The sequence below is a fragment of the Hordeum vulgare genome, chromosome 4H, assembly GCF_904849725.1.
Source record: "Hordeum vulgare subsp. vulgare chromosome 4H, MorexV3_pseudomolecules_assembly, whole genome shotgun sequence".
Lineage (NCBI taxonomy): Eukaryota > Viridiplantae > Streptophyta > Magnoliopsida > Poales > Poaceae > Hordeum > Hordeum vulgare.
Genome location: NC_058521.1, coordinates 263,396,969 through 263,469,057, shown reverse-complemented (window position 1 = coordinate 263,469,057; position 72,089 = coordinate 263,396,969).

The following is a 72,089-nucleotide window of genomic DNA, read 5'->3' as shown; positions in this document are numbered from 1 at the left end:
CGGTGACACCGACAGTGCACGGGGGTATATATATATATCCGTGGACCGAATCCTTTGATTTCACTTTGTCAAAACGGTTCGTTCACCATACCCTTGCTGCCCCCCAAGACCCCAGGTCATCACCTTTGTCTCCCCGAGTGCCGCCACCTCTAGGATTTACCTTCGTCGAAGCAATCTAGTCCGTCATCGTCGCCGTAGACGAACCGCCACCGAGCTAGGGTGCGGTTCGATCTCCTTTGCGTTTCACCGTCCGATTGTCACACATTGGAATCTTTATTCTTCACACCACCATATGCAACCCTCTTGTCCACCAGATGAATCCGTATATTAGTAGAAGGAGGAAATTTCGGATCTGATCTACCGTAGTATGCAACTCGGTGAGACCGAGTTTGTAAAATCATCTCCACCGATTCTTGTTTTAGGGATCCTGAGAAACAACTCGGTGAGACCGAGCAGCTCTTTTCGGTGCCACCGAAAATAACTACCAAGTTTCTGTTAAGAGAGTAAGCTTTCTCGGTGACTCCAAAAATGCCAACTCGGTGCCACCAATTTACATCTTGCAAAAGATCATACCCTAAGTTTGAGACTTGAAATTTTCAAAAATATCTGAATTTTGTGATGCTCATCGATTCTGTCTTTCCTATATCCACTTCATAGGTTCTGTTGTCTGCTGCTGAGCGTGTGTTTTAGTATGTCAGGTTCAGATGATAGTCAAAATGATTTCAGGTAATGAAGTGTTGACTTGGATGCTGGCACTAGTCCAGAGAGGACAGACTATGGCCCTGGATTATATATATAGCTCCCATGGCTTGCCCAAGGCAGCCACCAGGCAGAGAAGGAAGCTAAATTCTGATGAGGAGGATTCAGACTTTGTGCCTCAAGAGACTTCAGCTCCTTCGAAGGCCCCTCCTAAGAAGGTTGTTAGGAAATTCACTGTTACTCCGGCTGATCTCGGAGCACCTGACTATGCCAGGAAGAGCACTGAGCTTTCCAAGGATGCACATGCAAATAAATTTGGTGTGAAGAGGCCGAGGAAGAGAACTATCCATATTTTTGGTAGAAAAACTTCCATGCATGAAGATCCAGAACCTGCTGAGGAAGAAGCTCCTGAGGAGATCCTAGTTCCTCCCAAGAAGAAGAAGTTGATGGCTGACGCCATGAAGTTTGCTCCTAACCCTGCTGCTAAAGCAAAGAAGGCTCCACCTTCCTTGCAGACCACCAAAAACATACTTGTAGCTATCAAAGCAAAAGGCCCTACATCTAGTGCCCCTGCTGCAGAGGAAGAAACAGATGAGAATGCTCGAGTTCTTAGGAAGATCGGACCATTCGTTCCACTCCACAATGCCTCTTATCCTATAGCATAGGATATGAATAAGGGGAAAGATGCCGGACAAAGAAAGTGGAGATCCCTTGATCCATATGCTTTCAGGAGAAGAACTGCAGTTGATCCAAGGTTTCACACCAAGGAACAACAAGAATTTTATGAGACTGTCTTATTTGATAAGAGTCATGTTGCCAGTGATATGAGGTATGTCGATTGGGCATACATAAAGAAAAATCAATATTTCTTTCCACATGTCCAAGAGAACTTCAAGCCAGTGGACATTGAGAATTTGTTGGGAAGGAGATGACCCCGTGGAATGATGAGTTGGTCATGAAATCATATGCATCTGTCCACTTTTATGAAGATTCTTTAGTCTGGATGACCGATGGACACAGGTATGAAGCTACAATTGCTAAATGCGCTGCTATCATTGGTGCTCCCGAGCAGGAAGAATCAGATGTAGATGTGTATGCACGCACTAAGCAGAATCACAACTCCATGGACAATATGTACAAGAACATTCCACATCAGTACTTGGCCAGTAACAAGCTTGGTTCGGTGTATTTTCTTCAAGCTGGATTCCCACGACGAACACTATACTGCGATACACCCTCATGCCTAAATCAGGTGATGAGAAGATGATCAGAGGATATTCTATCAACTTGCTGCACCTGATAGACACACATACCAGATTTAGAGTGTTGGACTTGATAGTTGAGACTATCCGAAAAACTGTTGCGGATCAGAAGAGATCCTGTGGATATTGTAACAGCCCAGATGTATTCCTTTCCATATTTGTACTCCTTTCCTATTTTTTGGAGACATGGTTGTTCATGTGTGGAAGCTATATAGAGTTTATCATTTCATGTGGCTTCATTTTATGTCATCATTTTGCATCATGACATACATTTGCATTCTTGGCATTCCATTCTTGTGTTGCTAGTGGTTGATCCACCAAGGGAGTGCTAGTGTGTTTATAAGTGTGTGGGTTGTATGTGTTTTTTTTGCAAACAATGGTATTTTCAAAACAATGCAAAAAAAACCTTCCCCTTTCATTATTTGAACTTGTGTGTTAGACTTGGCTTGGTCCTGTTTTAAAAATCTTAATCAATTAGAGGTTTTATTTGTGGTTGAGGGGGTAACTCTCAATGTTAGATTGGGCTTTGGTTAATATGAGTTTTAAGAACAAAACAACATTTAAAATTCCTGTTTTAGGTGTATTTCATTTTGTTCAAAAATCTGGTTTGCATTTTTATTAAATAGGGCATAATTCCATCATGCCCTATCTGTATTTTTTCAAATCCCTGTGTTGCCTTTGAGGTATTTTGGTTTGTTGTCTTTTTTAAATAAAAGGGAAAACCCTTTTCTTACCTGTCTTAGCCGGGCGCAAGAGAAGCTCAGGTGGGCCAGCTCACTCCTCTCCACCCAGCCTCATCTCCCTCTGTCGCCAGCGAGGCCCGCAGCGCGTCCATTCTTCCTCCTTCTAACGTCGTGTCGTCGCGTTGTTTTCCGTCAGAAAGCAGAGAGAGAGAGGGAGGTCGTGCAACACCGTTAGCCGTCCCATCCTCAGCCTATTTTGGCCTCACGTGCGTGCCCGATCAGGTTTCCCCCTATTCCCCATTGCGCCGCCACCTTCTTCCTCCTCCTTCCCCATCTATCTCCCTCCCAGGTAAGTCTCTGTAGGTAGATTAGAGAGCAGACCCGGGAGAGAGGAGTTCGCCGCCGTCTCCCTCCGCATTGACGTCGTCCCCGGCGTCAGCAAGCATGTCCAGGGGCTCGGAGAGGTTCCCCACGTTCCGTTCCCGGCGCTAGGAGCCCCGGAGATCCTCGCCAACGACGGCTAGTTCCTCGTCTACCTCGCCGTCGTGCTTCTCCGCCCCTGGTCGACCTGCTTCGACTCCGGCAGGCTCCCCCGACTCATCTTCCCCTGCGTCGGCTCCGCTTGACCCCAGGGTGAGCATGCCGTCTCCTCCCCCTCTTCCTTCTCCCGTAGCTGCGCTGTACGCATGCTCGCCGCCTTGTTGTCGCCGTCATGGTAGGAGAAGTGCCGCGCCGGCCATCCACCGTTACGGGCTCCCTCCCGCCGTACTAAGTCGGGGAAAGGGTTCCCCAGGAACCACGCGTCTAGGACCAAGGGTTGCCGCGATTAGTAGGTTACCGGAGCATCGCCGGAGAGATCCTCAGTTCTGGCCGCTTGGGTGGCAGTTAGAGCTGAGGGGGCTGCTCAAAAGAGCAACACCCCCCCTCCTCTGTGTTAAAATCCGCTCGTTAGCAGTGGCAACCGATGCACATTCCTTCGCAGCGTTGCGGGTTCGATCCCTGTTATGCATCCAACGTATCTATAATTTTTGATGGTTTCATGCTATTATCTTGTCAAACATTGGATGTTTTGCATGCCTTTTATATATTTTTTGGGACTAACTTATTAACTCAGTGCCAAGTGCCAGTTCCTGTTTTTTCCATGTTTTTGACCCTTTTCAGAGCAGGATTTTGAACGGAGTCCAAACAGAATGAAACTGCCAAAAAGATTTTTTCCGGAACCGAAAAAGATCGGGAAGCCGGAGAATCGGGGCAGGGGCCACCACGGACTGCAGAAGCCCTAATGGCGCGGCCAGGGGGGCCCGTGCCCTCCTGGCTTGTGGGCTCCCTAAGCCTCCTTTGCCCTAGTTTTTGCGCCTATATATTCCCTAAAATCCCATAAAAAATCAGGAGATCATCGAAAGTACTTTTCCGCCACCGCAATCTTGTGTCTCCGCAAGATCCCATCTAGGGCACGTTCTGGTGCCCTGCCGGAGGGGGGATTCGGATACAGAGGGCTTCTTCATCAACACCATAGACCTACGGGTCCATAGCTAGTAACTAGATGTCTTCTTCTCTCTCTTGGATCTTCAATACAAAGTTCTGCATGATCTTCATGGAGATCTATCCGATGTAATCTTCTTTTGCGGTATGTTTGTCGAGATTCGATGAGTTGTGGATTTATGATCAGATTATCTATGAATCTTATTTGAGTTTCTTCTGATCTCTCTTATGCATGATTTCATATCCTTGTAATTCTCTTCGAGTTGTGGGTTTTGTTTGGCCAACTAGATCTATGATTCTTGCAATGGGAGAAGTGCTTCGTTTTGGTTTCATACCGTGCGGTGACCTCACCCAGTGACAGAAGGGGTAGCGAGGCACGCATCGTGTTGTTGCCAGCAAGGGTAAAAAGATGGGGTTTTCATCATTGGTTTGAGATTATCCCTCTACATCATGTCATCTTGCTTAAGGCGTTACTATGTTCATCATGAACTCAATACACTAGATGGACGATGGATAGCGGTCGATGTGTGGAGTAATAGTAGTAGATGCAGAAAGTATCGGTCTACTTGTCTCGGACGTGATGCCTATATGTATGATCATTGCCTTAAATATCGTCATGACTTTGCACGGTTCTATCAATTGCTCGACAGTAATTTGTTCACCCACCATGATATTTGCTATTTTTAGAGAGCCTCTAGGGAACACTATGGCCCCCGGGTCTACTCCACACCATATTTCCAGCCTTACACTTTTTCTTCGTTGCACTTTCCGCCTTCAGATCTCACTTTGCAATCAATCTTGAAGGGATTGACAAACCCTTTATAGCGTTGGGTGCAAGCTGTTTTGTGTTGGCGCAGGTACTCTGGACTTGACGAGATTCTCCTACTGGATTGATACCTTGGTTCTCAAACTGAGGGTAATACTTACTGCTCATGTGCTACATCACCCTTTCCTCTTCAAGGGAAAAACCGATGCAAGCAAGAGAAGTAGCAAGAAGAATTCCTGGCGTTGTCGGGGATGGACTTTTTTTGCCGTAGCAACCCCCTGGCGCTCTTTTCTTTTCCTCGTTATTTATCTTGTGCAGTGCTAGAGAGGTGGCTTACTTTCTCTATAGCACCCTCTCTGTTAAGATCAGATCGAATGGTGCAGTGGTGTTGGTCTAGGGGATGCAATTGACAGATTGCGGGTTCGATCCCACATCCCCGCTTTTAGTTTATTTTATTTTTCCTTTTGTTGTTATTTTGGGTTCTTTTATTTTCTACCAGGGTTTGCTTGTTGTTTTCTTTTCTTTCTCTCATGTTGCACTAGGGTTTGTAGTATATGCGTGTGTAGATAAGGTGTGGGGTGTATGTGTGCATGAGTTTGCACATACACTTGAGTAAGTGGCCATAATCTCATATGTGAGCATAAACACATATGATGTGGAGTGTGATTCTACCACGTGTGTGTTATGTGAGTAGTTTCTTGTGTGGTAATGCATGTGTAGGTGTAAGTGTGTTGTGGGTGTGTGAGTGAGTCCACATATACATGTGCATGTGTGTGTGCTCATGTGTGTGTGTGTGTTTGGAGGAACCGTTCTCACCATGTTGGTATAACCTTGTTGGTGACTCCATGCTATGCCTAGATAGGTTGAACTTGTCCTACTGAGTCTGCATGTGTAGATGTTGCCAAATATGATAGCTTCTACAAGTGACTATAAGACACTTGTAGCCTATAGGATTCTTAGTGATATTTTCGAGCTAGCCTTGTGCATTGTTGTTACATGCAAGTACCTATGTATGAATATGAGTTTTGGTGTATAATCATCCCAGTAATCCATTGGTGCAATCAGATTCCACTTTAGAACGTCATAAAACTGTTATTTTCTCATGTGATGCCATGTTTAGTGCTCTACATTAGGTGGTGCTTTCATCCTTTGTGGATGAGTCCTTGATGGTATGGTAGTGGGTGAAACCCTCTACAGCATGGGACTTTCATTTTTCTCTTAGGTTTGTGTATGCACCTATTGTGCCCTGTCAAAGTGGACACTTGGTTGAATCTGTCAGATTTGTGAAACCCTGGGAATTTCACAATGTCTCGGAATGTGGAGTTATTTTCTTCCCATGTTGTCTTGTGTGAATTAGCTCTTGTGTTGCGAGTAAGCCCATGCAACCAACTAATGTTTGTTAGATGTTATGTTTGTCTAGCTCCCTATAAAATTTCATGCTCATACACCTCCAGTAGGTGTCTTCTTGAGGTTGCCAAAATCCTTCAGAGCATAAGCAGCTGGTGAAAATCTATAATTTTCACTAAGTCCCAATCTGTGATAGTTTTTGTCCAAGTTAGTGGCTATTGATCTGCTCATGGATGATTCCTTTGCCTTAGATTTTTGTCCAGGGTTGGATGCTTTTGGATGGCTTCACTTTCATGCCTTGTTTGATTTATTTAGAAGGTTGTAGCTACTCTAGATCTTGTAGACAAACTGCTATGTTGCTGTTGAAAATAGATTGTATGCTTATGTGGTTTCAGAGCTTGTGTGGGTATTGGTTGTTGGTGTGGTGTGATCCCAAGCACCATTCCACTTGTATTTTGTGGCTTGATCATGTGGCAACATGGTTACACAAGTGAGTGCCATTGGTTTGTGTTTGTGGCTGTTTTGAACCCGTAGGCCTTTGAAACTTGTTTTGTAGTTTCCGGTTGATCCGTGACTCCATTCATTACGTTCTTTATATGTTTTTGCATCCTTTTCTAGTAATGCACATGTTCATGCCATGTTCATGCATGTCAAAATAGCTTAATATGAGGTTCTCTCCAGAATTCAATTAACTCAACTAATGCATATGAAAGTGACTAGAAGAGTTATGCATGCTTCCTTCTTCACACATGCATCATATTGATTGTTGGATTATGTTTCGCCGGTGTTCATTGGCTATTATATTATCTTGGGTTGCATCGGGAATGCAAAGAGAGTACGTGGATTCTGGAGAGTACTGTAGGAAGAACAAGAGCAGTTCCAAGCAGAAGAAATCACAGGAAAGATGACCGTGACCTTGACACCGTTTCTAGCTTTGTTATGCTTAGAATCATGTTTCCTTCGTTACATGCTCGCTGCCTACCACTTGATATAAATCCCACCTATCTTTGCCATGAACCCAAACACTTCCCTGTCCTAGAAAATATTGTTTGGCTAAGTAGGCTTTCTCAACCTCTAATGGATGCGTTGCCAGTTGCAGGTGCCAGCTGGTCCATGTGATAACATGGGCATTTGGATATCATTATGTTTTAACTGCTATTTAATGAATAAACCTATATACTTGGTAAATAACGGAAGGCCTAGCCTATGCCGGGTGATTTGTTCCGTTGTTGCCGCCCTTAGTTTCGGTTACCGGTGTTTGAATCCATAACTGAGCGCTCCTAACATGTTCGGGGTTGTTATGGGGACCCCCTTGATAACTCGTTTTAGATTAAAGCCCTTCTAGCCAGGCCCAACTTTGGTTTTTTTAATCTTCTAATAACTTAATAAAAATGCATAGGGAATAGCTACCCCGAGGATTTAATCAACAATGCATGCCAGTGCTCCTCATGAGTGTTGGTCCTAACCGGGCGATGTCCGGCGCCCCCTGGTCACCTAGTGTTTAGCCAACCCGACGTCCTGCCCATCCGTCGTGTACTGAGACCGAGATACGTGGTTCTTATCGGGTTTGTCGAGACGACGGGCGGCCTTGCTGGATTACTTTACCTTTTACGAGCTATCTTGCGCATTGGGATTGCGGTGAAAATCTGGGTCTCCTCAAAGTTGAGGTTTTCCTCTTAGGAATCCGAGGAGATCATGAGTTTTGTGATACAGGATTACTATGCGGCCTTTGGTAATTTGTAGTAGACTAGTTGGAGCACCCCTGCAGGGTTAAATCTTTCGTAAAGTCGTGCCCACGGTTATGTGGCAAATGTGGATACTTTGTTAACATCCGGTTCTAGACAACTTGAAGTAACTCTAATAAAACTGCCAACTGTGTGCGTAACCGTGACTGTCTCTTTCGTAGATCGCTCTCTGCTCGACAACACGGTGGGGTTATGCCGGACGTAAGTAGGTGTTCAGGATCACCTACCGATCAATCTAGTGCTCGATTGCTCGCTTAGACCACCATATGTTACTCTGATCATCGTAAGGTAGCTACCATATATGCTTAGGTTCCTGTAACTCATACACTTAACATTCCTCACCCATTAACTTGGCTAGATTCGATACCAAGGACATTCGATTGCTGAGTCCCCGTGGCTCACAGATTACTACAAACACCAACAGGTACATGTACGCCTGACGCAGGAGATCCTGATGACAACCAGCTGAAGTGGGAGTTCGATGAGGACTCTGGCAGACTGTACGTGAACTACCTGGAGGACTGAGGCCGTGGTCGTGACCGTGGGGCCAGCATGCGGGATTTGATATTTTTACTTGTTTCATGTTGTCCGTAGCGGGACTAAACTATGCTCTGAATAATGTGTATCTGTAAGCTTTATGCTATACTCTTATCAGGTGGGAAGTGTATGCCCTACGTGTCACACTTTCAGTTATGTAATGTTATGATTATCTCGCTTGCGAACTATTTAGATGCGCCCCTTTCCCTTTTGAGGCCTCGCTCCCAAAATAGGAAAGGATCGCATCTTAGTCGTTACAAGTTGGTAATCAGAGCCTTACGATCATAGGAGCCTTTGTGTGACCGAACTTGGCCGAGTCGAGTCTAGTAAAATGATTTGAGTCTTAGTTATATCGGAGAGTAGGTTTCTTTTTTTGTCCTCTTCTTTGCTCTGGTGATGTTCTCGACTTAGGTAATTTTAATTCTACTCCTCTTCTCTCTCAAAAAAAATTTAGGATTACGCGGATATTTTGAAATCAACATGATGTTGATGTGACGGAGTTCTGTCTTGGTGCCTCCTGTGTGACTTGATTGCTTCCGGGGAGTTGAGCTCCAGGGGATTCTTGTTCACATCGCTATCATTCACATTTCTTAGTATCTCAGGACGGAGCATGTTCGTAATTGCTTCAATACAAGTAGTGACGAGAGGAGTCCGGCTTCCCCAGTACTGGTGCAGAGAGTTCTGGATGTATCGCCACACTTTGTATCGTTGTGGTTACGAGGGTCTGTATTAGATGAAGGTCCGAGACTCTGGTTATGTGTTGATGGGTGTGATACAATGGACGGGTTAGTACAAGAGTTGTGTGACATATTACTCCTTGTATCCGTGTACCAGATTGCATGACCAGATATTTCGGGAATTCATAGGTGGGATATCAGGTAGTGACTTACAGGGAAATCTTCCTACATATGCGTGATGTGATGTTGGGATTTGACATTCAATGGGTACGTTTGTTCACGGTTGTCTTACAGCGGTTCTCGTTGTGTCTTAAAGAGTCCTTGTAGCTTGCTACGACTCGGGGACACTTCGTATGTCATGTGCACTGCCTTGCACAGGATGGCTACTGTAAATTCGAGCCCGTGCGATCATATCCACGAAGATATCGGATGGAATCTCTGTCATACGTTTGTTCCGAGCATTCCTAGCTCATACTTGGTTTGCAAGTGGTCTTTAATCAGATGTTGTCGACAGTCACTTTGAGAAAGCATTCTTACTATTTTGTTCGAGTGCAATTGCTAAATATTCTTGTTCAGATATTTTCGCCTATTGATTCAGCTTTACCTTGAATGTTTTTTCTGTGGGCTAATGTGTTGTCCCTCTTCCGGATGGCTCCACCAACTCGCCAGAATCCGAATCGCGAGGGTGCTGATGCTCTGCCACCACCTCCTCCTCCGCTGCCGCCTCCTCCTGTAGAGGCTTGGCAAGCGGTGATGGCTGCAACAAATGCTAACAGCCAGATATTAATTCAGTTGTTGCAAAAGAGGACCAATCAGCAGCAGGGCAATTTCAACCATGGTGCTCATCAGTTCGCATCTCTGAATCAATTCCTGACGAACCAGCTGAGGTCCTTCACGTCTTGTGACCAGTCGTTCGATGCTAAGGACTGGATTCGGGACATGATCAAACAGTTTGAGTGCAGCAATGTCCATCCAAAGGACTTCGTCAAGATTGCACTGTTTTCAGCTCAAGGGACAGGCAACAGTTTGGTGGCAGCAGTTGAAGGACTGCAGGGGAGATAGAATGATCAGTTGGGACGATTTCTGCAAAGGTTTCAGGTATCAGTATATCCCATCTAGCTTTGTGGAAGAGATGCGTGAGGAATTCAGACGCTTGAAGGAAGGAGGATCCTCTGTGTACAAGTACAACGTCGAGTTCCATGAGCTGGCTTGATATTCCTTGCAGGACATTCCAGATCATAAGACCAAGAACTATCAGTTCAGAGGTGGTGTGAGAGAGGACTTGCAGCTGGCCCATGCCTTGCACGATCCCGATGAGTTTGATAAGTTATATAACTTGGCTCTCAGTGTTGAGGCAACTTTGCTTGGAGTGGAGAATTCGAGGAAGCGTTTCAGGGATTCCAGCTAATCGCCCTCAACTCAGGTGGTCCAGAAGAAGCAGAAATACCGGGTGTCTCCTCCTCCTCCTCGGCAGACTCAGCAGTTCAAGCAGTCAGGTGGTCGTGGTTCTTCCCACCCACCCAACCCAGCTTTCCAGTAGAGGTTTCAGCAGCAGAAGCAAGGAAATCCTCAGATACAGTTTGGTCCGCTGTCAGATGTCACTCGTCACAAGTGTGGGCAGAAGGGTCACTACCTCTCAGATGCATCTTCTACCCCCTCCTCCAGGGAAGCCTCCAAGCAATGCTTTGGTGAAGTTCAACCCCAGGTTTGCGAGAGTCAATATGGTGAATGCAGCTGAAGCAGAGAACTCCTTAGACGTGATAATCGTTAATATCCTTGTTAATGATTTTCCTGCAAAGGTCTTGTTTTATTCTGGTGCATCGCATTCCTTCATATTTTGTCTATTTGCGTCAAAGCATCATTTGCATCATGAACAGTTGCCTAGACCTTTGTCAGTGGTTTCCCCGGGTTTATTTATGCATGCGAACATGGTGGTTCCGGAGATCTCTGTCAAGATGGGTGGTTATTCTTTCGTGGCGTCTCGAATTATCCTTGGCAAGTCTGATATTGATTTGATCCTTGGGATGGATTTGTTGGCTATGAACAAGGCGTCCATTGATTGTGAAGCTAAAGAAGTGAAGCCAACTCATTCTTAGGAGGACGTGATTATCTTCGCAGCGCGCGATGACACGGTCCGTCTGTTTTCCTTCAATGAGAAGGGTGAGATCTCTCCAATTTCTCAAGTCCCAGTGGTCTACGAGTATGACGATGTTTTTCCGGAAGAACTACGAGGAATGCCTCGGCACCAAGCAGTGGAGTTCGTAATTGAGCTTGAACCGGGTACTCAGGCAGTGTGCAAGCGGCCGTACAAACTTGGTACAGAAGAGCTGAAGGAGCTGAAGAAACAACTTGATGAGCAATAGCGTCTAGGTCTGATCAGACCAAGCTCATCTCCTTGGGGTTGTGGAGTGCTTTTCGTCAAGAAGAAGGATGGCACGAAATGACTCTGTGTCGATTACCGTCTATTGAATAAGAAGACAATCAAAAACAAGTATCCACTTCCGAACATCAATGAGTTGTTTGAGCAATTGAAAGGGGATAAGATCTTCTCAGAGCTTGATCTCAGGATGGGTTATCATCAGATTCGCATTCGCGTAGAGGACATTCCAAAGACTGCTTTCAGGACAAGCTTTGGCTCGTATGAGTACACGGTGATGTCTTTCGGTCTGGCCAATGCTCCACCGACCTTCTGGCGGATGAAGAATTATATCTTCTCCCCATTCAAGAATGAATTTGTCTTGTTGTATCTTGATGATATTCTGGTCTTTCCGGAAACTGAGGAAGAGCATGAAGAACATCTCAGGCTTGTGCTTGATAAGCTAAGAGAGCATAAGTTCGATGCTAATTTTTCCAAATGTGAGTTCTGGTTGAAGGAAGTTGTGTACCTTGGGCACCTCATCTCTGCCGAGGGCAACAAAGTTGATCCGTCAAAGGTGCATGCCATTGTTGAGTGGGAACCTCCGCAAAATGTGAAGCAACTTCGAAGCTTTCTCAGGCTTGCAAGCTATTGCAGAATATTTGTTGAGAATTTCTCCAAGATTGCTAAGCCTCTCTCAAGTCTTCTTCAGAAGGGTGTGAAGTATGCCTGGTCTCCAGAGTGACAATTGGCCTTCTACACACTCAAAGAGAAGCTCACCTCTACTCCAGTCTTGGTTCCTCCTAATAATTCCAAACCTTATCAAGTATTCTGCGATGCCTCTCTTCAAGGTCTTTGTGCAGTTCTGATGCAAGAGAAGAAAGTGGTGGCTTATACCTCGAGGCAGCTGAAGCCAAGTGATAAGAATTACCCCACTCATGATCTTTAGTTGGCGGCAGTGGTACATGCTCTCATGACATGGAGACATCTCTTGTTGGAAAGAAAGATTGAAGTATTCACCGATCACAAGAGTCTCAAATACATCTTCACCCAGCCTAACCTCAATCTTCGGCAAACTCGTTGGGTGGAAATGCTCCAAGATTTTAATCCAAGCGTTGAGTACACTCCAGGCAAAGCTAATGTTGTTGTAGATGCTTTGAGCAGAAAGGCTTACTGTAAGAGTCTCATTCTGAAGCCTATCCAACCTAATCTTTGTGATTCTTTCAGAAAGCTCAACCTTCAGTTAGTACCTCAGTGATTTCTTGCTAATCTTCAGATTTCTCCTACCTTGGAAGACCAAGGTAGGCAAGCTCAACTTCTTGATGCAATGGTGAAGAAAGTTAAGATTGGCTTGGCAAAGGGAGTTCCCAAATATAAGTGCTTCAGTGTTGATGCCAGAGATACATTGTTCTTTGAGGATCGCCTTTGTCGTTCCGAAAGGTTATCATGGAAAAAGCTCATAACTCTCTTCTCTCGATACATCCAGGAAGTTCCAAGATGTATCACGATCTGAAACAGACCTTCTGGTGGGCTCGCATGAAGCCTGAAATTGCCCAGTTCGTAAATGAATGTGATGTCTGTCAAAGAGTGAAAGCAGAGCATCAATGTCCAGCAGGTCTTTTGCATCCCTTGCCCATTCCCGAGTGCAAATTCGACCATGTTGAGATGGATTTCGTCACCGGGTTTCCGAAGTCCAAGAAAGGTAACGATGCCATCTTCATCGTCATCGACAAGTTGACCAAAGTTGCTCATTTCCTTCCAGTCAAGGAGTCTATCTCAGCAGCTCAGCTTGCAGAGCTGTATACATCAAGGGTAGTCTCATTGCATGGTGTTCCAATGCTCTTTTCTTCGGATCGAGGAAGCATCTTTACTTCCAAGTTTTGGGATTCAATACAACCTTCCATCCTCAGACTAGTGGGCAAGTTGAGAGAGTCAATCAGGTCCTCGAGGATATGCTAAGAGTCTATGTCATTTCCTTTGGCATGAAGTGGGAAGACTGCCTACCTTTTGTTGAGTTTTCATATAACAACAGCTATCAGGCAAGTTCAGGAAAAGCTCCGTTCGACATTTTTATGGTAGGAAGTGTTGTACCCCGCTCAATTGGTGAGAGACTAGTGAGCGTCAGATTCTTGGGAATGACATGATTGTTGAAGCAGAAGAAATGTGTCGTGTCATTTGGGATAATCTCAAAGCAGCGCAGTCCCGTCAAAAGAGCTACTAAGATAGCAAGCATCGTGACATGGCTTATCAGCTCGATGATTTTGTCTATCTTAAAGTGTCTCCCATGAAGGGCACTCAGTGTTTCGGTATCGAAGGAAAGCTTTCTCCTCGTTTTGTTGCGCCATTCAGAATTGTTGGCAAGAGAGGCGACCTTGCATATCAATTAGAGATCCCTTCAAAATTCTCAAATGTGCATGACGTGTTCCAGGTCTCTCAGCTCTGGAGATGCTTCAAGACTCCCGAGCGCACTGTTGATCTTCAGGATATTGACCTCCAACCCGACCTATCCTACTGTGAGCATCCATTTGCAGTTCTTGAGGCGACTGAGCGCAAGACCCATAATAAGTCAATCAAGTTTCTCAAGGTGCAATGGTCACATCATTCCGACAAAGAGGCCACTTGGGAGCGCGAGGATCACCTCCGTTCCGAATTTCTAGAGTTCTTTCGGTCCTAGATCTCGGGTCGAGATCTTCTTGTAGTGTGGGAGAGTTGTAATAGGTCAGATGTATTCCTTTCCATATTTCTACTCCTTTCCGATTTTGTGGATACATGGTTGTTCATGTGTGGATGCTATATAGAGTTTATCATTTCATGTGGCTTCATTTTATGTCATCATTTTGCATCATGACATACATTTGCATTCTTGGCATTCCATTCTTGTGTTGCTAGTGGTTGATCCACCATGGGAGTGCTAGTGTGTTTATAAGTGTGTGGGTTGTATGTGTTTTTTTGCAAACAATCGTATTTTCAAAACAATGCTAAAAACCCTTCCCCCTTTGATTATTTTAACTTGTGTGTTAGACTTGGCTTGGTCCTATTTTAAAAATGTTAATCAATTAGAGGTTTTATTTGTGGTTGAGGGTGTAACTCACAATGTTAGATAGGGCTTTGGTTAATGGGAGTTTTAAAAACAAAACAACATTTATAATTCCTTTTCTATGTTTATTTTTTTTTTCAAAAATCTGCTTTGCATTTCTATTAAGTAGGGCATAATTCCCTCATGCCCTATTTGTATTTATTTATTTTTCAAATCTCTGTGTTGCCTCTGAGGTATTTTGGTTTGTTGTTTTTTTTAAATAAAAGGGAAAACCATTTTCTTCCCTGTCTTAGCTGGGCGCAAGAGAAGCTCACGTGGGCCGGCTCACTACTCTCCACCTGGCCTTGTCTCCCTCTGTCACGAGCGATGCCCGCAGCGCGTCCCTTCTTCCTCCTTCTGACGCCGTGTCATCACGTTGTTTTTCGTCAGAAAGCAGAGAGAGAGGGAGGTCCCGCAATGCCGTTAGCCGTCCCATCCTCAGCATATTTAGGCCTCGGCGTGCGTGCTCGGTAGGGTTTCCTCCTATTCCCCATCACGCCGCCACCTTCTTCCTCCTCCTTCCCCATCTCTCTCCCTCCTAGGTAAGTCTCTATAGGTACATCAGAGAGCAGACCCGAGAGAGAGGAGTTTGCCGCCGTCTCCCTCCGTGTTGTCGTCATCTCCGGCGTCGGCAAGCATGTCCAGGGGCTCAGGGAGGTTCCCCGCATTCTGTTCCCGGCGCTAGGAGCCCCGAAGATCCTCCCCAACGATGGCTACTTCCTCGTCTACCTCGCTGTCGTGCTACTCCGCCTGTGGTTAACCTGCTTCGACTCCGGCAGGCTCCCCTAACCCTTCTTCCCCTGCGTTGGCTCCGCTTGACCCTAGGGCGAGCAAACCGTCTCCTTTCCCTCTTCCTTCTCCCGTAGTCGCGTCGTACGCATGCTTGTCGCCTTGCTGTCGCCGTCTTGGCAGGAGAAGTGCCGCGCTGGCCATCCACCGTTGCGGGCTCCCTCCCGCCGTACTAAGCCGAGGAATGGGCTCCCCTGGAACCCCGCGTCTAGCTCCAAGGGTTGCCGCGATGAGTAGGTCACCAGAGCATCGCCGGAGAGATCCTCAGTTCTGGCCGCTTGGGGTGGCCGTTAGAGCAGAGGGGGGTTTCTCAAAAGAGCAACACCCCCCTCTTTGTTAAGATCCGCTCATTAGCGCAGTGGCAACCGATCCGCGTTCCTTCGCAGCATTGTGGGTTTGATCCCACTGGCGCTCTTTTCTTTGCCTAGTTATTTTTCCTGTACAGCGCCAGAGAGGTGGCTTACTTTCTCTGTAGCCCCCTCTCTGTTAAGATCCGATCGAGTAGTGCAGTGGTGTTGGTCTGGGGATGCAACTAACAGATTGCGGGTTCGATCCCACATCCCCCTTTTTTTCCTGTTGTTGTTATTTTGTGTTGTTTTATTTTCAGCCAGGGTTTGCTTGTTGTTTTCTTTTATTTCTCTCATGTTGCACTAGGTTTTGTAGTATATGTGTGTGTAGATAAGGTGTGGGGTGTGTGTGTGCATGAGTTTGCACATACACTTGAGTAAGTGGCCATAATCACATATGTGAGCATAAACACATATGGTGTGGAGTGTGATTCTACCATGTGTGTGTTATGTGAGTAGTTTCTTGTGTGCTAATGCATGTGTAGGTGGAAGTGTGTTGTGGCTGTGTGTGTGAGTCCACATATACATGTGCATGTGTGTGTGCTCATGTGTGTGTGTGTGTGTGTTTGTGGAGGAACCCTTCTCACCATGTTGGTATAACCTTGTTGGTGACTCCATGCTATGCGTAGATAGGTTGAACTTGTCCTAGTGAGTGTGCATGTGTAGATGTTGCCAAATATACTTGCTTCTACATGTGACTATAAGACACTTGTAGCTTATAGGATTCTTTGTGATATTTTCGAGCTAGCCTTTTGCATTGTTGTTACATGCCAGTACCTATGTATGAATATGAGTTTTGGGGTGTAATCATCCCAGGAATCCATTGGTGCAATCAGATTCCACTTTAGAGCAACTTCATAAAACTGTTATTTTCTGATGTGATGCCATGTTTAGTGCTCTACATTAGGTGGTGCTTTGATCCTTTGTGGATTAGTCCTTGATGGTATGGTAGTGGTTGAACCCCTCTATAGCACGGGACTTTCATTTTTCTCTTAGGTTTTTGTATGCACCTATTGTGCCTTGTCAGAGTGGACACTTGGTTGAATCTCTCAGATTTGTGAAACCCTGAGAATTTCTTTTAGAGTTATTTTCTTCCCCTGTTGTCTTGTGTGAATTAGCTCCTGTGTTGGGAATTAGCCCTTGCAACAAACTAATGTTTGTTAGCTGTTATGTTTTCTAGCTCCCTGTAAAATTGCATGCTCATACACCTCCTGCAGGCATCATTTTGGAGGCTGCGAAAATGCTTCCGAGCATAAGTAGCTGGTGAAAATCTGTAATTATCACTAAGTCCCAATCTGTGATAGTTTTTGTCCAAGTTAGTGGATATAGATCTGCTGATGGATGATTCCTTTACATTGGCTTTTTGTCCAGGGTTGTAATTCTTTTGGATGGCTTCAGTTTCGTGCGTTGTTTGATTTATTTAGAAGGCTATAGCTACTATGGATCTTGTAGACAAATTGCAATGTTGCTGTTGAAAATGTGTGCTTATGTGGTTTTAGAGCTTGTGTTGGTATTGGTTGTTGATGTGGTGCGATCCCAAGTACCATTCCACTTGTATTTTGTGGATTTATCATGTGGCAACATGGTTACACCAGTGAGTGCCATTGGTTTGTGTTTGTGGCTGTTTTGAACGCGTAGGCCTTTGAAACTTGTTTTGTAGTTTTCGGTTGATCCGTGACTCCGTTCATTATGTTCTTTATATGTTTTTGCATCGTTTACTTGTAATTCACATGTTCATGCCATGTTCATGCATGTCAAGATAACTTAATATGAGGTTATGTCCAGAACTCAATTAACTCAACTAATGCATATGAAAGTGAGTAGAAGGGTGATGCATGCTTCCTTCTTCACGCATGCATCATATTGATTGTTGCAATATGTTTTGCCGGTGTTCATTGGCTGTTATCTTATCTTGGTTAGCATCGAGAACGTAGAGCGAGTACGTGGATTCTAGACAGTACGTGCAGGAAGAACAAGAGTAGTTCCAGGCTGAAGAAATCACAGGCAAGATGACCGTGACCTTGACACTGTTTCTAGCTTTGTGATGCTTAGAATCACGTTTCCTTCGTTACATGCTCGCTGCCTACCACTTGATATAAATGCCACCTGTCTTTGCCATGAACCCCAAACACTTCCCTGTCCTAGCAAATATTGTTTGGCTAAGTAGGCTTTCTCAACCTCTAATGGATAGCATTGCTAGTTGCAGGTGCCAGCTGGTCCATGTGATAACATGGGAATTTGGATATCATCATGTTTTAACTGCTATTTAATTAATGCACCTTTTCCGGGTGATTTGTTCCGTTGTTGCCACCCTTAGTTTTGGTTACTAGTGTTTGAATCCATAACTCAGCGCTCCTAACACGTTCGGGGTTGTTATGGGGACCCCCTTGATAACTCGTTTTAGATTAAAGCCCTTCTAGCCAGTCCCAACTTTGTTTTTTTTGAAGCTGCTAATAACTTAATAAAAATGCATAGGGAATAGCTACCCCGAGGATTTAATAAACAACACGGGCCAGTGCTCCTCATTAGTGTTGGTCCAAACCGGGCGATGTCCGGCGCCCCCTGGTCACCCAGGGTTTAGCCAACCCGACGTCCTACCCATCCGTCGTGTCCGGAGAACGAGATAGGCGACTCTTATTGGGTTCGTCGACACGACAGGCGGCCTTGCTGGATTATGTTTGCCTTTATGAGATATCTTGCGCATTGGGATTCCGGTGAAACTTTGGGTCTCCTCAAAGTTGAGGTTTTCCTCTTAAGTATCCGACGAGATCACGAGTTTCGTGATAGAGGATTACTATGCGGCCTATGGTAATTTGTACTGGACTAGTTGGAGCACCCCTGCAGGGTTAAATCTTTCGGAAAGTCGTGCCCGCGGTTATGTGGCAAATGTGGATACTTTGTTAACATTTGGTTCTAGACCACTTGAAGTAACTCTTATAAAACTGCCAACTGTGTGTGTAACCGTGACTATCTCTTTCGGAGATCGTTCTCTGATCGAGAACACGGTCGGGTTATGCCTGACGTAAGTAGGTGTTCAGGATCACCTAATGATCAATCTAGTGGTCGATCGCTCGCGTATACCACCATATGTTACTCTGATCATCGTAAGGTAGCCACCATATATGCTTAGGTTGTTGTAACTCATACACTTAACCTTCCTCACCCATTAACTTGGCTATATTGGATACCAAGGTCATTCGATTGTTGAGTCCTCGTGGCTCACAGATTACTACAAACGCCAACAGGTACAGGTACGCATGACGCAGGAGATCTTCATGAAAGCCAACTGAAGAGGGAGTTCGATGAGGAGTCTAGCAGACTGTACGTGAACTACCCGGAGGACTGAGGCCGTGGTTGTGATCGTGGGTCCAGCATGCAGGATTTCATAGTTTTACTTGTTCCATGTTGTCCGTAGCGGGACTAAACTATGCTCTGAATAATGTGTGTCTGTAAGCTTTATGGTGTACTCTTATTAGGTGGCAAGTGTATGCTATACTTGTCACTCTTTTAGTTATGTAATTTTATGATTATCTCGCTTGTGAAACGTTTAGATGCGCGCCTTTCCCTTTTGAGGCTTCGCCCCCAAAATAGGAAAGGGTCGTATCTTAGTTGTTACAGATATGCACCTTATATTCAGATGCTTATCAATGCCAAGCTAGGCAAGCATGCATATCTACTTGATCGTCCCCATCTACCTCTTCAGCATGAATTTGAAGATAATGAGGTTGTGATGGATGACAATGATCCCAACTCACCTACAGCAAGAATGGCAGCAGAGGCAGCAGAGACTGGAGCTGCTAGAGATAGGCCACCTCCAGTTTCACAGCTCAGAATCCCAGCTGAGAAAATTGCATTTCTAGTGAGCATTGTCCAAGTCATGGAGAAGAACATCCAAGAGATCATGCAAAATCAAAAGAGTCTTGGGAGAGTTGTGGAGACAAAATTCTACAACATGGATGTGAAGGTAACTCAGTTGACGACCATTGTCGGACAACTTCAACATGAAGTTTGCACCATGGAGATTCCACGCTTAGAGGATGAAGATGAAGATGAAGATGATGATGACGACGACGATGAGTCTCCTCCTCCCACTACTACTAGGTTCAGCACCAGGCCTCGATCAGCTGTTATTCCAGCTCAAGATACAGGTCAGACATCTTCAGCACAAGATTCTGGACCTTCAGCACCATCTCCAGCTCAAGCACCTCCAGTATCAACTCCTCCAGCTCCACGGACATCAGCAGATGACTTCGCAAACGTTGTACTATCGACTCCATCATCAGTTGCCCAGAGAGACGAGTAGTTCTATGCTTTTGAACTTTTTGGTAACTTGTTGCCAAAGGGGAATAAATGTATAGATCATAGACTTCGTGTGGGAGAGAGCTTTTGACCTTATTTGCCTTTTTGGTAACTTGTTCCCAAAGGGGGAGAAATGTATAGATCATAGACTTCGTGTGAGAGAGAGCTTTTCACCTTATTTGATCTCATGTGCATTGCTATTATTTTATGCACCACCAAGATGTATGTGACATGGAAGAGTAACCCATGATCCTAATAGATTGTGCATTTGCATTCAAACGCAAATTTTAAATAATGCACAAATTTAGGGGGAGCTCTTGCTATTCACATACTTCTCGAAGCGTTGATGCTAATCATTGATTATATCTTTTGTCGAAGCTTTGATCTATTTGTTGTCATCAATTACCAAAAAGGGGGAGATTGAAATCATAATTGCTCCCTAGGGTGGTTTTGATAATTGATCACAACATACGCATCATTGAACTAATGTGTTTTCCAAGTATATTTCAGAAAAGTTCAAAAGATGCTATGGCTTAAGGTTTTTGTGGAGATGCCCCTTGATGCAAGAAAGGAATAGTATTGGCTCAAACTTCAAGCTAGAAGACTCTTCATTTTATATTTGTGAGAAATTACATTTTGAGTCCATAGGAAAGCCAATGCTATTAAAAGGGGATGAGGTAGTAAAATGAACGGATTGCTCAAATGCTCAAAGTTAGCCATCAAAACACTCGGTCATTTTTCCGACATTTCCACTCTGTCAAGTTCCACATTCACAAATTTGGTGTCACCAACATTTCCACATCAGACCCACTGAGTTTGAAGCTCACACAGAACCCTAGCCATTCCCACCAAATCGGTGCAACCGAAACTGAAACGGTGTTACCAAGTTTGGGTGACCAAAATTCTGTTGCCAAGATACACAAAATTGGAATTTCCAAGTTTGAGTATCGCTGCCACCGAGTTTGTCCATCTGACCGTTAGTCACCTTTTCGGTGCAACTGAGTTGTATATATCGGTCTCACCAAGATTCAAAAGTTCACACCTTTAGTGCTAGTGGGTACCACCGAGTTTCCAACTTTGGTGTAACCGACTTTGCTCTTTTGTGCGTAACAGTTCGATTTTGGCTGCTGCCTATATATACCGCTTCACGCACCTCTCATTCGTGGAAGAAGCACTTAGAACACACATTGCATTTCCAGATCATTTTTCTGAGAGAGAACTACCTACTCATGTGTTGATACCAAGATATTCCAATCCAATCATTTGAAACTTGATCTCTAGCATCCCCAATCTGCTTTCCACCAAATCAACCTCTCCTACCCATGCATATTATATGAGAGAGTGATTTGTCTTGAGGAGACTATCTTTAGAAGCACAAGAGCAAGGAGTTCATTGATATACCCCATCTATTACCTTTTGGAGGGTGGTGCCTCCTAGATTGGTTAGGTGTCACTTGGGAACCTCCTACTTCGTGTTGTGGAGTTGAACCAAGATGTTTGTAAGGGCAAGGAGATCGCCTACTTCGTGAAGATCTACCATGAGTAAGTCTAGTCCTCCGTGGACGGAAGCCGTGGTGGGATAGACAAGGCCACTTCTTTTTGGACCCTCTGTCGACTCTCGCAGTCGTTACCCTCCGTGGGTTGAAGTCTCCACTAAGATGGACATACAATAGCGCCACCTATCGGAACCATGCCAAAAATCACCGTGTAATTCTGATACGTTTGATCTCCCTACCTTATTCCTCTATTTGCACTTGCATGTTAACTTTCCGCTGCTATACTATTAGAACTGCAGGTGTAGGGTGTACTTCACTTGTTATAACTGTCGTAGCTGCCTCTCAAGTAAAATTGGGACAATGCAAAAAAAATATCTTGTCAAATAATCTAATAACCCCCCCCCCCCTCTAGACATACTTTCGATCCTACAATTTCCTTATTTGTGCAAGCCAAAGCTAATGCCACGTTGTTAGGGCATATTTATGCCTAAGTAATTTTGGTGATTGATGACAGTACCTTAAAGGACTAATCGTGTGCATTAAGCTTTCAGATAATACATAACAAAGGCACAAGACGATTTGGCACCCTCCGTGGAACAGAAGCACGGTGTCCTCTACGATTCTCTTTGGTGGTTTTTGAGTCGTAGGAACGCCGTACTATTAAGAGGGGATCCGTAGTGGAAAGGTTTGGGTGGAATCAATCTTGCACGCACACACTTTATCTCCATCCCCTTTCCCTGCAACTTTGGAGTTGTTCCCATCTCTGGTTTCTCTCATCTTGGAAAAAGGTCTCCTAGCGGTAGTACCGCTGGGCCTAGTGGTAGTACCGCTAGAGCTCGCGGTAGTACCGCTGAGCTAGCGGTAGTACTGCCCCTGGTCAGCGGTAGTACCGCTCCAGGACTTTAGTACCACCATCCTTGCGGCTGTACTTCGTCGGACTTTTTGGGAAGACTTTCTTGGCGTTGGTTGGCCCGGTAGTGTCTTTGCGCTACCATGGGCTCAGCGGTAGTATCGCTGCAGCCAGCGGTAGTACCGCTGGAGTGCTAGCGGTAGTACTGCTGCAGCCAGCAGTAGTACCGCTGGGCTCGTGTTGTAAGTGGGAAAACGGTTGGATTTCCCCCCCCCACTATATAAAGTGTTCTTCTTGCTCAAGAACCCTACCTTTGACCCTCTCAAGCTCCATTGTTGCTCCCTAAGCTCAAAAGTACCCTATATCTCTCCCTAGCCAATCAAACTTGTTGATTTCCTAGGGATTGGTTGAGAAGGCCTACATCTACACTTCCACCAAGGGAAAATTGATTCCCCCCACTAATCCCTTGCGGATCTTGTTACTCTTGGGTGTTTGAGCACCCTAGACGGTTGAGGTCACCCCGGAGCCACATTCCATTGTGGTGAAGCTCCGTCGTCTTGTTGGGCGCCTCCAAGCTTTGTGTGGAGTTTGCCCCAACCTTGTTTGTAAAGGTTCGGTCGTCTCCTTCAAGAGCACCTATAGTGGAATCACGGCACCTTGCATTGTGTGCGTGCGTGAGGAGAATACGGTGACCCGAGTGGCTTATTGGGGAGCATTGTGCCTCCACACCGCTCCAACGGAGACGTACTTCCTGTCAAAGGGAAGGAACTTCGGTAACACATCCTCGTCTTCATTGGTTCCACTTGCGGTTATCTCTAATCTTCACATTGTGTATGATTTTGTTGTTGACTATCTCTTACTTGCCTTAGTGCTTATAGTTGGTAGCATCATATAGGCTCATCACCTTGTTGTCATTTTAGAGAACATTTATGTTGCTAACCCAAACTTGTTAAGATTAATTAAAAAGTGGTCGTTGCCTATTCACCCCCCCCTCTAGTTAATCATATCGATCCTTTCGACTCGTATCATAGACACGTCTCTTTATTAAGGGTTTCACCACCCGAAGAGTATGGAAGATGATGAGGGAGTTCCCCATGGGCAACCCGAGGCCATGGCCTTGACTTCGCTCACAAGGGACGACTTGAATACGACTATGGCCGCCCTCAAGACGTCCTTGACGAACGAAGTCAAAACCATGCTTAAAGAGTTAATTGAGGGAATTAAAGGTTCACCCGAACTGGCGTTGGTGGTTAAACCCGCGAACACATATTCGGAGGCCAATTCCTCTAAGGAAGCGGCTAAAGGTATGCGACCTTCTTCCCCTCTCGAAAATGATGGAACTGGAACCTATGCCTCAGTTCCACCTCCCATGGTCTATGGAGGACTTGTTCCCACACCGCGTCTTAACCCTGTTGGTCCTCCTCCTAAGCTTGTTAAGGGTGACTTTGCTAACTGGGTACTTTCTATTAAGTCTCATTTGAATAACAGCTTAAAAAATTTATAGAGAATCATCAAGCAAGGCTACTATCCTCATGACCCAAGCAACCTCACTCCAAGAGAAGAAGCGAACAATCAATATAATCACGCCGCATTGTTTATTCTACAGTCCGCAGTTCCTCCTGAAGATCTTCCTCACTTGCGCCCCTTCACTCTCGCTAAGGACTGTTGGGAGCACATTATGGTGTTGTACAAGGGAAGCTCAAGCATTCAACGGTCCAACTATGAAGTGGTACTTGATAAGGCCGATGAGTTTGTGATGATGTTGTTGCTCTCAAGGATCATGGGAGCAAGGATGTGGATGACACATGGATCAAGCGCAAGTTTCTCAAGGCCATCATGCCTTTCAACAAAGCCATGTCATCAGTCATTCGCCAACGACCAGATTTCCACTCCTTGTCTTCTAGTGAGGTGTTTGATGAATTCATTGCAATGTCAATCATGAGCGAGACCGCTGACAATGCACGTGATCGCATTCGGTCAAAGACAGGTTCACCCAAACTTGCTTTAAAGGCAAAGTCTGCTTCCGAAGAAGAAGAAGAGGATGAGGAAGAGGAGAGCTGCCCTCAAGACACTAAGTATGCTTACCACGAGAACATGGCTCTTGCATCAAGGCAATTCTGGGGCAACAAGAGGAACTCAAGACCCAATTTCACCAAGAACAACTCAAGTGTGTTCAAATCCAAGCAACGAGTGAGGACATGCTATAACTGCGGTAATGTGAGTCACTTCATGGCAGACTGTCCCTATGAGAAGAGGGAAGACAACGGGGCAAGCTCATTCGCAAAGACAAAACCAAGTCATTCCCAAACAAGAACAACTTTGTCAAGAAACCCCACCCAAAGGGTATGGTGGCACTTGAAGAGTACCCCTTCGATGACGATATGGTGGCAACTGCGACTATAGCCATTGCCACCCCTTCTCCCAAGAATGTGTCTCTCTTCAACGCCCCCAACGATAACAACATCGCCAAGTGCCTCATGGCCAAAGGTATCGATCAGGTAACACCCAGCATTAAGACCAACATCACTACTGCTCCTTCATTGTTGAATTGTGTTGATGATAGTGATGTTGTGGAACTTAATGAGCATGATCTTGACAAATTTCTGTGTACAATCAAAGGAGAACCCAAGAAGCACTTTTTTTCTCTTTTGGAACAACTGAGTGAGGCTAATGACCTCATCGAGTCTCATGAGGAGACCATCTCCGAGCTGCAAGGACATAGTCGTGACTATGCCGAAGAGATTGACGAACTATCAATTGCACTAGAAAAGGAGTTCACTCTTCGTTTGGCTCTTGAGGAGTCATACAACTATGACCGCGCTAAATTGTAAAAGGAACTAGATCATGCTACTGTTCTTACTCGTATGCTTAAGTCTGAAAAGGATGCTCTTGGGGTTGGCCATGACAGACTCAAAGTGGTGTTTGACACACTTGACAAGGCACACAAGGTCTCGAAAGGTGCTCATTTCTCCCTGAAAGAGTTTCATGACCAACTCCAAGCAAAGCTTACCAAGGAAATCTCTACTTGTCTTCCTTTCGGTTTAATTGATAATGCTTGTACAACTAACCCTTGTTGTGAGCATGTACATCTTGTGGAGGAAAATGCCAAGTTGAGGGATAAACTTGACAAGGGCCTTGTGTCATGCATCCAAGGCGAGAAGAACCTGAACGACCTCTTGAGCAATCAAAAGGGTGTGGTAGGAAAGGAGGGACTTGGACTTACATCCAAGTCAAAAAGAAAAAGGAAGAACAGGAACAAACGATCCACTACCCTCATGGACATCTTTTTCAAAGAGGACGAAGGGACTCAAGAGGTGAAGAGGAACAAGGTGGATCATGGTAGCGTCAAGAAGGGCAAAACAATTCCTACCAACACAGCAGGCAAACTCAATCCTTCCTATGTTTTATGTCGTGCTGGTGATGGGCATGTTTATGCCAAATTTGTTGGTTCTTACTATGGGTTCATTGAATGGGCTTGTCGGGACCCCGATCCTAAGCCATAGGAATCTAGCCTGTAACACATCACATCCCTTTGTGGTCTCACGCACGGTAAACTCCACGGCTGGAGCCTTACCTTAGCCGGGACCGTTTGCGTCTTTTGACTCACGTATGCGATACTGTCGCTAGCAATCCAATGTCAAAGAACCCGGATCGACATGTGTAGCCATGAACCAAAGTGGCAGTACCGCACAAGGACAGGCATACCTGACCCAACAAAGCAGGTGTCGGTCATCGGCGAATGTAGACGAGTCGTAGCAAGCTACAAGGACTCCATTACATCGCGTGACATTTCCCCAAAGGGGACAAACACAGCAGCTAAGAAGGACACATGCCGGTCAACCAATGTGTCCGGAGCAGTAGCGAACTACCAAGGCTCGTTGGATCACAAAGGGGAATTTCCTTGTAAGGAGTTCTACTAAAGTTCACGACTAGGTATTCGAACCCCATACATACCAAGTAAGACACACGTACGCATGGCATACCGATATGTATAGATACATCGATGGCATCACAACATAACCATAAACATACAAGCTTTATTTAAGAGGCTCGGAAGAGCCACACACATAATATTACACATTAAGGGTCTCACGACCCATAATAGTAGTCATACAATACAAGCCAGCGGAAGAGTTATAAACTGTCTAGGTACAGACAGGGCAACTAGAAGGCACATGGCCGGACTATACTACAGAGCCGACGTAGGGCCAGATCGTAGCTGGGACACCAGCTACTCGTCGTCGTCGATGTCTACGAAGAACCCTCCATTAGGGTCATTAGCAACCTCTGCAACATTTATTAAGCAAACATGAGTACGAAGGTACTCAGCAAGACTTTAGGAGAACTAACTACTCATGCAAGGTATCAAAAGGTATTGTGGGGTTTCATGCGGGAAGCCAACATTTGACTCGTGGCTAGACAACTTGCACTTTGAAATTAGTTTTGACAACTTGATTTCTCGCACACGAGTCCACTAACACCACAACAATACACTATCGTGGAATCATTCCGTCTCCATACGGAAATGCCGTCCACGACACTCACGCTTATCTTGACAATTTTATGAGTAACCATTGAAGTTATCTATGAACAACATATGTCTCCAAGTAGTCCATATCCGCGGACGCGACTATTCGAATAGATCATAACCCTGCACGGGTGTACTTCGTCACACACGCTCTCGCCACTTATCGCCATGTGCACGTCATGCACCTCGACAACCTTCAAGCGGAAGCCCAGCGAGGGAGTCGGCCACGACCGTTAACCACACTAGTACCTAGTCCAGGTTTATCGCCTATCTGAGAGTAACCCGTACGGATGTCCGGCCGGGGTTTCCGCCACGGCCTCAAACGATGTGCGCAGGGTTCCCAAGCCCACCATCCGGGTGCCACTTGGTACACCGTGCCACTGCCTACCGCATCACGGCCCACCTCTCAGGTCAGCACCATGCACGGCCTCCAGCATTACTATAAACACCAGAAACTACTTGCAACTCCTGGACCGAGTACTACGCGATTAATAGGCCGAGCGGGGTCATATTTCAGGGCCCAGCATGTGGTAGTATCTAGTCTTGGATTACATACACGGAACTCAGTTCGTAAGGACGGTTCCAATGAAACAACCCGCCATGTACTCCTACACAGCCTTTCACCGGTACCTTTACCAAATCAAGTTCAACACACAACCTTTGCTCATCAAACTCATTTCACAATTCTGTTCATCTCCCAGATGACATACCATACACAACTCTAAGCATAGCATGCATAGCAGGATAAGGCACATCATAGCTCAAGCAACTACCAGGTATGCTAGGTTGCAAGGTTTGGCTATTTACTGTGACAAGGTTAAGTCATGCAAAGGAAGTGGGTCCAACTATCGTGGCAAAAGCAGTTGAAGCATTTGATCCTAATGCAATAAATAGGTGCAGGAGCAAGAACATGGGATTTATCGGGATGATCAAAAGGGTTGCCTGCCTTGTTGCTCAGAGGAGGAACGATATCCGTCAGACGGATATGCGGTGGAATCCGGGGGTGCGGAGCCTACCGAAAAGAATGGCAACATTCAATAACAATCATATGCACTCAAAATGATGCATGAGCATAGCATGAGAATGCAAGGTGATAAGTTATTATTTTCAACATGTATTAGGTTTAGAGTTGATTTGAATCACATTCGAATAGCAATTCAAACGGGGTATTCTCGGATACCGGTTTAATTGATTCGACCTGATGCTCAGATCAACTTGATGTTAACATGCATGAAATGTCATGTTATGATACTGATTTGAAATTAGGGCAGTGTGTGATCATTGCATATATAATGAAATTTGAATATTTTTGCAAATTCCATTTATAAAGTGATTAGAAGAATTGAATTATTCCTTATTTCACAATGTAGGGTTCTGTAACTTTTTCAAACATGGTTGAAAATAGCATAATCAGAATCCTTGAATTTTTCTGATACTTTTTCATATATAAATTATTTTCATTAGAGTTACATATTAATTTTTATGATTTTTACAAATTTTAGCAATTTCCTGAATTAGTTTTAAACTGGAAATTCTATTTATTGCCTCAGGCTGACATCAGCAGGTCAGCCGACCTGTTCAGGTCAAACCTGACAGGGGGGCCCCACTGGTCAGCCTCTCTAGGACTAATCCCACGCTGACCAGCCCCTAATTGGGGTTTGACGAGGCGTGGGGCCCTCTGGCAGCGACCGAGGGGAGGGCGATTACGCCCTAATGGTCAGCCACGTCGACGCCCACCGGAGGGTGGTCGCCGGCGACCAAGCCCGCGGCGGAGGGCTCCCCGGATGCGACCTAGACGGCGCTGCACAGCACCAAAACGCGCGCGGTTGGCAGCTACAGCATGCTCGCGAAGTGGCCGATCTGGCAGGACCATCTGGGGAGGCTAGGGTTGCCGGAAGAGGCGTCGGCGATAAGCCGGAGCAGTGGCCGAAGCTCGGCCTTCTATGAGGGGCGGTTCTAGGGCACGGGGAGGGCAGCTGGAGGGCTCGGCACGCTCCTGGAGGCTCCAGGAGCTCGAATCCTAGCTCGGGCGCGTGGATGAGTCATCACAGCGACGGCAGCGACATGGCCGGCGGCGAGAAGCTCTCGGCCTTGGTGGGGAACTAGGATACGATGCACGGGAGAGCGTGGGGCAAGAGGGGAAACAACGACAAGCTCACGGAGGTTCCGATGGTGCTGAAGAGGGGCTCGGGGCTGCGCCGGAGGAAGCGAATCAACGGGAGAGGTCCGGCGGCCGGAGGTGGAAGACGACGGCGTTGCGAGCGTTGCAGGGCTCGAGGAAGCTTCGGCTTCTACAGAGATGACTAGGGCGACGAGGCGGAGCTAAAGGCGTGCTCTGGGAGGGGATCCTATGGCCAGGGGCACGGGCAGCTCGAGCTCGAGCTCGGCTCTAATGGCGGCAGCAAGGAGGAGGAGCAGATCCGAGAGGAGGAGGAGAACCGAGGCGGGGAATGGATAGGGGAGGCTCTGGGGAGCTTATTCCCGTCGTCGCCAGCGCGAGGCGGCGGCCAGGCAGGCACGCAGGTGCGTGGCCGCGCCGGAGGAGGCGGCGGCCACCTCCTGCTGCCTATTGGCGCGAGGGAGGGGACGAGCGGGGAGATGGGCCGGGCCAGGCTTGGGCGACAGGTAAGTTTTTTTCCATTTTCTCTGTTTTTTTGTTTTTCTGTTTTGCTAATTATTGTTTTGCCAATTAATTCAGCTCCAAAACAAAAAGTAAAAACTATTTTAGACCTCCTGAAATATTTGTTATAATATCCCCAACCATTTCCAAGGTTTTCAACATTTTTGGAAAATTATAGTTTCTGATTTCAATTTTTAAATTTGAAACCAGTGGCTTTTGCATTAATTTAAAAAGCTTAAGGTGTCAAGGAAATAGTTTTCTCCAATGCTCATTTACTTTCATGATTTATCTGAAAGTTTGAACATTTCTTGAGGCCATTTTGGGTTCATTGATTTTGAACTAGTTTGAGATTTCCTTTAATTGAAATGGTGGCTAGGGTTTTGAGTATTTCCTTTGCCACTTTGTTGTTTTTGTTGAAACTTCTCAGATGCAAATGCAAAGAAGACATGAGCACAATGCTATCTTGCTTAAGGGTTAGGGATGTGACAACTCACCCCCACTCAAAAGAATCTCGTCTCGAGATTTAGAAGTCGTCGGGAATAACGCAAGATACTCAAGTCGGAGACGATCCTCTCTTTCCCAAGTTGCCTCCTTTTTAGAATGATTTGACCATTGAACTTTAAGAAACTTGAGGTTTCAACGTCGAGTGGTACGCTCAGCTTGATCAAGAATACGCACGGGGTATTCTCGGTAAGAAAGGTTATCTTGTAGATCAAGCGTTTCGTGGTCCACTTCACGGATAGGATCCGAAAAGCAAGGCCTGAGTTGCGAGACGTGGAAAACATCATGAACCTTGGAAAGATGCGGAGGAAGTTCCAACTGGTAGGCAACTTCTCCTCGTTTGGTAAGAATGCGAAAAGGACCAATGTAACGAGGAGCCAATTTGCCCTTGATACCGAATCGATGGGTACCCTTCAAAGGTGTAACCCGAAGGTAAGCCTTCTCGTCAACTTCAAAGGTCACAGCCTTATGATGATGATCATATTGGCTCTCTTGACGAGACTGGGCTGTTTTCAACTTTTCACGAATAATGCGAACCTGCTCTTCTGCATCCTGGATCATGTCCGGGCCAAAGAGTTGCCTCTCTCCGGTTTCTGACCAATTAAGAGGGGTTCGACATCTTCGTCCATAGAGAACTTCAAAAGGGGCTTTGCCCAAGCTTGATTGATAACTATTGTTATAAGCGAATTCGGCGAATGGAAGGCACTTCTCCCAATTCATACCGAACGAAATAACACAGGCTCGGAGCATATCTTCTAAGATTTGATTCACTCTTTCTACTTGACAACTTGATTGAGGATGGAAGGCAGTGCTAAAAGATAAGTGAGTCCCCATGGCATTCTGAAAACTTTCCCAGAAGCGAGAAGTAAAGATATTTCCACGGTCCGAGTTAATTTCCAGGGGAACACCATGAAGAGACACTATTCGAGAGATATATAACTCTGCTAGCTGGCTAGCTGTTATACTCTCACGAACAGGAAGAAAATGAGCCACTTTGGAAAGACGGTCAATGACCACAAAGATAGCATTATTTCCTTTCTTGGTCTTGGGGAATCCGGTAATGAAATCCATGCTAACTTTATCCCATTTCCATTCAGGAATAGCTAAAGGTTGAAGGGTGCCAGCAGGCCTTTGATGTTCTGCCTTAACTCGGCGACAAACGTCGCAGTTAGCAACGAACTCAGCAATTTCTCTCTTCATCCTAGTCCACCAGAACCTCTGGCGTAGGTCCTGATACATCTTAGTACTACCGGGATGAATGGTGAGAGGAGAATCATGAGCCTCCTTAAGGATTAACTGCCTTAGATGTGGGTTCTTAGGAACCACTAAACGATTCTGGAAGAACACAACACCTTGATCATTCATGGAAAATTCTTTAGCGTTTCCGATAAAAATATTCTCCTTGATCCGTGATATACCCTTGTCACGCTTTTGGCCAGTTATAATTTGATCCTTAAGAGTAGGCTTCGCCACCAGGGTAGAAAGGAATCCTTGAGGAACAATATGAAGATTCAACTTCCGAAAGTCCTCATGGAGATGTGGTTGACCTTGTTGTATCATCAAATTGTTACAATAAGATTTACGACTTAGTGCATCGGCCATAACATTGGCCTTCCCCGGGGTGTAAGTTATCCCTAATTCATAATCCGAGATCAACTCAACCCATCGTCTATGCCTGAGATTCAAATCCGGCTGGGTGAAGATATATTTCAGACTTTGGTGATCAGTGAATATTTCGCAACGATTACCCAAAAGGTAATGTCGCCAGGTTTATAGTGCATGGACCACAGCTGCAAGCTCAAGGTCATGTGTGGGATAATTATCCTCATGTGGACGCAACTGTCGAGATGCGTATGCGATCACATGACGATCTTGCATGAGAATGCAACTTAATCCTTGTCGCGAGGCGTCGCAGTAGATAACAAAGTCCTTAGAGAAATCTGGTGGTAGCAACACAGGTGCGGAAGTCACGCGTCTTTTCAGTTCCTGAAAACTATGCTCACACTGCGGTGTCCACTCAAACTTTTTATCTTTCTTGAGGAGTTCAGTTAGAGGCTTTGCAACCTTGGAGAAATTCTCGACAAAGCGGCGATAATAGCTCGCTAGACGAAGAAAACTCCTAACTTGCTTAACCGATTCAGGTTGAGTCCAATCAAGGACAGCTTGAACTCTCTCGGGATTGACAGCAATACCCTTACCAGAGATTACGTGGCCTAGATAGGTCACTTCTGGTAACCAGAATTCACATTTTCAAAATTTGGCATAAAGGCGATGCTCTCGAAGTTTCATCAATACCAGCCTTAGATGCTCGGCATGTTCTTGTTCATTCTTTGAGTAGATGAGAATATCATCGAGGTATACTACGACGAATTTATCCAAATACTCCATAAAGATTGAATTCATCAGCCGAGAGAAGGTGGGTGGGGCATTGGTTAAACCGAAGGACATAACGGTGTACTCATGTTGGCCATAACGAGTAACAAAAGCCATTTTTGGAATGTCCCCGTTCTTGATCTTGATTTGATGGTATCCCAACCTCAAATCCATTTTGGAGAAGACTGAGGATCCAGCGAGCTTATCGTACAGCTCGTTGATTCTGGGGAGCGGATACTTGTTCTTAATGGTGACCAGATTAACTGGTCGGTAATCTACAACCATCCGATCCGTTCCGTCTTTCTTCTTGAGGAAGAGGACGGGGCAAGCCCAAGGAGAAGAGCTAGGACGAATGAAACCCTTGTTCAAGGCCTCATCTAATTGCTTCTTAAGTTCGGCTAGCTCCAGGGGTGCCATCTTATAAGGTCTTCTGGCTATTGGGACAGTTCCCGGAACAAGGTCTATCACAAACTCTACATCTCTGTCAGGTGGAATTCCTGGCAGTTCCTCTGGAAAAACATCCGGGAAGTCACGGACTACCGGAATGTCTTCAAGTTCCGGAAGAGGGTTGGCATTTAGGGAATAGAGTTGGCATTTGGCAACTCGAGTAGAGACATTTACTATCTCACCCGAGGAATGGGTAAGCTGGATATTTCTAGAGTGAGTATCAATCTTGGCATAGTGAGCTAACATCCAGTCCATGCCCAAGATGATATTAATATCCGAAGATTTTAATGCTATCAATGAGGCTAGAAAAACTAGCCTGTCTACCATAATTTCATTGTCATAGGTTATCCTAGAGGTTTGCCATTTACTACCAGGGGTTTGGACGACCAACGGAATTGGCATATCACAAAATGACATGTTATGCAACTGTGCATAACTTTCTGAAATGAAGGAGTGAGAAGACCCAGTGTCAAAGAGAACGGACGCTGGGTGATGATTAACAAGGAGCGCACCCAGCATGACGTCGGGATCCTCTGCGGCTTCTTCTGCTGACACATAGTTCACACAGCCACGTGCAGGAGTTGGCTTCACATAATAAGCTTTGCCCGACTTGGCCTGCCCGACGGACTTTCCGGGTTGCTTGGCACCCACATTCTGAGGACACTCACGGGAATAATGCCCTGGTTCTCCACACTTGTAGCATATCACCTAGTTGGCACGTGGTGCAGCATTGCTAGCTGGACCACCATAAGCTTTTGCTGGAGGGTTGGCCTGATTCTTCTGAAGCGCCACGTAGGATGGCCTCGGAGTGTATCTTGGCGGCAGAGAACTGTTTGGAACCCACAGCCTGCGTTTTGGAAACGCGGAACCAGAAGATGAGCCAAAGTCACGGGAGTGCTTCCTTGTGGCTTCGAAGTCAGTATGACCATTCTCCGCACTGATCGCTTTGTTGACTAGGGCTTGAAAACTTGCACACTCATGGAGGCGCAGGTCTCGACGGAGCTCAGGGCTCAGACCCTTACGGAATCTTGATTGCTTCTTGGCGTCAGTAGACACCTCCTCTGTTGCATAGCAGGCGATGTTACCGAACTCGCAGCTATAGGCATCCACAGACAACTTGCCCTGAGTGAAGGCACATAACTCCTCTCTCTTTCTGTCCATCAGGCCCTCTGGAATATGGTGCAGACGAAAAGCTGCGCTGAAGTCTGCCCATGTGGCCACTGGTTCAGCGGGACGCATAGCTTCAAAATTCTCCCACCACAGATTGGCAGGTCCCTCCAGGAAATACGTCGCGAAGGTCACCTTGTCGGCCTCAGACACATTCGTAGAGCGAATCTTGCGTGAGATGCTGCACAGCCAGTCATCAGCGTCGAGGGGATCGACGGAATGATGAAACTTTGGAGGATTCAGCTTCACGAAGTCATTGAGGGACACTTCAGCATTCCTAGGCTGTGGAGCCGTATTCTGCTCAATACGCTCTAGCAGTCGGTTGGTCTCCCTTTTGTTTCTTTCTGCCTCAAGCATCACTTCCACCAGAGAAGGTGGGTGAGGTAGGTCTTCCTGCGACGCTTGACTACCCTCGCCTTGCTCATGAGCAGGGGCACGGTTCAACCTGGTGAACACCATCCTGACAAACAAACTCATAGCTTAGACCAATATCATATCAATACTAGCTATGGATTAAGAATGTACTGAACACACGGAATGCGGAAATGAATATCCGAACAACATGGTAACAAGCAACTGCTATATATACACCATGGTTCATACACACTCTTACATAGTTCAGTACAAACTTACCCGAAGAGCAAACTACTGAAATGGTGGAACTACTCATCAGAGGCTTACAAGCTTCCTATACATTATTTATCTAGGCCTCCGGAATTCATTTCACATTACTACCATACTTCACAAGTCACGCAGGACTGTGAATGTACGGCTACTACCATACTATCCTTCCGCTCACAACTCAGGAATCTGCATAGAACATCTCATAGAGATTACCTCCATGACCTGGAAGCTCAACCTGCGGATCAGGAAACACTATAGCCTGAGATCCCTGGGGTCCATAAGGACACGGATGTGGCCTTGGTCCCCTGACTGGTGGTAAGAGGGGTCCCCGAAGAGGTGTGACTCCTCCTATAGCTGGCCAGTCAACATGAGCCGGAAGATGGGTCCTAATAGGGTTCAACATCTCCATCTCTCCATACCGTGTCTGGACTACCGGTGCCAGTTGCGTCAAAACTGTCCACAGACGGGCACGGGTGGCATAAAGCTCCATGCGGAGAGCACGAGCATCCCTGTCTCTGTTCTCTAGCATCTCAACAGTGGACTGCAGAAGTGGATCCTCCATGGAAGAATCAAAATAGACTCCACTGAGGTATCCCTCTTCACCAGACTGAGAGGCCGGAACATAGCAGAACTCTGAATTCTGCAGCAGTGCATGTCTCGCTCTCATAATAGTCAGCATTGAATAGGCAGCATCCTCTACTGCCATGTCAACGGTGACCCCCAACCCATAGGACCAATGGATTGGCTTCTCCGCTCCAGGGTAGTCTAGGAATACCCTAACAGTGCAGATGTACTAGCTCTGGTTGAAGTCTCGGTACTGTTCCTCCACTGTGTACTCGGGGTACCAGCGGTAACCGCACACCGACATCACCCTGACCAGCATGGCCGTATGACCCAGTACATCAATGCACCTGGTCAGACGTACCACCTGACGAGAAGGACGGCCAGGCATCTGTAAATAGAGAATAATGCAAAAGCATTAGAGCTCTGAATGCAAAATTGGGCAGCATAACGGCTGTAAATGCTCAAAAACAAATTCTGAGACAACCCAAAAATGGAATAGCGTAACCACTGAACTATCAAGTTCAACTCTCTGGTCACCAAACTTACTTCCTGCTTCCTAGGAATAGAAGAAACCCAATGTCTCTTGACCCGTAGTCCTATAATCTACCGAGCAGAATCACGAGCCTAGGAGAAGATGAGTAACCTAGTCCTTAATTCCCGCAGAAAAGACGAGGATGACCAGAATATAATAACTTGAGAAGAGAACAAGAGTCTTACGTTCCCTCCCACAAACAATTCCCTTATATATAACTAAAGCAATTCTAGACTCAACTTCGACCAGTTTGGGTTAGTAATCCTACAGTCAGTCAGGCTCTCATACCAACGCTGTCGGGACCCCGATCCTAAGTCATAGGAATCTAGGCTGTAACACATCGCATCCCTTTGTGGTCTCACGCACGGTTAACTCCACGGCTGCAGCTTTACCTTAGCCGGGACCGTTTGCGTCTTTTGACTCACGTATGCGATAGTGTCGCTAGCAATCCAATGTCAAAGAACCCGCATCGACATGTGTAGTCATGAACCAAAGTGGCAGTACCGCACAAGGACAGGCATACCTGACCCAACAAAGCAGGTGTCGGTCATCGGCGAATGTAGACGAGTCATAGCAAGATACAAGGACTCCATTACATCGCGTGACATTTCCCCAAAGGGGACAGACACAACAGCTAAGAAGGACACACGCCTGTCAACCAATGTGTCCGGAGCAGTAGCGAACTACCAAGGCTCGTTGGATCACAAAGGGGCATTTCCTTGTAAGGAGTGCTACTAAAGTTCACGACTAGGTATTCGAACCCCATACATACCAAGTAAGACACATGTACGCATGGCATACCGATATGTATAGATACATCGATGGCATCACAACATAACCATAAACATACAAGCTTTATTTAAGAGGCTCGGAAGAGCCACACACATAATATTACACATTAAGGGTCTCACGACCCATAATAGTAGTCATACAATACAAGCCAGCGGAAGAGTTATAAACTGTCTGGGTACAGACAGGGCAACTAGAAGGCACATGGCCTGACTATACTACAGAGCCGACGTAGGGCCAGATCGTAGCTGGGACACCAGCTACTCGTCGTCGTCGATGTCTACGAAGAACCCTCCATTAGGGTCATTAGCAACCTATGCAACATTTATTAAGCAAACATGAGTACGAAGGTACTCAGCAAGACTTTAGGAGAACTAACTACTCATGCAACGTATCAAAAGGTATTGTGGGGTTTCATGCGGGAAGCCAGCATTTGACTCGTGGCTAGACAACTTGCACTTTGAAATTAGTTTTGACAACTTGATTTCTCGCACACGAGTCCACTAACACCACAACAATACACTATCGTGGAATCATCCCGTCTCCATACGGAAATGTCGTCCACGACACTCACGCTTATCTTGACAATTTTATGAGTAACCATTGAAGTTATCTATGAACAACATATGTCTCCAAGTAGTCCATATCTGCGGACGCGGCTATTCGAATAGATCATAACCCTGCAGGGGTGTACTTCGTCACACACGCTCTCGCCACTTATCGCCATGTGCACGTCATGCACCTCGGCAACCTTCAAGCGGAAGCCCAGCGAGGGAGTCGGCCACGACCGTTAACCACACTAGTACCTAGTCCAGGTTTGTCGCCTATCTGAGAGTAACCCGTACGGATGTCCGGCCGGGGTTTCCGCCACGGCCTCAAACGATGTGCGCAGGGTTCCCAAGCCCACCATCCGGGTGCCACTTGGTACACCGTGCCACTGCCTACCGCATCACGGCCCACCTCTCAGGTCAGCACCATGCACGGCCTCCAGCATTACTATAAACACCAGAAACTACTTGCAACTCCTGGACCGAGTACTACGCGATTAATAGGCCGAGCGGGGTCATATTTCAGGGCCCAGCATCTGGTAGTATCTAGTCTTGGATTACATACACGGAACTCAGTTCCTAAGGACGGTTCCAATGAAACAACCCGCCATGTACTCCTACACAGCCTTTCACCGGTACCTTTACCAAATCAAGTTCAGCACACAACCTTTGCTCATCAAACACATTTCACAATTCTGTTCATCTCCCAGATGACAGACCATACACAACTCTAAGCATAGCATGCATAGCAGGATAAGGCACATCATAGCTCAAGCAACTACCAGGTATGCTAGGTTGCAAGCTTTGGCTATTTACTGTGACAAGGTTAAGTCATGCAAAGGAAGTGGGTCCAACTATCGTGGCAAAAGCAGTTGAAGCATTTGATCCTAATGCAATAAATAGGTGCAGGAGCAAGAACATGGGATTTATCGGGATGATCAAAAGGGTTGCTTGCCTTGTTGCTCAGAGGAGGAACGATATCCGTCAGACGGATATTCGGTGGAATCCGGGGGTGCGGAGCCTACCGAAAAGAATGGCAACATTCAATAACAATCATATGCACTCAAAATGATGCATGAGCATAGCATGAGAATGCAAGGTGATAAGTTATTATTTTCAACATGTATTAGGTTTAGAGTTGATTTGAATCACATTCAAATAGCAATTCAAACAGGGTATTCTCGGATACCGGTTTAATTGATTCGACCTGATGCTCAGATCAACTTGATGTTAACATGCATGAAATGTCATGTTATGATACTGATTTGTAATTAGGGCAGTGTGTGATCATTGCATATATAATGAAATTTGAATATTTTTGCAAATTCCGTTTATAAAGTGATTAAAATAATTGAATTATTCCTTATATCACAATTTAGGGTTCTGTAACTTTTTCAAACATGGTTGAAAATAGCATAATCAGAATCCTTGAATTTTTGTGATACTTTTTCATATATAAATTATTTTCATTGGAGTTACATATTAATTTCTATGATTTTTACAAATTTTAGCAATTTCCTGAATTAGTTTTAAACTGGAAATTCTATTTACTGCCTCAGGCTGACGTCAGCAGGTCAGCCGACCTGTTCAGGTCAAACCTGACAGGGGGGCCCCACTGGTCAGCCTCTCTAGGACTAATCCCGCGCTGACCAGCCCCTAATTGGGGTTTGACCAGGCGTGGGGCCCTCTGGCAGCGACTGAGGGGAGGGCGATTACGCCCTAATGGTCGGCCACGTCGACGCCCACCGGAGGGTGGTCGCCGGCGACCAAGCCCGCGGCGGAGGGCTCGCCGGAGGCGACCTAGACGGCGCTGCACAGCACCAAAACGTGCGCGGTTGGCAAATACAGCATGCTCGCGAAGTGGCCGATCTGGCAGGACCATCTGGGGAGGCTGGGGTCGCCGGAAGAGGCGTCGGTGATGAGCCGGAGCGGCGGCCGAAGCTTCGCCTTCTATGAGGGGCGGTTCTAGGGCACGGGGAGGGCAGCTGGAGGGCTCGGCACGCTCCTGGAGGCTCCAAGAGCTCGAATCCTAGCTCGGGCGCGTGGATGAGTCATCACAGCGACGGCAGCGACATGGCCGGCGGCGGGAAGCTCTCGGCCTTGGTGGGGAACTAGGATACGATGCACGGGAGAGCGTGGGGCAAGAGGGGAAACGACGACAAGCTCACGGCGGTTCCGATGGCGCTGAAGAGGGGCTCGGGGATGCGCCGGAGGAAGCGAATCGACGGGAGAGGTCCGGCGGCCGGAGGTGGAAGACGACGGCGTTGCGAGCGTTGTAGGGCTCGAGGAAGCTTCGGCTTCTGCAGAGATGACCAGGGCGACGAGGCGGAGCTATAGGCGTGCTCTGGGAGGGGATCCTATGGCCAGGGGCACGGGCAGCTCGAGCTCGAGCTCGGCTCTAATGGCGGCAGCAAGGAGGAGGAGGACATCCGGGAGGAGGAGGACAACCGAGGCGGGGAATGGATAGGGGAGGCTCTGGGAGCTTATCCCCGTCGTCGCCAGCGCGAGGCGGCGGCCAGGCAGGCACGCAGGTGCGTGGCCGCGCCGGAGGAGGCGGCGGCCACCTCCTGCTGCCTACTGGCCCGAGGGAGGGGACGAGCGGGGAGATGGATCGGGCCAGGCTTGGGCGACAGGTAAGTTTTTTCCATTTTCTCTGTTTTTTTGTTTTTCTGTTTTGCTAATTATTGTTTTGCCAATTAATTCAGCTCCAAAACAAAAAGTAAAAACTATTTTAGACCTCCTGAAATATTTTTTATAATATCCCCAACCATTTCCAGGGTTTTCAACATTTTTGGAAAATTATAGTTTTTGATTTCAATTTTTAAATTTGAAACCAGTGGCTTTTGCATTAATTTAAAAAGCTTAAGGTGTCAAAGAAATAGTTTTCTCCAATGCTCATTTACTTTCATGATTTATCAGAAAGTTTGAACATTTCTTGAGGCCATTTTGGGTTCATTGATTTTGAACTAGTTTGAGATTTCCTTTAGTTGAAATGGTGGCTAGGGTTTTGAGTATTTCCTTTGCCACTTTGTTGTTTTTGTTGAAACTTCTTAGATGCAAATGCAAAGAAGACATGAGAACAATGCTATCTTGCTTAAGGGTTAGGGATGTGACAGGGCTATTTGGGTTCCTAAGACCCTTGTCTCTAACACTAAAGGACCCATTCAAAAATGGGTACCTAAAACCAAGCCTTGATGTATTGCAGGAGTTTTCTTCCGGTGGGGTGTCATGGTTGCTCGTTAGTGGAGCAACAAATCATATGACCGGAAGCAAGGACTTAGTGGTGGATGTGCATCCTTCCCCATCTATGCCCACCCATGTCCAATTGGCCGATGCATCATCGTTAAAGGTATTGGGATTAGGTAAGGTGGTCATCTCTCAAGAGTTATCTATTGACAAGGTCATGCTTGTTGAGTCCCTTGCTTACAATTTACTTTCGGTTCGTCAACTTGCAATTATGGGCTTTTCCACATTCTTTAATCTTGATACTGTGGTCCTTTTGTGGAGCAAGACTCTTAAAGTAGTCTATGTTGGATATGTCGAAAATGGTCTCTATGTAGTGAACTTTTCAAAGCGACCCACTAAGACTGCGACTTGTCTAATGGCTAAAGTTGATGTGGGTTGGCTTTGGCATCGCCGACTATCTCATGTCAATATGAGATCTTTGCAAAGTCTCCTCAAAGGGGGCCATATTCGTGGACTAACGAATGTGAGTTTTGCCAGAGATCGTGCTTGCAGTGCCTGCATTGAAGGAAAGATTCATGAAACTGCTCTTCGTCCAACGACTCTCATTTACACTAAGAGGTCGTTGGAGCTCCTTCATATGGATCTCTTCGGTCCTCAATCATTTGATAGTCTTGGGGGCAGAAAGTACTGCTTGGTGATTGTTGATGACTACTCAAGATACACCTGGGTATATTTCTTCAAGAGGAAGAGTGAGACTCAACAAACTGTCATCAACTTTTCTAATGAAGCTCAACGTCAACATGAAGCAAAGATTTTGATGATTAGAAGTGACAACGGCACTGAGTTCAAGAACTACACCTTGGATGAGTTTCTAGGTGATGAGGGAATAAAACATCAATATTCAGCACCATATACCCCTCAAAAAAATGTTGTGGCGGAAATGAAGAACCGAACGTTGATGGATGCTGCAAGAACAATGATGGAGGAATCCAAATCTCCATATAACTTTTGGGCCGAGGCCATCAACACAGCATGTCATGCGTCCAATCGGCTCTATATCTGCAAAGGCTTGAACAAGACCCCATATGAGATTCTCACCGGAAAAAAACCCAATCTCAAGTACTTCCGGATATTCGGGTGTAAGTGTTTCATTCTCAAGAAAGGTGCACATTTAGCTAAATACGATTCTAGAGCGCAAGAGGGCATCTTTGTTGGTTATGCTACAAACTCTCATGCTTACCGTGTCCTCAACAAGTCCACCGAGCTCATTGAGGAGACGTGTAAGGTGGAGTTTGATGAAAATAATGGCTCCCAAGTGGAGCAAAGTGGTCTATGTGATGTAGGTGATGAAATTCCTCCCCAAGCCATAAGAAGAATGGGGATTGGTCAAATACTCCGCATTGAGGAACCCCTTGTGGCCGAAGGAGAAGGACAATGCTCTACTCAAGTGGAGCCATCATCCTCACAAGCCCCACACACTTCCGATGAACAAAGAGAAGACCCTCAACCAGTTGAACAAGCTCAAGGACAAGATCAATTGCTCAAAGATGGTGATGTGTCCCATGATGTAGAAGTTCTTACACAAAGTTCCGAATCTGCTCAAGATCAAGATCAAGTGCAACTATAAGATCTAGACCAAATAGAAGAACAAGATCAAGATCAAGAGAAACCACAAGAACAAGGACAAACCAGTGACCTTCTCAAGTCGAAAATCAAGTTGATCAGGATGCTTTCTCTCAATTCCCTTCTGCAGCTCCTAAGAGGGCTACTAGTGCCAAGGGAGGATCAAAATGCAAGGGCAAGCAAAGTAATCAAGTCGATGCTCCCCAGTTATCCAATGCAGAACTCTTGGAGTGTCGCGCTGCCAAGATTGCGTACAAGCTGAGAGTCAAGTCACATCTTATGAAGAATGTGCTTGGCAGTTTGAAAAGGGGAGTATCCACTTGTCTACAAATTTGGAATTATTGTGAACCTCAACAGGTACAGGAAGCGCTCGATGATGAGGATTGGCTTATGGCCATGCATGAAGAACTCAACAACTTCGAGCGTAATCAAGTCTAGAATTTGGTTCCAAGACCAAAGGAGGAACATAATGTCATTGGGACCAAATGGATCTTCAAAAACAAGCAAGATGCCAATGGGATTGTGATTCAAAAAAAGGGAAGATTGGTGGCTCAAGGCTACTCCCAAGTCGAGGGTATCGACTACGGTGAAACATTTGCCCCTGTTGCTCGTCTAGAATCTATTCGCATGCTGCTTGCATTTTCTTCTCATCACAATTTCAGATTACAACAAATGGATGTGAAAAGTGCTTTTCTTAATGGTCCTTTAAATGAGTTGGTCTATGTCAAACAACCCCCAGGGTTCGAACATCCCAAGCTCCCCAATCATGTGTACAAACATAATAAGGCACTCTATGGCCTTAAACAAGCCCCACGTGCGTGGTATGAGTACCTTACTGAGTTATTACAAGATCGTGGGTTTGAAATTGCGAAGATAGATCCGACTCTTTTTACTAAGAGGGTCAAGGGGGATTTGTTCATATGCCAACTATATGTTGATGATATCATTTTTGGTTCCCCTAACGAATCAGAATTTGCTGCACTAATGACCGAGAAATTTGAGATGTCTATGATGGGTGAGTTGAAGTTCTTCCTCGGGTTCGATATTAAAAAGGCTGAGAAGGGACCTTCATCAAACATGCCAAGTACACTCAAGACATGATCAAGAGGTTCGAGCGAGAGGATGTCAAGTCGGTCAAGTTTCCCATGCCAACAAGATGCAAGCTTGATGGTGATCCCAATGGTAAAGCAGTGGATCAAAAGGTATATTGCTCCATGATTGGATCCCTTCTTTACATTTGTGCATCTAGACCGGATATCATGTTGAGTGTAGGGATTTGTGCATGGTTTCAATCTGCACCAAAAGAAAGAAATTTTATGGCTGTTAAGCGGATCTTTCGATATTTGGCTCATACCCCAAACTTTGGTCTATGGTATGACAAAGGAGCAAACTTCAACCTAGTGGGCTATTCTGACTCAGATTGGGCACGAGACTGTGTGGAGAGGAAGTCAACTTCTGGACTATTCCAATTCCTTGGTCGTTCACTAGTAAGTTGGTCTTCAAAGAAGCAGAATTGTGTCTCACTATCTTCCACCGAAGCTGAGTATGTGGCAGCTGCAAGTTGTTGTGCATAGTTGCTATGGATGAGGTAAACTTTAAAGGATTACGGTGTCACTTGTGACAAAGTGCCTCTTCTATGTGACAATCAAATTGCTATCAAGATTTCCCTCAATCCGGTGCAACATAGCAAGACCAAGCATATTGATATTCTCCATCACTTCATTCGTGAACATATCAAGCAAGGTGATATTGAGGTTCACTTCATCAACACTGAAGAGCAACTTGTAGATATTTTCACTAAGCCCCTAGATGAAGCAAGGTTCCGGGAGTTAAGGCATGACCTAAATATCATTAATTCAAGTAATGTGGATTGAAACTAGGCACTCTGCATTACATCTTGTTCTAGGTGTAGGCATGGACATAGGGGGAGTGTTGTTCTCTCAATGAACTTTCCCTCCCCCCATTATGCATAAATCGATCAAGTCTCTCACGTTGGCCATTATTAAATGGCACTTGTGCTTCAAAGACGAGCGTTGGTCATGAACATAAGGATAATTCTTTGTGGTGTCATACCTTTGTCTCAAACATATGTGGCTTCGGCCACCGCCCCCACCTTTCTCTCATGTTGAAGAAAGAATACAAAATGACTAGTCAATATATCTTGTTGGTGTTATCTTCTTGTTACACTGACTAGTCGTTGCCTACATCATTTTCACAAAGTCCTATGTCTCATTGTGTGTTTTTGAGCGGTACTACCGCTAGGACCCCCGTGGTACTACCGCCAGGGGTAGTGGTACTACCGCGAGGAGCCCAGTGGTCCTACTGTCAAGGTAGCGGTACTACCGCCACGACCCCAGCCTATTAAGGCTTGACTAGGGCTTTTTAGGGCTGTCTCAAGGGGGAGCGGTACTACCGCTAGGACAGCGGTACTACCGCGAGGACCCCAGCGGTACTACCGCTAGGACCCCAGCGGTACTACCGCTGGGCCCGTACCCCTTGGACTATATAAAGGAGGGGGGGCCCGTTTTTCTTGACCTACTTCTTCTTCCTCATGGCTCTCTCTCCCTCTACACCGAACTCCCCCCGTTTAGATCTTTCTCTACGGATACCCTCCTCTCCTTTCAGTTGGAGGGTTTGCTCCCCTCCTCCTTCCTCCGTCAAGTGCCATGGACGTCGGTAAAGCTCCTCCTATTTTCTCTTGGTTGGTGTGTTTGGTTCTAGGGTTAGGAGCTTGGTGATTTGGATCCGTGGATATGATTTGTGCTTAGTTTTTGGATGGAATGAGGGAGATTTCCTAGGGGATTTTAGGTCTTATGTTCTTCATTGCAATTATTTTTACATGCCCTAGTTCTCCATGTTTTAGATCTAGTAGCTCTTATCATACTTCTCATGGATTTGATCTAAAACTTGGATCCCTTTGACTAGGCTTGTCTCCATCTAGATGATCTCGAGTTCCACATGTGTTAGGGCTATGGTGATTCTTGTAATGAGTTTATTTATTATCCACGGATCTCTTGAAATGAATCTAGTAGTTTTTGTGGGTTCAAATATATCCAGATCTGAAAGTCAACCCCCTAGCGGTACTACCGCCAGCCTGGCGGTACTACTGCGAGCCTCGCGGTACTACCGCCCGGGCCCCAGCGGTACTACTGCCGGGGCGAGCGGTACTACCGCCAGGAGGATACTTTTATTATTTTAGTTATTTTTTTCTTTGATTTCTCTTGGCAATATGTGTTTCTTATTATGATTTTTTTGACCATTGCCATGACTCCTTTTGTCGCTCTTTTTGGTGTGTGTGTCTTGTGTGTCACAGGTGGTGCTCGTCACTGAAATCCCGCACGTAACACCCAACCTAAGCAGTATCGCACTCCAGAGGCTCCAGAAGGTTCCGCCACTCCCAGTCTGAATCCTAAGAAGAGGTCCTTCAAGAAGACTGATACCAAGAACAAAGGGGTCAACGTTCACACTATGGCCCCTAAGGATTTTCTGGCACTGCGGACCCGCAATCCCTATGTTGATGACAAGGCTCAGCTTAAGAATGTCGATCATGTTTGGTCACGGGCACAGTCCATGATCTATCGTGACATCATCAAGCCCTTCGAGAAGATCTTTGTCCCAGTGTAGTGGATCGACCTTGCTCACCTTCAGTGGAATCCGGACTACTTTAGCGAGGCTCTCTGCTTGATTGAAAAGCTTGGCCTTACAGATATCATCACCTTCAGACAGGACTTCGGTCCAGCTATTGTGGCCCAGTTTTATGTCACAGTTCACTTTCAACCTGATGACGAGTGAACCATGACCTGGATGACTGATAATCAGAAGTTGACTGGTTCCTGGACGGAGTTCATGCAGTTCCTCAAAGTCGACTTTCAGGGGGAAGAAAATGCTTTTGGGATGCGTCCTCATGCTCCTTGTTCGTCTACTCCCACCCCCAAGGACAGGCTGCAACAACATTACATCAAGAAAGGTGTGCTCCCCACGCATCTGGATATCATGCATCGGGTCTTCCGCAACTCTCTATTCCCTCCTATTGGCAACAAGGACGAGGTGCATGGTCATCTCGCTGAGATGCTTGTGGTGTGTGAGGAGGCAAGGACTAAGGAAACTGCGCCTCTCGACATTGCTCATGTGATGTTCCATGAGCTCTGGAATTGCATCATGAACCGTAAGGTTCGTATCTACGGGCCTTACTTGTTTGCCTATATTCAGAAGAGGTGGCACGATATCTATCTGATAGATCCCTTCCCTTTTCAGGCAGACTATTTGGTGCATGATCCTATCAAGCTCCGTATCAAGGACAAATGGGCCAACCCATCAACTTCTTCTCAGCCAATGGATACGGACACAGAGACTGCTGTTGGAGGAGGACCTGTGTCGCGTACCCGCTCTTCTGCTATTCCATCTTGGGCCGTGAAACTGAAGGATCAAATAAAGACTCTCTTCTCTATGCAGGCCAAGGGACAGTATCAGTCTCATGTGGCCCAGAAGGAGAACCGTCAGAGGCGCAAGCGTGTCTTAAGGACCCTTGATGTGGCTATCTCAAGCGGCTCAGAGGACGACATCACTCCAGAGTATGACTCAATGAGGGATCAAGGTTACCAGTGGACTGGGTCTGATGCTGAGGAGGAGGCTTCTGAGGAGGACATTGAGGAGGACAGGACAAGCAGGATCCGGATGCCACAGATGCGTCTGGGGATGAGGAGGATGAGTAGTGACCGCCTATGTCTTAGGTGTGCCCCCTTTTTTGGTGTCTTGTGCCAAAGGGGGGGAGAGTCTAGGAGCTGGATTTGCTTTGCTTTAGCCTTGCTTTATCTTTATCGTGTTTGCTTTGAACTTGGTTTGATCGTATTTGCTATCTTTTCTACGTGTGATGTGAGACTTGATTTTATTGTGAGACCTATTTTTATCATATGCTGTGAGTCATATGCTCTTCAATTATCTCTATTATTTATCTTTATGTTCACATATTTATGCCTAAGTAATTTTGGTGATTGATGACAGTACCTTAAAGGACTAATCATGTGCATTAAGCTTTCAGATAATACATAACAAAGGCACAAGACGATTCGGCACCTTCCGTGGAAACGAAGAACGGTGTCCTCTACGATTCTCTTTGGTGGTTTTTGAGTCGTAGGAACGCCGTACTATTAAGAGGGGAGCCATAGTGGAAAGGTTTGGGTGGAATCAATCTTGCACGCACACACTTTATATCCATCCCCTTTCCCTGCAACTTTGGAGCAGTTCCCATATCTCGTTTTCTCCCATCTTGCAAAAAGATCTCCTAGCGGTAGTACCGCTGGGCCTAGCGGTAGTACCGCGAGAGCTGGCGGTAGTACCGCCGAGCTAGCGGTAGTATCGCCCCTGGCCAGCGGTAGTACCGCTCTAGGACTCTAGTACCGCCATCCTTGCGGCTGTACTTCGTCGGACTTTTTCCGAAGACTTTCTTGGCGGTGGTTGGCCCGGTAGTGTGTTTGCGTTACCATGGGCTCAGCGGTAGTACCGCTGGAGTGCTAGTGGTAGTACCGCTGCAGCTAGCGGTAGTACCGCTGGAGTGGCAGTGGTAGTACCGTTGGGCTCGTGCTGTGAGTGGGAAAACAGTTGGATTCCCCCCGCCCCCCACTATATAAAGGGTTCTTCTTGCTCAAGAACCCTACCTTTGACCCTCCCAAGCTCCATTGTTGCTTCCTAAGCTCAAAAGTGCCCGATCTCTCTCCCTAGCCAATCAAAGTTGTTAATTTCCTAGGGATTGGTTGAGAAGGCCTAGATTTACACTTCCACTAAGAGAAAATTGATTCCCCCACTAATCCCTTGCGGATCTTGTTACTCTTGGGTGTTTGAGCACCCAAGACGGTTGAGGTCACCCCGGAGCCACATTCCATTGTGGTGAAGCTCCGTGGTCTTGTTGGGAGCCTCCAAGCTTTGCGTGGAGTTTGCCCCAACCTTGTTTGTAAAGGTTCGGTCGTCGCCTTCAAGAGCACCTATAGTGGAATCACGGCACCTTGCATTGTGTGAGTGCGTGAGGAGAATACGGTGACCCGAGTGGCTTATTGGGGAGCATTGTGCCTCGACACCGCTCCAACGGAGACGTACTTCCTGCCAAAGGGAAGGAACTTCGGTAACACATCCTCGTCTTCATTGGTTCCACTTGCGGTTATCTCTAATCTTTACATTGTGTATGCTTTTGATGTTGAGTATCTCTTACTTGCCTTAGTGCTTATAGTTGGTAGCATCATATAGGCTCATCGCCTTGTTGTCATTTTAGAGAACGTTTATGTTGCTAACCCTAACTTGTTAAGATTAATTAAAAAGTGGTCGTTGCCTATTCACCCCCCCTCTAGTAAACCATATCGATCCTTTCACACGTGCTCATGGTCCTTTTAAGGTGTTAGAGAAAATTAATCATAATGCATATACACTTGAGTTGCCTATAAAGTTTGGGGTTTGTCCCACTTTTAACATCACATATTTGAAACCTTATTTGGGTGAGAAAGAAGAGATTACGTCAAGGACGAATTTATTTTAATAAGGGGACAATGATAAGGACATCAATACCATTATTACACCCACATCCCCTACTACTATACATACTGGACTAATTACTAGAGCTCGTGCACGCCAGTTTAATAACTATGTGCTTTTGTTTCTTGGGAATCCATCTAATGTTCATGAACATATGATGCTACCTAAATTAGATACTTTTTTTACTTATGATTGAAGGACCTAGCATGGACAAGAAGGATGGCCATTGGAGTGGGATCAAGCATGGAGAAGAAGGTGTGCACACGAGAAGAACAACGGAATTTCTAGTGGTGATTTTCGCACTTTGAGTCCACCATAAGGAGAGCATGAAGTTGTGGATCAAATATACAAGATGCCACTTCATAAATTTCGTCCATAGTCTATTATAGGTGCTCCACGCCCATGTAATTTCGAAATACTACTTTATAGACTATATTTAGAGTCGGTATGTGTGCGGAAGCCAAGTTAGGGTTGTTTTCGGACCCCTCCTCCAAGGGGTCATGAAAATCCCCCTCTACCCCCCATATATACAGCCCTTAGGGCGCCGTTTAGAATTGGTTTTTGTTTACATTACCATTTCGTCATAGCTACAACGCCACATTCTTTGTTTTCTATGACCAGACCAATATATTGTAATTTTAGTTTCTTGCCTATTCTTTGTTTGCGTGCAGCAAATAGACCTTTGTGGTCAGGTTGACCATGCTCCGACATGGTCAATAACCTCCCGGAGTTGGTTTAGTGATTGCTAAGGCGCGACGTTCTCACAAGTTCATAGCTAGATCGTCAAAGTCTAATCCATCGAAAACGATAGTCGCCATCTCATCGAAAGAGAGGGACAACTTCGCCTCTATCACTGTCATGTTCGTATTTTGTTTTTATCGACACCTCTCTCTCTAATTATGTGGTCATTACTATCTAGTTCATCTTTCACTTGAGTACAAGCATGGTCTAAGCATAGGGGAGTTGACGTCCATTTTGCATCATGCTTTCGTGATAATATTTATATTGTTCTTTCTCATTATTCCACATTATGATACAATTCTTGTGCCTTTTCTCTCTTAATTTACAAGGTACATCACAAAGAGGGAAATTGTCGGAAACTGGAATTCCGGACCTAGAAACCAAGAAAGAGGCTAAAAAATCTCTAGACTCCAAATAACCTGAAATTCCACAAGCGGTTTTTGTGGAATATATCTGAATTTATGGAGAAAATTAGTGCTAGAGGAGGCCACCTATGGCTCCCAAGACAACAGGGCCCAACCACCCCTCTGGGGACGCCCTAATGGCTTGGGAAGCCCACTGGCAGACCAATGCCCCCGTCTTATGCTATATGATGTGTTTTTACCTTGAAAAAATCAAGAAGATACTTTCAGGACGAAACACCGCCGTCTGGAGGAAGAAAAGTGGGTAGATGCCCTTTTTCTTTCTGATGGATTGATTCTACCAGGGAAACTTCCCTCCGCGAGGGGGAAATCAAAGCCATTGTCATCACCAACACTTCCTCCATCATGGCACACCAACATTGTCTCAAAACCTAGGATTTGTACCTAGGGGTACTAGTAGTGTTGATTACATCTTGTAGTTGATGCTTGTTGGTTTACTTAGTGTAAGATAATATGATCTTATCCTTTATCATATTTATTATACCTATGATCTTGAACATGGTGATGATTTGTGAGTAGTTGATTTTGTTCTCGAGAACATGGGAGAAGTCTTGTTATAAGTAATCATGTGAAGTTGGTAATAGTTCAATAGTTTGATGATGTGGATGTTGTTGCTTCCTTTAGTGGTATCATGTGAATGTGGACTACATGACACTTCACCATCTTTGGGCCTAAGGTAACGCATTGTGGAGTAGTAAGTCGATGATGGGTTGCTAGAGTGACATAATATTAAACCCTAGTTAATGTGTCATTCCATAACGAGTTAATTTGGATCCACATGTTTCATTCTTTGTTTAGATTTATCTTAATTCTTCTTTCGTAGTTGGGGATGCTTGTGAGGGGGGCTAACCATAAGTTGGTTGTTTGTTCACGTAATAATAACACGTAAGCACCAGCCCACCCACATATTAAATTATCAAAGTACTAAACTCAAATCAAATCAACACGATGAACATGAATCGACGGAAATTCCCACATGTCCACGAGAGTACTTTACTTTAGATAATATAACTTTCAGGATTGTCCTTTGCTACAAAATGTATTGGGACACCTTGTTGCATACTTTATACTATTGATACTTGTTCTTGTTACCAATTATCTTGCAGAGAATACCTTGTCGACAATTGTTTATCATTTCCTTCTGCTCCTCATTGGGTTCGACATTATTACTTACCAAAAACTAAGATTGACCCCCTATATTTGTGGGCCATCAGTAAGCGTGGGGTTTGACACCTAGTTTTATGCCTATGGAAGCCTTCCTTACAAGGAAATGCCTCCTTGTGCTTCCAGTGAGCCTTGTTAGTTCGCTACTGTTGTGGAGACATTTACTGTCCGACATGCATCCCTATTTTCTCATGTGTGTCCCTACGGAAATGTCATGCGATGTCTACTAGAGTCCTTGTAGCTTGCTACATCTTGGCGACACACGCTGATAACCAACACATGCATTGATGGGTTACATATGTCTGCTCATGTACGATTATGCCACCTTGGTCTATAACTAGTCATGTCGACCTCGGTTCCTTGACATAGGGATGCTAGCGACATAATCATATACGTGAGCCAAAAAACGCAAATGGTCCCGGCCAAGGGAAAGGTGTCAGGTGTTGTGTACCATGCGTAAGGTGTCAAAGCTATATAATGTGTTACATGCTAAATCTGTGTGCCTTAGAATCACGGTCTTGACATTGACCCTGAAGGAAGATGTTGAATTCTCGAGAGCACTGAAGTATGTCATGCAAGGCATGGGACTGTATGGACAAGCGATGTAAAAAGGATTCCTAGTCTGGCATGAAGGAAGGAACTATTGGCTAGTGGAACTACACATGTATGCTTGTTAAGAGGAAACCATGAGATCAACGAAGTACATGTAATAGCTAACTCAACACTCCAGGATACATTCTTCGTCGCTTGCACAAGATGAAGAAGTTAAGAACCTGGGAGTGAGACTCGAGTTAGATGCACTCAAAAGTACCTCGACAAGGTAGAGGAGGAATTGAAGTCAGTCAAGGAAGATATTGCAAAGAAGAAGAACATGAACAACCCAAGAGGAAAGCAAGTTGAAGGAGGATGATCAACCACATGGATCAAGGAGCTTGACAATGGAACCCGTTTTCAATCTTTGACGTGAGCATGAGTACTATGAAATCTGAAATAAAATGTTTGACATGTACCACTACTATGTCATTCTAATGTAGTGATGTACTAGTAGTTGGATACAATATGACCTTACTTAGGAGTTTTTTATGTGAACTGTTTGTCATGATTTTTGAATGAAACCTTTTTCTTTGATTTGGGTGAACTTTGAACTATGTAGTATGTAACTAGAAACCTAACCAATTATAATGGAAGTCAGAAAAAATCCACCCAGGCGTTAAGATGACAACAACGGAAACATACTAAGCTTTGAAAGAAGTGAGGACATAGGACCAAATCTCAAATGGACCTTAGGTGTGAATGTTATATTTGTGTTATACTAACAACCATATGGGCCCACATACATAATGCTAGTGGAATAGGAATAAGGGTATCTATATCTCTCTTCTGCTCTCTGAACCCTAACTCAGACCACCCAATACCCCAGAGTCAATAGTATGGACCCCGAAGGACTGATCTTGTCCGGACTAGGAACGAGAGTAGTGATCGGAAGTTAGATCAAAGGTGTTGACAAGGCAATGAGAGAGGACATAATTGTTGGCAGTGATACGTCTCCAATGTATCCATAATTTATGAAGTAGTCATGCCATGTTTACAATGATTTTATGTAGTTTTGGTGCATTTCTATATGATTTTTGGGAGCTAACCTATTAACCTAGTGAGTAGTGCCACTTTATGATTTTGGTTATTTTTTGTTTCATAGAAAATCCGTACCAAACGTAGTCCAAATGCGACAAAAATTTGCGGTGTTTTTTCTGGACAAGAAGAGACCAATGGAGCTTGGAAGAAGGATGAGACGAAGTCAAGTGGACAAAAGTCTGGGTGTCGCCCCCACTAGGGTGCGCCCCTGATCTTGTTGCCCCTCGGGCATCCCCCTAGCTTGATTCCAATGCTAAAAATCCTATAAATAGGAAAAAAAACCAAAAGAAACCAAAAAAATTTACACCGTCGCCGCAGGCCTTTGTTCCAAAGAATCCCATATGGAGCCCTTTTCATGCACTGTGTAGGAGGGGGAATTCATCACCAGAGGCCATCTTTGTCATCTCGATGGTCACTATAACAAGGAGGGAGTAGTTTACCCTTGGGGCTAAGGTATGTACGAGTACCTATGTTTTTATTCTCTCTCTCTCATGATCTTGATAGTGCACGCTCTTGGTGTACCATGAGCTTTGTTAATGTTGCGGAATCATATCGTGTTCTTCCCTTTGTTGTGATAAATTGAGTCTCACCCTTTGAGGCTTCATTATTATCGGATTGAATATTTTTGATTTTTGATCATGTAATCAAATTGCGTATTCTCGAGGTGACATTGGGGTAATCTAAGCACATAGTTTGATACGTTTTCATAGTACTTTCTCCGATAGAAACTTTGGGTTAATTCATTGAAGTTCTTTGCAACGAATGAATATTACGAATATAAAATTGTTTGATGCATATCAAAGAATTACTTGTGGTGACATTGGAGTATCTAGGTGACATAAGAGTTGATAGATGCGTACGATAGGGTGTTGTTGTAGTACGATCTCTAGGGTTATTTGTGACACTTATAGGGATGGCTTAATAGATTGATTGGAAAGATAACTTTTATGTGGTTTGCTACCTACAAAAATTTCATATTATATTATCTGATATTCATAATAAATTGGAGTGACACTTTGTCACACATTGATGGATTGATACATGATTCCACTATGCTAGCATTGTTGAGAGCTTGCACTAGTTAAAGTATGAAACCTAGGCCTTGTTTCCAAGCATTTCAATAACGTTTATGCTTACATTTATTACTTTATACCTTGCTATTTTTATTATTTTAGATCAAAAAACCCTATAGCTAGTATCCATACTACACTTGTATCACCATCTATACGCCAAACTAGTACACCCATACATTTTTTATTGTATTGGTTGTGTTGGGGACACAAGACATTTCTTGTATTTGATTGCACGGTTGTTTGAGAGAGTCCACCTTAATCATACACCTCGTGCGGCTTGATAAACATTAGGTTATCCACTTGAGGGAAATTTGCTACTACCCTACAAAAGTCCATGCATGGAGTCCCAAGAAAGTCTACACAATAAAGTTTGCATAGTAGACATCAAGCTGATTCTAGCGTTGTTGCTGCTACTTCTTGAGCTTGCGTTGGTTTTTCCCTTGAAGAGGAAAGGGTGATGCAGCAAAGTAGAGATAAGTATTTCCCTCATTTTGAGAACCAAGGTACCAATCCAGTAGGAGTATCAAGATGAGGCACCAATGCACCTGCGCAATAACAAACAAACTTGCACCAATGCGATAAAGGGGTTGTCAATCCCCTTTCCGATTACTAGCAAGGTGAGATGTGATAGTTATAATAGGTAAATATAAATAAATAAATAAAAGTGCAGCAAGGTATTTTTGTATGTAAATCCGAATACATAATGTGTAAAGTAGACCAGGGGGCCATAGTGTTCACTAGAGGCTTCTCTCATCATAGCAAGTATTACGGTGGGTGAACGAATTACTGTCGAGCAATTGATAGAATCGCGCAAAGTCATGACCATATCTAAGGCAATGATCATACATATAGGCATCACATCCGAGACAAGTAGACCGATACTTTCTGCATCTACTACTATAACTCCACACATCGACCGCTATCCAGCATGCATCTAGTGTATTAAGTTCATAACAAACAGAGTAATGCCTTAAGCAAGATGACATGATGTAGAAGGATAAATCCATGCAATATGATATAAACCCCATCTTTTTACCCTTGATGGCAACAACACAATGCGTCCCTCGCTGCCCATTCTGTCACTAGGTGAGAACACCGCATGGTATGAACCCAAAACCAAGCACTTCTCCCATTGCAAGAATTATAGATCAAGTTGGCCAAACGAAACCCATAACTCGAAGAGAATTACAAGGATACGAAATCATGCATATAAGAAATCAGAGGAGAGTCAAATAATATTCATAGATAATTTGATCATAAATCGACAATTCATCAGATCTCAGCAAACACACCGCAAAAGGAAGTTACATCCGATAGATATCCATGAAGATCATGGAGAACTTTGTATTGAAGATCCAAGAGAGAGAAGAAGCCATCTAGCTACTAGCTATGGACGCGAAGTTCTGTGGTCAACTACTCGCGCATCATCGGACAGGCAATGGTGTTGATGAAGAAGCCCTCTGTGTCTGAATCCCCCTCCGGCAGGGCACCAGAACAGTCCCCAGATGGGATCTCGCAGAAACAGAAGCTTGCGGCGGCGAAAAACTATTTTCATGGCTCTCTCTGTTAGTTTCGGGATATTAGGGAATTTATAGGCGAAAGAGGTAGGGCAAAGGAGGCAAGGGGGGCCACGAGCCTGCTAGGCGCCCCCCTTGGGGCGCGCCTAGGGGGCTCGTGACCTCCCACGAGATCCCCTGCCTTGGTTCTCAAGTCTTCTGGGTATCTTCTGTTATGCAAAAAATCATCCCGTAGGTTTTATTCCGTTTGGACTCCGTTTAATATTCTTATTTGAAAAAGTTCAAAAACACGAAAAAAACAGAAATTGGCACTGGGCACTGACTTAATAGGTTAGTCCCAAATATGATAAAAAAATAGCATATAACTGCATATTAGACATCCCAAGTTGATAATATAGTAGCATGGAACTTTCAAAAATTATAGATACGTTGGAGACGTATCAAGCATCCCCAAGATTAACTCCTGCTCGTCCTCGAGTAGGGAAGTGACAAAGACCAAATTTTTGATGTGGAATGCTACCTAACATATTTGTTCTTTGTAACTTCTTTATTGTGGCATGAATGTTCAGATCAATAAGATTCAAAACAATAGTTTAATATTGACATGAAAACAATAATACTTCAAGCATACTAGCAAAGTAATCATGAAATTTTGAAATAGCAAGGCCAAAGAAAGTTATCCCTACAAAATCATATAGTCTGGCTATGCTCCGTCATCCCCAAATGAAGAATTTAAATCATGCACAACCCCGGTATTGGCCAAGTAATTCTTTTCGCATTCTTACTTTCTCAACTTTTGCAACTCTCATGCAATACATGAGCGTGAGCCATGGATATAGCACTATAGGTGGAATAGAGTGTGGTGGAGCTTGTGAGGCAAAAAGGAGGAGATGGTCACATCAACTCGGCGTATCAACGGGCTATGGAGATGGCCATCAAAAGATATCAATGCGAATGAGTAGGGATTGCCATGCAACGGATGCACTAGAGTTATAAGTGTTTGAAAGCTCAAAAAGAAAACTAGAGGGTGTGCACCCAACTTGCTTGCTCACGAAGACCTAGGGCAATTTTGAGGACGCCCATCAATGGAATATACAAGCCAAGTCATATAATAAAAATTCCCACTAGTATATGAAAGTGACAAAACAAGAGACTCTCTATCATGAAGAACACGGTGCTACTTTGAAGCACAAGTGCGGAAAAAGATAGTAGCATTGTCCCTTCTCTCTTTTTCTCTCATCATTATTTTTTGTTTGGGCTCTTTGGCCTCTTTTTTTCATTTCATTTTTTTCTCTTTTTTTGGTGGGCATCTTTGGCCTCTTTTTTTTATTTCCTCACATGGGAAAATGCTCTAATAATGATGATTATCACACTTTTATTTACTTACAACTCGATACTTAGAACAATAATGACTCTATATGAAATGTCTCCGGTAGTGTACCGGGATGTGCAACGATCTAGCTTGGCGTATGTCGTTGAAACATCTCACTAGCTATCTTACGATCTTGCAATGGCAAAATTAAAATGATGGCACATGTCATGAGACGGAACGGTGGAAGTTGCATGGCAATATATCTCGGAATGGGTATGAAAATGCCATAATAGGTAGGTATGGTAGCTGTTTTGAGGAAGGTATATGGTGGGTTTGTGCACCGGCAAAAGTTGCGCGGCACTAGAGAGGCTAGCAATGGTGGAAGGTGAGAGTGCATCTATACCATGGACTCATGTTATTCATGAAGAACTCATATACTTATTGCAAAAGTTTTATTAGTAATCGAAACAAAGTGCTAAACGCATACTCCTAGGGGAAGGGTTGGTAGGAGTTAACCATCACGCTATCCCGAGCGCCACACAAAGGATGACAATCAATAAATCAATTATGCTCCGACTTCCTAACATAGCGGTTCACCATACGTGCATGCTACGGGAATCACTAACCTCAACACAAGTATTTCTAGATTCACAACAACCTACTAACCTGACTCTAATATTACCATATCCATATCTCAAAACTAATTGTGAGGAATCAAATTTCTCTTACTAATCAATGCACTTGAATATGAAAGTTTTTATTATATCCTCTTTGGATGCCTATCATATTTAGGACTAATTTCATAGAAGACGCCAATTACCAAGTTACTTAGAGAGAGCACTCTCAAAATGATATAAGTGAAGATCGAGAGTTTTTATTTCTACAAAATATGACACCGCTGTGCTCTAAAAAGATTTAAGTGAAGCACTAAAGAAAAATTATCTAGCTCAAAAGATATAAGTGAAGCTCATGGGAGAAAGATTATCTAGCTCAAAAGATATAAGTGAAGCTTATGGGAGAAAAATTATCTAGCTCAAAAGATATAAGTGAAGCTCATGGGAGCTAAATTTCCTAGCTCAAAGGATATAAGTGAAGCACATTGAGTATTCTAACAAATTCACGATGAGTGCATGTCCCTCTCAAAAAGGTGTGCAGCAAGGATGATTGTGATAAAACAAAAATCAAAGACTCCTATAATACACGACGCTCCAAGCAAAACACATATCATGTGGTAAATAAAAATATAGCTCCAAGTAACGTTACCAATGGATTGAAGACGAAAGAGGGGATGCCTTCCCGGGGCATCCCCAAGCTTAGGATTTTTGGTGTCCTTGAATTTGGCTTGGGATGACTTGGGCATCCCCAAGCTTAGGCTCTTTCCACTCTTTATTCCATTGTCCATAAGAACATCACCCAAAACATGAAAACTTCACAAGACAAAACTTAAACAGAAACTCGTGATATCATTAGCATAAGCAAACAAACCAGAAACTTTTTAGGTACCGTAGTAAACTTAATTTCCATTTAGATTGATGTTATGTTACTGTATTCTCACTTCTCCATGGCTCGTACCCCCCCCCCCCCGATACTAACCATAGTTTCATCAAAATAAGCAATCAACACAACAAAAACAGAATCTGTCAAAAACAGAACAGTCTGTAGCAATCTGTATATTTCGTATACCTCTGCTATACCAAAAATTCTGAAACAATTATGAAAATTAGGGCAATTTCCATATCAATCAGCATCAAAACGACTCAACTCAAAATCTCTTTCTGGATAGGAATTAAAAAGAATTTCGTAAGCGCAAAGTTTCTATCTTTTTTCAGCATGATTAAACAACTATCACCAAAACTAATCATAAATGTTCTACTTGGCATAAACACTAATTAAAACATAAAAAACACAATCATAAAATAATCATGATGGTGTGGACTCAACAAAACAGAAATTAAAAAGCAAAAATAAATTTATTGATTGGGTTGCCTCACAACAAGCGCTATTGTTTAACGCCCTTAGCTAGGCGTAAGGCAATAGAATCGAGTATTGTCATCTTTAGTGCTCAAACTATAAGTAGCTTTCATAATGGATTCATAAGGCAATTTTATTTTCTTTCTAGGAAAGTGTTAGATGCCCTTCTTTAATGGAAATTGAAATTTAATATTCCCTTCCTTCATATCAATAACACCACCAATAGTCCTAAGGAAAGGTCTACCAAGAATAATGGGACATGTCGGATTGCAATCAATATCAAGCACAATGAAATCTACGGGCACATAGTTCCTATTTGCAATAATAAGAACATCATTGATCCTTACCATAGGTTTCTTAATAGTAGAATCCGCAAGATGCAAATTAAGAGAGCACTCATCAATCTCATTGAAACCTAGAACATCACATAAAGATTTTGGAATTGTGGAAACACTAGCACCAAATCACACAAATCATGGCATTCATAATTTTTAATCTTAATTTTTATAGTAGGTTCCCACTCATCATGAAGTTTACTAGGAACAGATATTTCCAACTCAAGTTTCTCTTCAAGAGATTTATCATAGCATCAACGAAATGTTTGGTAAAAGCCTTATTTTCGCTATAAGCATGTGGAGAGTTTATCATGGATTGCATCAAGGAAATACATTCAATCAAAGAGAAACTATCATAATTAAATTCCTTGAAATCCAAAGTAGTAATTTCATGACTATTGAAAGTTTTGATATCATCTACTCCACTTCTAGTATTTTGAGCATCAAGATAAATAGACTCGGAATCATTGAGGCATTTCTCAACCAAAGTGGATTCACATCCAGCCCCATCATCATTAAGATTGAAATCAGAAAACAAAGATTCAATTGGAGTCACACCAAGCACTTTAAGATCTTCGTGATTATCATCACGAGAACACCCCTTTTTAAGCCATTCATGTCTAGCACGAATTTGGGCGGTTCTTTCTTTACTCTCATTCATAGAAACACACATAGATTTCAAATTTTCATCCATATTAATCTTGGGAGGAACACATCTCAATTTCAAAGCACTAATATCAAGAGACATTCTATCAACAGTCCTAGCCAAGTCATCAATTTTAAGCAGTTTTTATTCTATGGAAGCATTGAAAATATTTTGTGAATTAATAAACTCTTTAATATTACTCTCAATATTAGAGGGTATTTTATTATAATTTCCATGAGCATTGTTGTAGGAATTGCCAAAATTATTAGAGGGATTACTAGGAAAAGGTCTAGGATTAAAGTTACTGCTATAAGCATTGTTGTTACCAAAATTATTCCTACCAACAAAATTAACATCCAAATTTTCATTGCAATTCTCCATCAAGGAAGATAAAGGCATATCATTTGGATCTACAGGAGCACTTTTACTAGTAAACAACTTCATTAAGTCATCCATCTTAGCACTCAAAGAGTTAATTTCTTCAGTAGCATGCACTTTTTTACTAGTAGGTGACCTTTCAGTGTGCCATTGAGCATAATTTTTCATGATATTATCTAGGAGTTTTGTGGATTCTCCTAGTGTGATTTCCATAGAAGTTCCACCAGAGGGGGAATCCAAGATATTTCTAGAAGCAAAATTCAAACCAGCATAGAAAATTTGTATAATCATCCAAAGACTTAGGCCATGAGCGGGACAATTTCTAATCATCAATTTCACTATCTCCCAAGATTGTGCAACATGTTCATGATCTAGTTGCTTAAAATTCATGATATCATTATGGAGAGAGATAATCTTAGCAGGTGGAAAATACTTGGAAATAAAGGCATCTTTACACTTGTTCCATGAATCAATACTACTTTTGGGTAAAGGTGAAAACCAAGTTTTTGCTCGATCTCGTAACGAGAACGGAAAAAGATACAATTTAATCATATCATTATCCACATCTTTCTTCTTTTGCATATCGCATAACTCAATAAAGGTATTAAGATGGGATGCGGCATCTTCACTAGGAAGGCCGGAAAATTGATCTTTCGTAACAAGATTCAACAAGGCAGCATTAATTTCCTATGAATCCGCACTAGTGGCGGGAGCAATTGGAGTACTCATAAAATCATTGTTATTAGTATTAGCGAAGTCACACAATTTAGTGTTTTCAGACATGGTGACTTAGCAAGAAGACAAGCACACAAGCAAACAGAAACAAGCAAAAGAAAGGGCGAATGAAAAAAGGCAAATATTTTTGTAAATTCTGATTTGCAAGTTGGGTAGAGAAAAACGAGAGGCAAATCGCAAATAATGTAAATGCAAGAGATGAGTTTGCGATAGGTACTTGCTAGATATGCTTCACTTGAATACTCCCCGGCAACGGCGCCAGAAATTCTTCCTGCTACTTCTTGAGCTTGCGTTGGTTTTTCCCTTGAAGAGGAAAGGGTGATGCAGCAAAGTAGAGATAAGTATGTCCCTTAGTTTGAGAACCAAGGTATCAATCCAGTAGGAGTATCAAGATGAGGCACCAATGCACCTGCGCAAAAACAAACAAACTTGCACCCAACGCGATAAAGGGGTTGTCAATCCCTTTACGATTACTTGCAAGGTGAGATCTGATAGTGATAGTAGGTCAATAGAAATAAATAACTAAAAGTGCAGCAAGGTATTTTTGGTATTTTTGTATGTAAATATGAATATATAATTGCTACCTCTTGAGCTTGCGTTGGTTTTTTCCCTTGAAGAGGAAAGGGTGATGCAGCACAGTAGCATTAAGTATTTCCCTTAGTTTGAGAACCGAGGTATCAATCCAGTAGGAGAATCAAGATGAAGCACCGATGTACCTGCGCAAAAACAGCAAACTTGCACCTAACGCTACAAAGGGGTTGTCAATCCCTTCATGATTGATTGCAAGGTGAGATCTGAAGGCGGAAAAGTGCAAGAAATTAAAAGTGTAGGGCTGAAAATATGATGTGAAGTAGACCCGGGGGCCATAGTGTTCACTAGAGGCTTCTCTGAAAATAGCAAATATTAAGGTGGGTGAACGAATTACTGTCGAGCTATTGAAAGAACCGCGCAAAGTCATGACGATATCTAAGGCAATGATCATACATATAGGAATCACGTCCGAGACAAGTAGACCGATACTTTCTGCATCTACTACTATTACTCCACACATCGACCGCTATCCAGCATGCATCTAGTGTATTGAGTTCATGACAAACAGAGTAACGCCTTAAGCAAGATGACATGATGTAGAGGGATAAATTCAAGCAATAGATATAAAACCCGTATTTTTACCCTTGATGGCAACAACGCGATGCGTGCCTCGATGCCCCTTCTGTCACTGGGTGAGGTCACCACACGGTATGAACCCAAAACCAAGCACTTCTCCCATTGCAAGAATCATAGATCAAGTTGGCCAAACAAAACCCACAACTCGAAGATAATTACAAGGATATGATATCATGCATATAAGAGATCAGACGAAACTCAATTAAGATTCATAGATAATCTGATCATCAATCCACAATTCATCGGATCTCGACAAACACACCGCAAAAGAAAATTACATCGGATAGACCTCCATGAAGATCATGGAGAACTTTGTATTGAAGACCCAAGAGAGAAAAGAAGCCATCTAGCTACTAGCTATGGACCCGAAGGTCTATGGTGAACTAGTCACGCATCATCGGAGAGGCAATGGTGTTGATGAAGAAGCCCTCTGTATCCAAATCCCCCTCCGACAGGGCACCAGAACGTGCCCCAGATGGAATCTTGCGGTGACAGAAGCTTGCGGCGGCGGAAAAGTATTTTTCTGGATCTCTCTCGTGATTTTTGATTTCTCGGGGATCTATAGGTAGAAGAAGTAGGGCAGAGGAGCCAGAGGGGGCCCGATAGCCTGCTAGGCGCGGGCCCCCTGGCCGCGCCTAGGGGGCTTGTGGCCTGCCGTGGTTCTCTGCTATCTTCTATTCCGGAAAAAATATTTTCAGAGGTTTTATTCCGTTTGGACTCCGTGTATTATTCTCCTCTGAAACGGGTCAAAAACACGGAAAAAACAGGAACTGGCACTTGGCACTAAGTTAATAAGTTAATCCCAAAAAAATATAAAAGGCATACAAAACATCGAAAGTTTGACAAGATAATAGCATGGAACCATCAAAAATTATAGATACATTGGAGACGTATCAAGCATCCCCAAGCTTAACTCCTGCTCGTCCTCGAGTAGGGAAGTGATAAAGACTGAATTTTTGATGTGGAATGCTACCTAACATATTTGTCCTTTGTAACTTCTTTCATGTGACATGAATGTTCAGATCCGTAAGATTCAAAACAATAGTTTTCTATTGACATGAAAACAATAATACTTCAAGCAAACTAGCAAGGTAATCATGAACTTTTGAAATAACAAGGCCAAAGAAATTATCCCTACAAAATCATATATTCTGGCTATGCTCCATCATCCCCACACAACTAATTTAAATCCTGGACAACCCCGGTATTGGACAAGTAATTGTTTTCGCACTCTTACTTTCTCAAACCTTTTTCAACTCTCATGCAATACATGAGCATGAGCCATGGATATAGCACTATAGGTGGAATAGAGTGTGGTGGAGGTTGTGAGACAAGAAGGAAGAGATGGTCACATCGACTCGGCGTTTCAAAGGGCTATGGAGATGCCCATCAATAGACATCAATGTGAAAGAGTAGGGATTACCATGCAATGGATGCACTTAGAGCTAAAAGTATGTGAAACTTCAAAAGGAGAACTAGGGGGTGTGCATCCAACTTGCTTGCTCATGATGACCTAGGGAAATTTTGAGGAAGCCCATCATTTGAATATACAAGCCAAGTTACATAATGCAGATTTCCACTAGTATAGGGTTGTGACAAAACAAGAGATTCTCAATCATGAAGACCATGGTGCTATTATGAAGCACAAGTGTGGAAAAGATAGTAGCATTGTCCCTTCTCTGTTTTTCTCTCCTTTTTTTGTTTGGGCTCTTCGGTCTTTTTCCATATATATTTGTGTGTGGGCAACTTTGGCCTCTTTTTTCCTCACATGGGACAATGCTCTAATAATGATGATCATCACACTTTTATTTACTCACAGCTCAATGCTTAGAACAATGAGGAGTCTATAGGAAATGCCTCCGGTAGTGTACGGGGATGTGCAACGATCTAGCTTGGCGTATGATGTTCAAACATCTCGCTATCTATCTTAAGATCATGCAATGGCAATATGAAAGTGACGACACATGTCATGAGACGGAACGGTGGGAGTTGCATGGCAATATGAAAGTGACGACACATGTCATGAGACGGAACGGTGGGAGTTGCATGGCAATATGTCTCGGAATGGCTATGAAAATGCCATAATAGGTAGTTATGGTGGCTGTTTTGAGGAAGGTATATGGTGGTTTTGTGTACCGGCGAAAGTTGCGCGGCACTAGAGAGGCTAGCAATGGTGGAAGGTGAAAGTGAATCTATACTATGGACTCACATTAGTCATGAAGAACTCACATACTTGTTGCGAAAGTTTTTATTAGTAATCAAAACAAAGTGCTAAATGCATACTCCTAGGGGAAGGGTTCGTAGGTGTTAACCATCGCGCGATCCCGAACGCAACAAAAAGGATGACAATCAATAAACCAATTATGCTCCGACTTCCTAACATAGTGGTTCACCATACGTTCTTGTTACGGGAATCACTGACATCAACACGAGTATTTCTAGATTCACAACACCCTACTAACAAAACTCTCAATATTACCAAATCCATGTCTCAAAACTACTTGAGAGGAATCAAACTTCTCTTTCTAATAAATGCACATGAATATGGAAGTTTTATTGTATCCTCTTTGGGTGCCTATCACCTTTGGGACTAGTTTCATAGCATAAGCCAACTACGAAGTTACTCAGAGACAGCACTCTCAAAAATGTATAAGTGAAGATCGAGAGTTATTATTTCTCCAAAGTATGACACCGCCGTGCTCTAAAAGATCTAAGTGAAGCACTTAGAGCAAAGTTATCTAGCTCAAAAGATATAAGTGAAGCACATGTGAGCTAAATTGCCTAACTCAAAAGATATAAGCGAAGCTTAATGAGTATTCTAGCAAATTCACGATGAGTGCATGTCTCTCTCAAAAGGTGTGCAGCAAGGATGATTGTGACATAATAAAAAGAAAAGACTGCTATAATACACGACGCTCCAAGCAAAACACATATCATGTGGTGAATAAAAATATAGCTCCGAGTAATGTTACCGATGGATTGAAGACGAAACAGGGGATGCCTTCCCGGGGCATCCCCAAGGTTAGGCTTTTGGTGTCCTTGAATTTGTCTTGGGATGCCTTGGGCATACCCAAGCTTGATCTCTTTCCACTCTTTATTCCTTTGTCCATGAGAACATCACCCAAAACTTGAAAACTTCACAACACCAAACTTAAACAGAAACTCGTGATATCATTAGCACAAGAAAACAAACTACCACCTCTTGAGATACTGTAGCAAACTTGATTTCTATTTATATTGGTGTTAGATTACTGTATTCTCACTTTTCCATGGCTAATACCCCCCGATACTATCCATACTTTGATAAAAATAAGCAATCAACACAACAAAAAACAGAATATGTCAAAAACAGACCAGTCTGTAGCAATCTGTATACTTCATATATTTCTGGTATCTCAGAAATTATGAAACATTACGACAGTTTGGGCCATTGGCGTATCAACCAGCAGAAAAAAGAATCAAGTCTAAAGCTCTTTCTTTCTAGAAATGAAAAAAAAATTCGTGAGCGAAAAGTTTCTGTCTTTTTCCAGCATTATCAAACAACCATCACCAAACTAGTCATAAAGGTTTTACTTGGCTCCAACACAAAAAGAAAAAAAACACAATCATAACAGAATTATGATGGTGTGGACGCAACGAAACAGAAAGCAAAAAAAAGCAAAGATAAATTCATTGGGTTGCCTCCCAACAATTGCTATTGTTTAACGCCCTTAGCTAAGCATAAGGTGATAGAATCACGTATAGTCGTCTTTGGTACTCAAACCATAAGTAGGGTGAACACTCATCATCTTAAGGTCTTCATCTGTTTTACTAGATGGTTCACCACTATTTTTAGGAATAAAAACAGCCTTGGTGGCCTTATTGTGGGCAAAATTTGGAGTGTTCTGCACAACGGCAAAAGAGGAACCCAAGTTGGTTATAACATCCTCTAGTTTGCCAATCCTAGCGGAATCATGACCTAGTTTTTCGTTAACTGTGGGTTCCCTCTCCTTTAAATTTTTCAAAGTCATTCCCACCTTGGATCTGTACTGAGTGATTTGATTGTGGATCTTTTTATCCAAATTCTCATTGAGTTCGATCGTAGCAACTTTATTTTCGATGAGATCCAGCCTACGCATCACATGTTCCAGAGTTAAGGTAGTTCCATTAAGCATGAGTGGGGGTGAGCCAACCAAATTTATTAAAGCACCATGAGAATCAACGATATGGCTACCCAAGTAATTTCCGCCTACGATAGTGTCAATAACATACCTATTCCAAGGGGAAATACACACATAAAAGCTGTGAAGTAGGACGGTAGTAGATTGCTTACGAGTAGATCTACTCTGAGCATTGCAAATCCTATACCAAGCGTCCTTTAAGATTTCTTCCTCATTTTGTTTAAAATTGAGAACTTCGCTCTCGGGAGTATCTTTCGAAGCAGTAGGTCTAGCCATGAGCATAGGTAGACTATCCCACTCAAGCAGGCAGAAAGCAAGCGAAAGAAAAGGGCAAAAGAAGAAGGCAAAAATTTTTGTATATTTTTGTTTTTCAGAAGTGGGGGAGAGGAAAACGAGAGGAAAAAAAAGTAAATGCAAGAGATGAGTTTGCGACACTTACTTGGATAAGCTTCACTTGATGCTCCCCAGCAACGGCGCCAGAAATTCTTCTTGCTACCTCTTGAGCTTGTGTTGGTTTTTTCCCTTGAAGAGGAAAGGTTAATGCAGCACGGTAGCAGTAAGTATTTCCCTCAGTTTGAGAACCAAGGTATCAATCCAGTAGGAGAATCAAGATGAAACACCAATGTACCTGCACAAAAAACAGCAAACTTGTACCCAACGCTACAAAGGTGAGATCTGAAGGCGGAAACTGCAACAAAGTAAAAGTGTAGGGGTGAAAATATGATGTGAAGTAGACCCGGGGGCCATAGTGTTCACTAGAGGCTTCTCTCAAAATAGCAAATATTACGGTGGGTGAGCGAAATTACTGTCGACCAATTGATAGAACCGCGCAAAGTCAAGACGATATCTAAGGCAATGTTCATACATATAGGCATCACGTCCCAGACAAGTAGACCGATACTTTCTGCATCTACTACTATTACTCCACACATCGACCGCTATCCAGCATGCATCAAGTGTATTGAGTTCATGACAAACAGAGTAACGCCTTAGGCAAGATGACATGATGTAGAGGGATAAATTCATGCAATAGATATAAATTCCATCTTTTTTACCCTTGATGGCAACAACATGATGCGTGCCTCGCTACCCCTTCTGTCACTGGGTGATGTCACCACACGGTATGAACCCAAAACCAAGCACTTCTCCCATTGCAAGAACCATAGATCAAGTTAGCTATAAAAACCCACAACTCAAAGAGAATTACAAGGATATGAAATAATGCATATAAGAGATCAGAAGAACCTCAAATAAGATTCATAGATAATCTGATCATAAATCCACAATTCATCGGATCTCGACAAACACACCGCAAAAGAAGATTACATCGGATAGATCTCCATGAAGATCATGGAGAACTTTGTATTGAAGACCCAAGAGAGAGAAGAATCCATCTAGCTACTAGCTATGGACCTGAAGGTCTATGGTGAACTACTCACGCATCATTGGAGAGGCAATGGTGTTGATGAAGAAGCCCTCCGCATCCAAATCCCCCCTCCGACAGGGCACCAGAACGTGCCCCAGATGGGATCTTGCGGAGACAGAAGCTTGCGGCGGCGGAAAAGTATTTTCGTGGATCTCTCCCATGGTTTTGGATTTTTCAGGGATTTATAGGCGGATGAAGTAGGGCAGAGGAGCCACAGGGGGCCCACAAGCCTGCTAGGCGCGGCCCCCCCATGGTCGCGCCTAGGGGGCTTATGGCCTCCCCTGGTGCTGTATGCCTTGGTTCTCAAGCTCCCTGTGTATCTTCTGTTCTGGAAAAAATCTTTTCGAAGGTTTCATTCCGTTTGGACTCCATTTAATATTCTCCACCGAAAAGGGTCAAAAACATGGAAAAAACAGGAACTGGCACTTGGCACTGAGTTAATAAGTTAGTCCCAAAAATAGATATAAAAGGCATACAAAACATCCAAAGTTTGACAAGATAATAGCATGGAACCATCAAAAATTATAGATACATTTGAGACGTATCAATAATGTGTAAAATAGACCAGGGGGCCATAGTGTTCACTAGAGGCTTCTCTCATGATAGCAAGTATTATGGTGGGTGAACGAATTACTATCGAGCAATTGATAGAATCGCGCAAAGTCATGACGATATCTAAGGCAATGATCATACATATAGGCATCATGTCCGAGATAAGTAGACCCATACTTTCTGCATCTACTACTATTAATCCACACATCGACCGCTATCCAGAATGCATCTAGTGTATTAAGTTCATAACAAACACAGTAACGCCTTAAGCAAGATGACATGATGTAGAGGGATAAATTCATGCAATATGATATAAACCCCATCTTTTTACCCTTGATGGCAACAACACGATGCGTGCCTCGCTACCCCTTCTGTCACTAGGTGAGGACACCGCACGGTATGAACCTAAAACCAAGCACTTCTCCCATTGCAAGAATTATTGATCAAGTTGGCCAAACGAAACCCATAACTCGAAGAGAATTACAAGGATACGAAATCATGCATATAAGAAATCAGAGGAGACTAAAATAATATTCATAAATAATCTGATCATAAACCCACAATTCATCGGATTTTGACAAACACACCGCAAAAGAAAGTTACATCGGACAGATCTCCATGAAGATCATGGAGATCTTTGTATTGAAGATCCAAGAGAGAGAAGATGCCATCTAGCTACTAGTTATGGACCCGAAGGTCTGTGGTGAACTACTCACGCATCATCGGAGAGGCAATGGTGTTGATGAAGAAGCCCTCCGTGTCCGAATCCCCCTCTGGGAGGGCACCAGAACGGTCCCCAGATGCGATCTCGCGGAAACAGAAGCTTACGGCGGCAGAAAAGTATTTTCGTGGCTCTCTGTGTTGGTTTCGGGATTTTAGGGAATTTATAGGCAAAATAGGTAGGGCAAATGAGGCAAGGGGGGCCACGCCTAGGTGGCTCGTGACCTCCCAGGAAACCCCCTGCCTTGGTTCTCAAGTCTTCTGGGTATCTTCTGTTATGGATAAAAATCATCCCGCAGGTTTTATTCCGTTTGGACTCCGTTTAATATTCTTATCTAAAAAAGGTCAAAAACACGGAAAAAACAGAAACTGGCACTGGGCACTGAGTTAATAGGTTAGTCCGAAAAATGATATAAAATAGCATATAAATGCATATAAGACATCCCAAGTTGATAATATAGTAGCATGGAACAGTCAAAAATTATAGATACGTTGGAGACATATCAGTTGCCGAAGAGGATAGTGCTTGAAGGTATATCTTTAGATATTGCAATTGGATCTTGCAGCTTCTTGTTTCTTCACTAGTTTGGATTTATGAAATAAAACTAGAAAAAATGGAAGTGAAATTGTGCCAAAGTTTTGGAAGAAGAATTCAATAAAATGTATGGCATAAATCCTTGAATGATGAGCAAGATTTCAATGTTATTAGTCCATATTATTTGAATATACATGATACTAATGATACGCTAAGCTATAAGTATGGGGATGTTATGTTTGATTAAGGTAATCTTTTTAGTCCCCCAACTTTCGATGAGAAAATTTATTATTATGATAACACCCCTCTTGTTTATGGTGATTACAATTATTAGATTGTGCTTGGAAGAGTGTCGACTCTAGGAAGTAATGATCCTACTATTTTGGAGCGTGTTGACTCTTATTGTAATAATTATGAAAGTGGATTTGAAGAGGTGATGACTTTATTTAATGATTCCTCTATTTTAAAGAGGTTTCAAATGATTATGACAAGCAAGTTACTATATATTATGATTATTGTGATAGTTATGCTATAAAGAGTAATGATATACATGAAAATTGTCATCATGATTTTAATATTTAGTCTGGTTATGTCAATCAAGTATCTCATGATAGTTACTTTGTTGAGTTTTCTCCCACTACTACGAATGAGAGAAATTTTGCCTATGTGGAGAGTAATAAATTATATATATGCTTGTGGATAATGAAAAGAACGCTTTATGTGATAGTTACATTGCTAAATTTATTGATGGTGATGATTAAAATTATTATGAGTGAGGAACAAATTCTTTTGGATATCTTAATAATATCAAGTTCCCTCTCGATGTGTTGAAAATTTTGAAGTTATGCTTGTTTTGTCTTCCTATGCTAGTTGATTTTTGCTACAATAAATTACTTACAAATTTCCTATGCATAGGAAGTGGGTTAGGCTTAAATGTTCTTGACATGTTATTCATGAGGCTCTCTTACAAGTTTCAATTACTATTGTTATGTGAGAATCATTGAAATGATCATGCCTAGCTAAAAGGATTTAAGGACAATGGCTTGTTCGGAGACAACCCAATATTTATCCTTTGTGTTTTTGAATTTTTTAAATGATTAAGCTACTATAGTAATATTTTTTGTGTTTTTATTTATTTCAATAATGTGCCAAGTAAAGCCTTTGGTATAGTGTGAATACTTGATGATTTGATTATGTGCAAAAAAGCAGAAACTTTTGTGTCCATTATATCAATTATCAGATTTTAGTACAATATGAAAATATTTTGAATTTTTTACACAATATTTAAGTGTAAATTCCTACGTTGTGTTAAAATTTCAGAATTTTGAGAGATTTGAAAGTATGGTTGTAGTTTAGATCTTTACAAATTGTTCTATTTTTGACAAATTTTGTTTTGCTTCTATATTTGCTTGTTTTAGTGTTTCCATAACTGATCTTTGTTTATATAAATTATTGGATTGGTAGAATACAGTAGGAATGATGCGATAACAGTTATGCATCTTTTCTTTATAATACCCAAGTGACTGATCTATTTTATTATAATAACCCATCTCATGAGATCTGATAATTTTGTGTGATTGAAGTTTTCAAGTTTCGAGTGAGGTCATGATAGAAGGATAATAAGGAGCAGCAAGACCATGACATTCGGGATTCCCAAGACACCCCAAGGTAATATTCAAGGTATACCCAAGCGTCTAGGTTCGGGGATGCCCCAAATGGCATCCCCTCTTTCGTCCTCGACAGTATCAATATATCTTACTTGGAGATATATTTTTATTTTGCTTGGAAAGTAATTTATTTCGCTGGAATTTTCTTTCTATTATTTATAATCATGTTTTTTCAATAAAAAGTACCAGGAATTGCCTTTAGGATGTTTGAATTGCACAATTGATGTGTGCTATGTGATACATCCATTTTACATCAGGCTTTCATGCTGATATTCATAGCTTTTTGGGCTGTTACATTACTTGTGGTACCATATTTATGCCTTTTCTCTCTTATTTTGCAAGGTTTATTTGAAGAGGGAGAATTCAGGCAGCTGGAATTCTTGACTGGAAAAGGAGCAAATCCTAGTCCACTATTCTGCACATCTCCAAATGACCTGAAAAGTTACGTGGATTTTTTCTGGATTATATAAAAAATACTGGGTGAAAAAACTACCGGAGGGGGGCCACCAGGGCTCCACAAGCTTACCCATCGCCACCCCCCTGGTGGCGCAGGGCAAGCTTGTGGGTTGCTTGACGGCCCACTAGCCCCCCTCTTTTGCTATACGAAGGGTTTTGTTCTGGAAAAAATCAATCGGGAGCTTTTTCGTGGTTTCGCCGCTGCCACGAGGCGGAAATTGAGCAGATCCAATCTAGAGCTCCGGCAGGATGATCCTGCCAGGGAAACTCCCCCCCCCCGGTGGGGGAAATTGTCGCCATCGTCATCACCAACACTCCTGTCATCGGCGGGGAGGCATCTTCATCAACATCTTCATCAGCACCATCTCCTCTCCAATCGCTAGTTCATCTCTTGTAACCAATCTTCGTCTCGCAACTCCGATTGGTACTTGTAAGGTTTCTAGTAGTGTTGATTACTCTTTGTAGTTGACACTAGTTGGATTACTTGGTGGAAGAGTTTATGTTCAGATCCTTGATGCTATTCATTACACCTATGATCATGATTATGATTATGCTTTGTGAGTAGTTACTTTTGTTCCTGAGGACATGGGATAAGTCATGCTGATAATAGTCATGTGAATTTGATATTCGTTCAGTATTTTGTTATGATGTATGTTGTCTTTTCCTCTAGTGGTGTTATGTGAATGTCAACTACATAACAATTCACCATATTTGGTCCTATAGGAAGGCATTGGGAAGTAGTAAGTAGATGATGGGTTGCTGGAGTGAGAGAAGCTTAAACCCCAGTCCATGTGTTGCTTCGTGGGGGGGCTGATTTGGATTCACTAGTTTAATGCTATGGTTAGACTTTGCCTTAATTCTTCTTTTTAATTGCGGATGCTTGCGAGAGAGGTTAATCATAAGTGGGATGCTTGTCCAAGTAAGGGCAGTACCCAAGCGCCGGTCCACCCACATATCAAACTATCAAAGTAACAAACGCGAGTCATATGAACATGATGAAACTAGCATGACAGAAATTCCCGTGTGTCCTCGGGAGCGTTTTTCCTCCT